The following is a 72,089-nucleotide window of genomic DNA, read 5'->3' on the forward strand; positions in this document are numbered from 1 at the left end:
ACTAGGAATTGATCATATGTGGTGTTCCTCAAGGTTCCATCTTGGGTCCATTGCTTTTCCATATGTACATTAATGACCGCCCATCTGTTACATTTCCAGATGCTAAGTTTGTTTTATTTGCAGATGTTACAAACATTGCAATAGGTAGCAAGTACAGATTTAGAAATAGCTGCTAAACAAATTTTCACTAACATTAAGAAGTTGTTTAAAGTTAACTCACTCCATTAATCCTTAGGAAGACCCACTAAATGCAGTTCAGAACCTGTAAGAAACTTCCTTCTAGCATGTGTATAACATATGAAGATATGCAGATCGAAAAGGCTGACAGTGTTAAATTCCAGGGATTACAGTTCGATGATAAATTCAGTTGGGAAGGGCATACCACAGAACTGCTTAAGCACCTAATCAAGTATGTATTCGCAATGAGAATGATGTCAAATGTAGGGGATATAAATATAAAAAAATTGCATACTTTGCTAGCCTCCCTTCTACTATGTCACATGGGATAATATTCTGGGGCAACTCATCAAAGTGAGGAAAATTTTTAGGGTACTAAAGTGTGTGATAAGAATCATTTGTTGTGTTAATTCAAGAACATCATGTAGAAACCTGTTCAAGATACTTTGTATTCTGACCACTGCTTCTTAGTATATTTATTCCTTAATGAAATTTGTTGCATGTAATACATCTCTATTTCCAACCAATAGCTCAATACATAATATCAATACTAGGAATAAGAACCATTTCCATAAACACCTAAAATCACTTACTTTGGTCCAAAACGGGGTCCAATATTCAGGAACTCACATTTTTAATAAATTTCCAGCAACAGTCAAAAACTTGGTTTCAGATATAGCACGGTTTAAACAGAGTTTAGAAAACTTTTTCATAGGCAACTCCTTCTACTCTACAGATGAATATCTCAACAGAGACTATTGAGCCAGCTTAAGTAAAAATGTCTGTTAGATTTCAGTTTTTACAGCACTTGGTCACAACAGTCAAGATTAGGTATTTTGTGTATGACAATTTTATTAAAAGGGCTCAACGATGTTACATTCGGACAGCGTGTTGATTCTGTAAATATTAGCTGTTCCAGTTTACCGCATTGTATAAACCTATTTAAACAGTCTATTGACAAATGATCAGAATAGTAAGTATTATATTCAAATGCTTTATGTTTTTATGTTATACTTTCTGACATGTTCCACACCCACGAGAATCATCTCATTTTTTGGATCTATAGAACGAACACTGAGTCTAATCTAATCTAACTCCATGTCTAATGCTGAATAATGGAAGGAATGTAAATACAGTGCAGTTAGATTTTTAATTACTGCTGGAGCCCTGAATTTTCCAGGCTGTTTTCAAATGAAGCAACAAAAAGGTAATGTTACTTTAAGGAAGAAGTGGGTAGACCTTAATAGAGTAAAATTGCAGTGCTTTCTTACAGGCGTGTACAGAGGTCCTTTTGACGGCGTGGCGAATATGGATCATAGAGTACGACCGGCCGACTTGTGGCACAATTTTGTACCTGGTTTATTGATATCCTTACCCACAATTGTGGGCCCTTTTTTCTGTATACGTTGCTGTTTACTTAGGTGTTTTATACTTAATGTGTACAACTTCACAGTTAAATTTAATAAAAACCGCGACAACTATATTTTTGGTTCATTTATTACATCACAAAATGTTTAATTCTAAACGAAGATCTTCAGCTGAAACCAAAAGCTGACCAACAATCTTCGTAACTAATTTCACAAAATGACGCGTGAATCACAGCCGTGGTGGCTTTTATTCACGTTGTACTGGTGTGGAGCATCTGCTGTCGACATAAATGAAGTTAGTCTCTAGGCACAGAGAGTGAGGTCATCAGAACGTCGTCGTTTGACTAGAGTCTTCTGTTTGGCGGAAATCTACGATTAGCAGCGGTGTGGAAGACCATCCACGGCTGTCACACCTCACATGTTGCAGCGAGCTGATATCATCCGCGAGGACAGACGCATTACGACTTGGCAGTTGGCGCTGTGTCTGTCAGTCAGCAAAGGAAGTATGGACGCAATTATCCGCACTCCTGGATGTTCTGAAGTGTGTGCAAGACAGGTCCCGAAGTGTCTAACGCTAGATCACAAATCGTACCCAGAAAATATTTGTCTTGATTTGTTGCAGCGTTTTGATGCTGAGGGGGAGGCCTTCTTGTCCCGGATTGTGAAAGATGATGAAAGCTGGGTTCACCATTTTCAGCCAGAAGCAATACGACAATCGATGGAATAGTGCTATCCCCTTTCCCCTCAGAAGAAAAAATTCAAAGCTAGTGCTTCCGCGGGTAAGGTCACGATCTCCGTGTTCTGGGACTGCGAAGGTGTGATCCTCAATGATGTATACCAAGAGGTTGTACCATTAATTCAGAAGCAAATGTCAACACATTAACAAAACTCAAGACGCGCTTCCGACAACTTCGGCGGCACAGCAACCTAGGAGATATTTTGCTGCAACGTGATAACGCCCGGTCCCACAAAAGTATGAGGACTGCTGAACACATCTCCAATCAGAATTGGTCAGTATTACCCCATCCACCCTATAGCCCTGAACTAGCTGCCTCGGACTTCCACTTGTTTGGACTATTAAAGGACTCGCGGAAGACAATTTGAGGACCATGAGGTGATTCATACAGTGAACAACTGGCTCCGGCACCATGGCAAGGATTGGTACCAACAGGACATAGATGCCCTTGCTTCACGCTGGAGGAAGACTGTAGAACGGGATGGAAATTCCTTGGAAAAATAGGGGGTGTAGATAAAACACCATTCTTTCGTGTGTGTAAATCTAATTATATTTCATAAGGAACTGTCAAAGAAAAAAATGGGGTGTTTCTGCCCAACCATCGTGCCTCAGAAGTACCATGTAAGAGTATACACTGCTACGCAATACTTACGGACAACAGCAACTTTCGCAAGATGCGCCGCTGCCAGTTAGCATAAGTCGATGAAACTAGGATCAGACATGCATCAATTTTCTCTGTTACAGTACAAAAGGGAACTGAAAGAAACACGCCATGAAACGAATGGATAGGATTCTTTCATTCAGAGACAATAATTACATCGAAGTCACTTTAATTTATTATGGTCCCCTGGGCATAACAAAGGCGTAGAATGGTTGTGATCTGGAGGCGTGATTAGAACGAAAGGAAATGCATCCTCTGCAGCGTGTTACCTTGCTGCTCTGAACCAAAATGAACCAGTAAAGGGAAATGTAAAGTGTTGGAAAAATCATAAACCTTAAATAAAACCAACAACAAAGGCAATCTAGCAACCAAAGTATAAAAAATTAAATGTCCTCCACCAGCTCGATTGGCAATGCTGTATGGTCGTTGGTGCATGAGGAGGCGCTACGTTTGATCCTCTGTATGCATCTCATACATGGTGGATGGTGTTTAAGTCGGAAAAGGGCAATTAGTCTATTAGCTAAATATCCTGTCATTCCAAGACCTTCTCAACATGCAGTATTCGATGCGGTTCCACATTGCCATCCGTAAGTCCGGGTATGATGCATCGAAATTAATCTATCGGTGTTCTTGTCGTTGTGATTTAATTTTATCACTTCAATCTATTGTTATAACAATCAATAAATAATTTACGCAAAAAGATGTAATACTTATCATTTCATTGTAACTGAAGTCCATGCTGATGAACATGTTCGAAAAAAATCCTTACTGTACCCAACCATGCTAGTATTCGTACAGATACGGCAAAGATCATCAAATATCATCCAATACTCGTTGCTCGACAACAGAGCTTCGACGCGCCAGATGTCATTTGGGGTTGAACTGGCTGCTAGAAGATTAATTGTTGAGAAATAGTGGTAGCTCTCGAAATTTTTCTGAGTTAATGGGTCATCTATAGTACTGAAGGGAGTTCGAGCTAGTCACCATTGCGGAGCTAGGGAGATAGGCAGCTTGGGTCGCTAAGACGACGTATGTATTAATGGATATGAGTTAGGTCACGGTTACAAGTATCATGATCGATACCTACCACACGGCAACTGCATCGATTATTTCGCCAGTGTGGAATTTTCCACGATATTGTTGAAATAGTATAGAACACTGTTCTCTAATTGTGTTTGAAATGCAATGTTTGAAGAATGAAGCAACTAATCTGGGTAGGACATGATGTGTATAATCTTTTCTGAATCTTGCCATATGCGTATTTTGCATGACATTTTACGAAAGGTCAAGCGATTTTAAATTGGTATGGAATTAGTCAAGAGTGGTTTGCAAGCTGTGTCAGGATTTGATAGTATACTTCGTGAGTCGTGAAGACACGACGACACTTAGGTTTTTCCTCGAGTAATTTTGTCTGAAGTAGTCCGTTCAGATGGTTCAAATGGCTCTGAGCACTATGGGATATAACATCTGAGGTCATCAGTCCCCTAGAACTTAGACCTACTTAAACCTAACTAACCTAAGGACATCACACACATCCAAGCCCGAAGCAGGATACGAACCCGCGACCGTAGAGGTGAGGCGGTTCTAGACTGCAGGCACTGCGGCCGGCTAAGCAGTCCGTGATGTGTTGCCCGTAACACTAGTTAGCGCAGACGACAGTGGATTTGGATGTTGCAAATGGTGAGGGGAGATTTATGAAGCTAAAGTAGCTGAATGTTAGCCGTTGTTTTGATATTGAGCTGTCCTACGAGGTAGTAGCTTTATAGTGTATGAGGAGGAATTGCTTACCGAGTATAATTTCCGTAGCTTTTCTTGATCGGCGAATCAAGCACAGAAACACAGTTTATTTTGCCCGTACATGTTGTTAGTGACGTAACCATTGAAACCACATACCCATAGGTGAACAATTTCAATGCGAAAATTCCAACTACTACCACTGTTTTAGTAGTAAGAATAATGAGTGACAATATTCTTTATGATTTACTGGTGTGTACGAAAGAGGCCAACACTTGAAGAGGCCCATATTTTGAAAATCTGAACTTTAAGTTGAGATATAAAGTCGTGCTGGCACCTAGGAGTTTTTAAAATTATATTTTAGTTATTTATCATCTCGCTTATACGGGGGTGTTAGCTTTTTATAGTCACTCATTCACAATCGACGTTTGGTCAATGTACATTTAAAGAACAGAACTTTGATTAGTTAAAAATAAATTTCATTCCCAGGATTATCATTTACCCACGACTATCTTTCCACAACTGATTGAGCAGGTAATTTAAGAAGATAAACCGAAATATTAGTTCTGACATTTAGCAAGTATCGGATGTACCGTATACTATTCAGTGTCCCATCGACGATCACCAGAGGTGTACGGCCAGTGTAGGAGATCGCTCCCCACACCATGATGCCGGGTGTTGGCCCTGTGTGCCTCGGTCGTATGCAGTCCTGATTGTGGCGCTCACCTGCACGGCGCCAAACACGCATACGACCATCATTGGCACCAAGGCAGAAGCGACTCTCATCGCTGAAGATGACACGTCTCCATCCGTCCCTCCATTCACGCCTGTCGCGACACCATTGGAGGCGGGCTGCACGATGTTGGGGCGTGAGCGGAAGACGGCCTAACGGTGTGCGGGACCGTAGCCCAGCTTCATAGAGACGGTTGCGAATGGTCCTCGCCGATACCCCAGGAGCAACAGTGTCCCTAATTTGCTGGGAAGTGGCGGTGCGGTCCCCTACGGCACTGCGTAGGATCCTACGGTCTTGGCGTGCATCCGTGCGTCGCTGCGGTCCGGTCTCAGGTCAACGGGCACGTGCATCTTCCGCCGACCACTGGCGACAACATCGATGTACTGAGGAGACTTCACGCCCCACGTGTTGAGCAATTCGGCGATACGTCCACCCGGCCTCCCGCATGCCCACTATACGTCCTCGCTCAAAGTCCGTCAACTGCACATACGGTTCACGTCCACGCTGTCGCGGCATGCTACCAGTGTTAAAGACTGCGATGGAGCTCCGTATGCCACGGCAAACTGGCTGACACTGACGGCGGCGGTGCACAAATGCTGCGCAGCTAGCGCCATTCGACGGCCAACACCGCGGTTCCTGGTGTGTCCGCTGTGCCGTGCGTGTGATCATTGCTTGTACAGCCCTCTCGCAGTGTCCGGAGCAAGTATGGTGGGTCTGACACACCGGTGTCAATGTGTTCTTTTTTCCATTTCCAAGGAGTGTATTTACCAAAGAGGTGAACCAATGTATACATTGAGACTATAGTGAACATTTATTAATAGGAGAGCAAATAACAGAGGTGGAGTCTAATGAAGTTTACTTCCGTTGTCTTAGTCACAATTTGTATCTCTGTATATGGATGTAAGATTCTATTACGAACATATTTTAATTCTGACACTTTTCAGCACGACAGGGAATTGTAAGTATTTGATGATGGATGAATGTTAAAGTCGTAACCATTATAATATTGAAGGTCGTGTATTAATGTGAGAAGAGGTCTTTTAGCAGTATTTAGTGGAATGTTTCTTCGTGCTGACTTATGCGTGCATGCTGTACACAGTGTAAGTCCCCTATTGTTGCCGCTCTACATATTTCGTAAACCACATCAAATACTGACGAACCGATTCCACAGGCCGAACGTGAGGAGCGTGGCTAGTGTAACTGTTTAATACAAACCATACAAAAATGCACGGAAGTATGTCTTTTAACACAAACCTACGTTTTTTTAAAATGTAACCACGGTGGAACTTACATTACTGGTCCGTGGACAATCCCCGCTGGCTCAGACAGGTAGAGCGACAGCGACCGTGGACTGTAAATGTATGGTGCGGAATCATTTGGCGACCACCTCATTGGTCTTCACTTCATTGAAGGGGCCAAGCAGCTGCAACATACATCGCATTTCTACAGAATGATCTGCCAACGTTGCTCGAAAATGTCCCACTGGAAACGCGCCGACGTATGTGGTATCAGCATGATGGTGCACCTGCACATTCCGCAATTAACACTAGGCTGACCCTTGATAGGATGTTAGACGGGAGTTTCATAGGATGTGGAGGACGCATAAATTGGCCAGCCCGTTCTCCTGATCTTACACCGCTGGACTTCTTTCTGTGGGGTACGTTAAAGGAGAATGTATACCGTAATGTGCCTACAACCACCCCAGAGAATATGAAACAACGTATTGTGGCAGCCTGTTGCGACATTACACCAGATGTACTTCGGCGTGTACGACATTCATTACGCCAGAGATTGCAATTGTGTGCAGCAAATGATGGCCACCACATTGAACATATATTGGCCTGAGATGTCGGGATACACTCTATTCAACTCCGTAATTGAAAACGGAAACCACGTGTGTACGTGTACTTCACCCCTCATGGTAATATACACGTGAGTCAGTGAGAAAGACCAATAAAAAGGTGTTAGCATGTGGACTTAATGTGCTGTTCCAGTCTCTTCTGTACCTAAGGTCCATCACCGTTCCCTTTGGATCCCTACGTAATTCGATGCTCTCCGATACACACGATCGAGCAGCGGAGGAGTGGTACTCAAGCGTCAATTTTAGGTTATAATATCTCCTGATATAATTAACATTTTACAATGCAACAAACGGCACTGATTACGTATTTGTTTATATGTTCAGATGTGCTATCAAAACTAACGGGTTCCATTTTAAAAAAACGTAGGTTTGTGTTAAAAAACATACTTCCGTGCATTTTTAATGGTTTATATTAAACAATTACACTAGCCCCTCTTCTCACGTTCGGTCTGTGGAATCGATTCGTCAGTATTTGATGTGGTTTACAAAATATATCCAGAGGTAATGTTAGGTGACTCACCCTGAATACATTGAGAGAATCCTTACAGAAAAAAGCTTCTTTAGTAGTGAATTGGTTAGTGCATTTGTTCTGTTGTATGTGGATAATTATTTCTCTGCTACTAAGAACAAGGTAAATAAGATACTTTTAATCGAGGATGAGCTGTTTGGAGGTTGAATTAATAATTTGATCAAGAATCCTACATACGATTACATATTGGCCACATAGCAGCCGGTACAGTATTTCTAGGAACATGTATTCTTCTGAGAAGTTGGGTTGGATTGTATTGCTCGGATCCACGAGTAATTACCAATTTTGTTTTATTTATATTTTTCTTCTCGTGTACTGTGCTGGAGTGATGCCTGAATGTTTTAACAGGGCTACTTACCTGGACACTTGCAATTCCGCCTCTGCGTTGTAAGATTTTGAGTCAGTATGCACATGCAACATTACACCTTTCCACACCATAGCACTTTGACCACTAAACAAATACACTCAGTAATGCTGGACGTTCGCTCGTATGCTGAGAGGTGGGAGCACCTAATGTACCCTGGAAAATTGCCTAACGTACTCGTTTTGATTAATACTGACTACAGTCTTGGAACGGAATCGGGGCTCTAGATCTTCAAGACCGGATACACACTTACCGGAACCCACAGTAGGTGAATAGTAATAGAACGCAGGTGACTAGCAGTGAGTTGTAGATCGGACGTATATTCAACGGCTGGAACTTGCGACACATGCATGAGCTTACCTTTATCTCTTGAGAAGCCATCGTTCAACTGTTTCGTAAAACAATACCCAGGATGGTAAGCACCAGTTGTCAAATGTGTGATATATTTAGGAAACTCGTTCACAGGCGCAGTAATTGATAAGAACTTATAAATATAAACTACCATTCGTCGAAAATGCTGTGCATTGGGCTAATTCCGTCATACTAAGCCCTAAGGTCAAGGAAGAAGAAATAAAAATAATTAGACAAATTATTGTGTGTGTATTGTGTATTGAACCAGGGTTAAAGTGCGGCTCGGCCCCCAGTGGACGAAACCCTCCTCCCCCCCCCCTCCCCCTCCCCCTTCCCCTCCCCCTCGGGGACGTCAGACGAGTGTAACCCCAAATGTTTGCGTTGTAAAGTAATTGTGGTGCACACGTACGTGGAGACAGTGTTTGCGCACCAATCGCCAACATACTGTATTTGGGGCAGAATAAGGAGAAGCAGCCCGCACCCGCCGAGGCAGAAGGAAAACCTCCTTAAAAACCATCCACAGGCTGGTCGGCACGCCGAACATCAACATTAATCCGCCAGGCAGATTCGTGCCGGAAACAGGCACGCCTTCCCGCTCGGAAAGTAGCGTGTTAGACCGCGCGGCGAGCCGGGAGGGCTTAGACAAATAATGGTAGAAAAAGGTATTGATGCGAGTTCAATAGATGTGATCGATGCAGAGGTAAGGCACAGGAAAAACTACAAACGAGAAAATCCGCGGAAGTGTTGTGTCATGCAGTATTAGTGAACTAATTTGCATAAAATGAAGAGATTAAAGTAGCATTACGTGCGGGCAGCAAACTGGAGCAGAGACTGGAGCATAAGATTGTTAACTGTATAGAGGAAGTGTGAGTTTATGAAATAAAGTCTCAGGATTCTGAAATGTGGTACATAACGCGTAGAAATTTGAAAATAAGGTACAAAGAGCACCGTAATAAGGAGAATTGTTTACCGGCTCTGGTGAGGCACCTCAGAAATGAATAACACCCTATGGGTGCCATTGCAGACAGCATGAAGTTACTGCATTTTGAGGATAAAAGAGTGGGTGGTGTCGGTTTTAGACAAAGCTGGAATTTTTGGCACTTTAAAAGAGGAATGCAGCAGCTTGCTAAATGACGATACAGAAGTTCCTATGTGGAATTTCTGGGCCCACTTTTGCGATGTCCTCCTTCAGTAGTAGCCACCACCTTAGTCTATTTAGTGTCGCTACGTTTAATACTTCCCGTTGGTCGTTCTGTATGGATGTTCACAGTGCAATGCAAGTGCAGTGTCAGTTTTTAGAATCTTCTAGGACCAGAATATAATGTTTGAAGATTTTACGATAGACATTGTTCGGGGATGTGATACATGTATTACAGGACAGTGGTGTCTTTGGTAGGCAGAGGCAGCTACTTCTAGTTACAGCTAAGCCTTGTGAGAGTATGCTGCGCCAACATGAGATGTTCAACGATGATATTTATCTTGGACAATGCATGTTTTCTGCTGGATTTTTACTTTTGACGTGGTTTAATGCCTTAGAACCTTTAAGGAATGTTATATAACAGGACGATACAAATATTTACTTATTTGTCAGTATGTGTGGAGCTGCAATGAATAGGTTTCTATCGTCATTTTATATCACTAGATAACGTAATCACAAAAAATGTTGTGGTACACACCAGGGTCATTCCATAAGTCAGGGGACTATGATATAGCTTGCGGTAATGAGACAATATGAGAATCGCATGATATGGATTGAATCGGTACTTCATCATGTATCTGAATGCCAGTTTAAAAATGGTTCAAATGGCTCTAAGCACTATGGGACTTAACATCTGAGGTGACCAGTCTCCTAGACTTAGAACTACTTAAACCTAACTAAGCTGATGACATCACACACGTCCGTGCCCGAGGCAGGATTCGAACCTGCGACCGTAGCTGCAGCGCGGTTCCTGACTGAAGCTCCTAGAACCGCTCAGCTACAGCGGCCGGCAATGCCAGTTTAAAATGGGGTTCCAGTAGAGGAGATCAAGGTAAAGGTTGAAATGAAACTCATACGTTGTAACTCTGTGTAAATTTATTGTGCACAACTACATACGAAACAAGAATGAATCCAAATCAAATACTGTGCTTCAAAATATTCCCCCACTGCATACACAAAGGATTCCCAGCGATAGGGAAGGGACTGTATGCCATTGGCATTGCCGTCAATGTGTGTCATCCCCCCCCCCCCCTTCCGAAATGCCGTGAGGACATTCGCTCTGTTCGGAAAGTGCCTCCAACGCTATGGTTCCCTCAGTTTCGGAATGAGCTCTGAGTCGTGTTGACTGAGGCCTGGTGAGTTGGGTGCGTGTGGGAGGATTGATCTCGTTGCACGGCCAACCTGGTACTGAATGTTTCAGGTACTGTATCGAGCCACCCTTGGATGTCGTCTGCAATCTGTCGCTTCAATTCAATAGTGTTTTCCGCGGTTTTCCGAATGCAGTTATTGCGATTGCGGTAATACCACAAGTGTTAAAAAATGCAGTAGTCGACATGACCCATGGAATGACTCACGTATATCACAAGTTTGACAACTGGAGCCTAATATTCTCAGTATTGATGAGCTATATCTCTTCATACTTTCTATTATTACTTTTCTCTTGCTATCTTTTTGTTATAAACTCCTGGAAATTGAAATAAGAACACCGTGAATTCATTGTCCCAGGAAGGGTAAACTTTATTGACACATTCCTGGGGTCAGATACATCACATGATCACACTGACAGAACCACAGGCACATAGACACAGGCAACAGAGCATGCACAATGTCGGCACTAGTACAGTGTATATCCACCTTTCGGAGCAATGCAGGCTGCTATTCTCCCATGGAGACGATCGTAGAGATGCTGGATGTAGTCCTGTGGAACGGCTTGCCATGCCATTTCCACCTGGCGCCTCAGTTGGACCAGCGTTCGTGCTGGACGTGCAGACCGCGTGAGACGACGCTTCATCCAGTCCCAAACATGCTCAATGGGGGACAGATCCGGAGATCTTGCTGGCCAGGGTAGTTGACTTACACCTTCTAGAGCACGTTGGGTGGCACGGGATACATGCGGACGTGCATTGTCCTGTTGGAACAGCAAGTTCCCTTGCCGGTCTAGGAATGATAGAACGATGGGTTCGATGACGGTTTGGATGTACCGTGCACTATTCAGTGTCCCCTCGACGATCACCAGAGGTGTACGGCCAGTGTAGGAGATCGTTCCCCACACCATGATGCCGGGTGTTGGCCCTGTGTGCCTCGGTCGTATGCAGTCCTGATTGTGGCGCTCACCTGCACGGCGCCAAACACGCATACGACCATCATTGGCACCAAGGCAGAAGCGACTCTCATCGCTGAAGACGACACGTCTCCATTCGTCCCTCCATTCACGCCTGTCGCGACACTACTGGAGGCGGGCTGCACGATGTTGGGGCGTGAGCGGAAGACGGCCTAACGGTGTGCGGGACCGTAGCCCAGCTTCCTGGAGACGGTTGCGAATGGTCATCGCTGATAACCCAGGAGCAACAGTGTACTTAATTTGCTGGGAAGTGGCGGTGCGGTCCCCTACGGCACTGCGTAGGATCCTACGGTCTTGGCGTGCATCCGTGCGTCGCTGCTGTCCGGTCCCAGGTCGATGGGTACGTGCACCTTCCGCCGACTACTGGCGACAACATCGATGTACTGTGGAGACCTCACGCCCCACGTGTTGAGCAATTCGGCGGTACGTCCACCCGGCCTCCCGCATGCCCACTATACGCCCTCGCTCAAAGTCCGTCAACTGCACATACGGTTCACGTCCACGCTGTCCCGGCATGCTACCAGTGTTAAAGACTGCGATGGAGCTCCGTATGGCACGGCAAACTGGCTGACACTGACGGCGGCGGTGCACAAACGCTGCGCAGCTCGCGCCATTCGACGGCCAACACCGCGGTTCCTGGTGTGTCCGCTGTGCCGTGCGTGTGATCATTGCTTGTACAGCCCTCTCGCAGTGTCCGGAGCAAGTATGGTGGGTCTGACACACCGGTGTCAATGTGTTCTTTTTTCCATTTCCAGGAGTGTATTTCTTGACTTTTTGGCAAAGTTTGAGTCTTTTGTATTACGTGGTCTGCAAAAATAGAAGTAGAAATGCTACTTTTTTTCATTATTACATCTTAAAACCAACTAGTAGTTACCAAGTGTGACTGAGTCCACGACTGTATGTGATTTCAGCATCGTAACGCACATTGTCGGTTCTTATAATAACACGGTGTTCGGCCTGTCATAGTGTGCAGACGACAGACCAGAAGATTACTGCAGCAAATACATAACAAATAACTAAACGTGCACATTAATAATCATTTCACTTCTTTATTATCCCCATTGTACACGACAAATGAAGTAACAGCAAATGGAAAGCATAAAATTTTCTCGAGATGAGGATTTCAGTTCTTGCACGAACCTGTGTCGCAGACGTAGTCCACGGAGACCTGGCAAAGAAACATCTGCAACGACGATACATTTCCCTCTGCGACGAACGTAGCAAGTAGACCACAGTCTTTGTAGATCTGGGGCTAACTTATCTTTTCCTGCTACTTTTACCGTGAAAGGTGACATTATCCGCAACATTCACTGCTGTCAGGCGGCCGCGAGAGCCGCGTGGACGAGGTAGAGGCGTGAGCCGCTGTTTACTCCCGGGAGACTAACCAAGCTGTTGTGACGTCTCATGCTTTCTCACCGTTTTAATTCTTTATGAGGCTCCAGGGGCTTGATGTCAGATGGAATTTCGAAAGTGCAAAACATATTTCATAAGAAAAGAAACTTGAGTAATTGAATACATGATTCAACGTGTTTCCATAGTCGACGGCTATTTGCTACACATTGACACCGAGAAAATTAAGGCTTCAAGTGAAGTCTTCATTTTCCTGCTTCCTATGAAGATAGCGTATTAAGGAGCTTGAGCTTGTAAGCGTTGGCCGCTGTTAGGAGATAAGGAATTTTCTGGGGTCCTTTCCTTTGCGGTGTCGTATATCGCGAGAGAAGGACTCAACGGCGTGATGGGCAAGTATTCTGGTACAGACTGCAGAGCCTAATAGTGATTTTACACCTGCATTCGAGACAAAAGACAGCACGACCTGATAAAATTAAGTCTATAAGTTAATACGGTTGTTAAAGCGACAGCAACAGGATAACGAGATATCCAGAGTAGCCATAGACACACCCATTTCCACACACACACACACACACACACACACACACACACACACACACACACACACAACATATACAATTTTTATTTTCATTGCACAAAAGGTAACGATAACTGGCTTTAAGGTGGCCCACCACGACTTCGTCTTGTCTGCCATTCTCTTCAAGTCAGAGCAGACATTCTCAATAGCTTTTTATGTACAATGTATGTAAGGGGTCCATGATTAAAGAATTTGTTGCTAGCGCACTCGAGCAGATGTAATATCGATGTATTGCTCACGCGCTGCCTGCGACATGTAAGCTATAAGAGAATCTGAGACCAAAGAGCAGTGTTGACTGCAGTAGGAACTGTGTAGCAGTAGGAGTAAGTTGTTACTAGCGAGCAGTCGTGTGTGTGGAGTTGGCTGGGCCGGTCGTGGGAGCGATGGCGGTGCCTGAGCGGTATAATAAAATGTAAAAGCAGCCTCGCGCATATGTAGGATTGTTATATCAAGTACCATGTAAATGTTTTAAAAAATCTCTTAATAATAATCTTTCTCATAGAAAGTAACTTTTGACAATCATTCATTTCAATTTAAAGAATTTACTAATTTCTCCAATCCATGGTCATCCCAATTATTGCAAAGAAAAATCAGTTGTCCTTTTTATTTTTCTGGCGCAGCTCAGTGCAATGCTGGCAGATACATTTGCCATGTATAAAAAGAACAACTGATTTTTCTTTGCAATAATCGGGATGACCATGGATTGGAGAAATTAGTAAATTATTTAAATTGGAATGAATGATTGTCAAAAGTTACTTTTTATGAGAAAGATTATTATTAAGAGATTTTTTAAAACATTTACATTGCACTTGATATAACAATACTACATACCTTAACTTATACCGCTCAGGCACCGCCATCGCTCCCACGACCGGCCAAGCCAACTCCAAACACACGACTGCTCACTAGTAACAACTTACTCCTACTGCTACACAGTTCCTAGTGCCGTCAACACTGCTCTTTGGTCTCAGATTCTCTTATAGCTTACATGTCGCAGGCAGCGCGTGAGCAATACATCGAAATTACATCTGCTCGAGTGCGCTAGCAACAAATTCTTTAATCATGGACCTCTTACACGTATTACACCTATATGTACAGATATTTGATAATTGGTACCTTGATATTTACCCTCTTCAATGTGTTCTACATCTACATCTACATCTACATGACTACTCTGCAATTCACATTTAAGTGCTTGGCAGAGGGTTCATCGAACCACAATCATACTATCTCTCTACTATTCCACTCCCGAACAGCGAGCGGGAAAACGAACACCTAAACCTTTCTGTTTGAGCTCTGATTTCTCTTATTTTATTTTGATGATCATTCGTACCTATGTAGGCTGAGCTCAACAAAATATTTTCGCATTCGGAAGAGAAAGTTGGTGACTGAAATTTCGTAAAAAGGTCTCACCGCGACGAAAAACGTCTATGCTGTAATGACTTCCATCCCAACTCGTGTATCATATCTGCCACACTCTCTCCCCTATAACGTGATAATACAAAACGAGCTGCCCTTTTTTGCACCCTTTCGATGTCCTCCGTCAATCCCACCTGGTAAGGATCCCACACCGCGCAGCAATATTCTAACAGAGGACGAACGAGTGTAGTGTAAGCTGTCTCTTTAGTGGACTTGTTGCATCTTCTTAGTGTCCTGCCAATGAAACGCAACCTTTGGCTCGCCTTCCCGACAATATTATCTATGTGGTCCTTCCAACGGAAGTTGTTCGCGTAATTTTAACACCCAGGTACTTAGTTGAATTGACAGCCTTGAGAATTGTACTATTTATCGAGTAATCGAATTCCAACGGATTTCTTTTGGAACTCATGTGGATCATCTCACACTTTTCGTTATTTAGCGTCAACTGCCACCTGACACACCATACAGCAATCTTTTCTAAATCGCTTTGCAACTGATACTGGTCTTCGGATGACCTTACTAGACGGTAAATTACAGCATCATCTGCGAATAGTCTAAGAGAACTGCTCAGATTGTCACCCAGGTCATTTATATAGATCAGGAACAGTAGAGGTCCCAGGACGCTTCCCTGGGAAACACCAGATATCACTTCAGTTTTACTCGATGATTTGCCGTCTATTACTACGAACTGCGACCTTCCTGACAGGAAATCACGAATCCAGTCGCACAACTGAGACGATACTCCATAGCTCAGCAGCTTGATTAGAAGTCTCTTGTGAGGAACGGTGTCAAAAGCTTTCCGGAAATCTAGAAATACGGAATCAACTTGAGATCCGCTGTCGATAGCGGCCATTACTTCGTGCGAATAAAGAGCTAGCTGCGTTGCACAAGAGCGATATTTTCTGAAGCCATGCTGATTACGTGTCAATAGATCGTTCCCGTCGAGGTGATTCATAATGTTTGAATACAGTATATGCTCCAAAACCCTACTGCAAACCGACGTCAATGATATAGGTCTGTAGTTAAATGGATTACTCCTACTACCCTTCTTGAACACTGGTGCGACCTGCGCAATTTTCCAATCTGTAGGTACAGATCTATCGGTGAGCGAGCGGTTGTATATGAGTGCTGAGTAGGGAGCTATAGTATCAGCGTAATCTGAAAGGAACCTAATCGGTATACAATCTGGACCTGAAGACTTGCCCGTATCAAGCGATTTGAGTTGCTTCGCAACCCCTAAGGTATCTACTTCTAAGAAACTCATGCTAGCAGATGTTCGTGTTTCAAATTCTGGAATATTCGTCTTCCCTGGTGAAGGAATTTCGGAAAACTGCGTTCAGTAACTCCGCTTTAGCGGCACAGTCGTCGATAACAGTACCATCGACACTGCGCAGCGAAGGTATTGACTACGTCTTGCCGCTGGTGTACTTTACATACGACCAGAATTTCTTCGGATTTTCTACCAAATTTCGAGACAATGTTTCGTTGTGGAACCTATTAATGGCATCTCGCATCGAAGTACGTGCCAAATTTCGCGCGTCTGTAAATTTTAGCCCATCTTCGGGATTTCGCGTTCTTCTGAACTTCGCATGCTTTTTCCGTTGCCTCTGCAACAGCGTTCGGACCTTTTTTGTGTACCACGGGGGATCCGTTCCATCTCTTACCAATTTATGAGATATGAATATCTCAATTGCTGTTGCTGCAATATCTTTGAATTTGAGCCACATCTCGTCTACATTCGCATAGTCAGTTCGGAAGGAATGGAAATTGTCTTTTAGGAAGGCTTCTAGTGGCACTTTATCCGCTTTTTTAAATAAAATTATTTTGCGTTTGTTTCTGATGGATTTGGAAGAAATGGTATTGAGCCTAGCTACAACGACCTTGTGATCACTAATCCCTGTATCAGTCATGATGCTCTCTATTAGCTCCGGATTGTTTGTGGCTAAGAGGTCAAGTTTGTTTTCGCAACCATTTACAATTCGCTTGGGTTCGTGGACTAACTGCTCGAAATAATTTTCGGAGAAAGCATTTAGGACAATCTCGGAAGACGTTTTCTGCCTACCACCGGTTTTGAACAAGTATTTTTGCCAACATACCGAGGATAGGTTGAAGTCCCCACCAACTATAACCGTATGAGTGGGGTATTTATTTGTTACGAGACTCAAACTTTCTCTGAACTGTTCCGCATCTGTATCATCGGAGTCTGGGGGTCGGTAGAAGGAGCCAATTATTAACTTAATTCGGCTGTTAAGTATAACCTCCACCCACACCAATTCGCACGGAGTATCTACTTCGACTTCACTACAAGATAAACTACTACTGACAGACACAAACACTCCACCACCATTTCTGCCTAATCTATCTTTCCTGAACACCGTCTGAGACTTCGTAAAAATTTCTGCAGAACTTATTTCAGGCTTTAGCCAGCTTTCTGTACCTATAACGATATCACCTTGTGTGCTTTCTATTAGCGCTTGAAGCTCAGGGACTTTTCCAGCGCAACTACAACAATTTACAACTATAATTCCGACTGTTCCTTGATCCAAGCACGTCCTGTAATTGCCAAGCACCCTTTGACATTGCAGCCCATCCCGCACTTTCCCGAGGCCTTCTAACCTAAAAAACCGCCCAGTCCACGCCACACAGCCTTCGCTACCCGTGTAGCCGCCAGCTGAGTGTAGTGAACTCCTGACCTATTCAGCGGAACCCGAAACCCCACCACCCCATGGCGCAAGTCAAGGAATCTGCAGCCAATACGGTCGCAAAACCGTCTGAGCCTCTGATTCAGACCCTCCACCCGGCTCTGCACCAAAGGTCCGCAGTCGGTTCTGTCAACGATGCTGCAGATGGTGAGCTCTGCCTTCATCTCGTAAGCAAGACCGGCAGCCTTCACCAAATCAGATAGCCGCTGGAATCCAGAGAGAATTTCCTCAGATCCAAAGCGACACACGTCATTAGTGCCGACATGTGCCACCACCTGCAGCTGGCTGCACCCTGTGCTCTTCATGGCAACCGGAAGGACCCTTTCCACATCAGGAATGACTCCTCCCGGAATGCACACGGAGTGCACACTGGATTTCTTCCCCTCCTTAGCTGCCGTATCCTTAAGGGGCCCCATTACGCGCCTAACATTGGAGCTCCCTACTACCAGTAAGCGCACCCTCTGCGATTGCCCGGACCTTGAAGGCTGAGAATGATCCTCTGAAACAGGGCAGGCAGCTGCATCTGGCTCAGCCAGAGACAGTGCCTGAAACCGGTTTGTCAGACGCACCGGGGAGGCTTTCTGATCAGCCTCCGGGGACGCCTTTCGCTGCCTGCCACGCCTTGGAACGACCTCCCAATCAACCACAGGCGAGGGCTCAGCCCCACTGCGGGCAGCAACCGGGGCAACCACAGCGGCAGACCGATCTGGGGACAGACGGGACGAGGTTGACATCTCCGTGATACCCAAGTCCGGCTCCCCACAGTGGTGCCCATTGGCAACAGCCTCAAGCTGCGCGACCGAAGTCAGCGCCGATTGCAGCTGTGAGCGAAGGGATGTCAAGTCAGCTCTCATCCGAACACAGCAATCGCAGTCCCTGTCCATTCTAATCGATGTTGAACAACAGTTACTGAAACACGAGTCCGTGTCTAGATAACGCAAGCAAAACACGCAAAGAATGTATCAACTAACCTGTACAAATGCCTAACGACTGCGCTACAATCTGCTGAATTTACGATTTCAGTAACTAAAACTCGAAATTGCACCTCCTATACGAAACTCACACGCAATTTAAATAAGAATCTACGAAGAAAACACTAAAGCGCGATGCTACAACTGTCAAATACTATAATACGCCCGAAATATATGAATTAAACAATGCAAGTACCCAAAAACACGCAAAGAAATTAATTAAACTATCTAACAAGTAAGTAAGCTAGGGTTATGCAACTTGCTGCTGCAGTTGCTTATCCAACGGCGGCAGGGAGCACACTGACTGACCAACCGACACTGGCTGTTTCTTTCTCCGCATCTTTCTCGCACAGGTATCATATAATTTCCACCTGATGTTTTCTGTTATATGAAGCTGGTATCTGTAAAGATATCATTGGTGATCTTGCAGCTGTAGAAGAACGAAATTGTAATGAAACCTAGACCTTTAGCTGCTTACAGGCACTGATAAATATCAACGGGGTCAGCTAAAAAATGTGTGCCCTGACCGGGACTCGGACACGGGACTACCTGCTTACAGGGCAGACGCTCTACCCACCGGAGCCACCGAGGACACAGACAATAGTGCGACTGTAGGGACTTATCTCTGGTACGCTCCCCGCGAGACCCACACTTTACAACTTTCTGTCCACGCACCACATTTGCAGTGCCCTACCCACTATACTCATTGCTCACGACTGTCAATCTACCGATTCCCTAGGAGTTTCGCCAATGTGAGTGCATCCGAAATGAAGAATATCATTGGCCATTATACCGTATCTATATGAAGATGGTATCTGTATAATTGGTGATCTTGCAGCTCTCGAGGCACACATTTTCAACTGTTCCCGTTGATATTTATCAACGCCTGTAAGCAGTTAAAAGGTCTAGGCTTTATTATAGCTCTATATTCGGACGAAGTAATGGCCGCTATCGACAGGGGATCTCAAGTTGATTCCGTATTTCTAGATTTCCGGAGAGCTTTTGACACCGTTCCTCACAAGAGACTTCTAATCAAGCTGCGGAGCTATGGGGTATCGTCTCAGTTGTGCGACTGGATTCGTGATTTCCTGTCAGGAAGGGCGCAGTTCGTAGTAATAGACGGCAAATCATCGAGTAAAACTGAAGTGATATCAGGTGTTCCCCAGGGAAGCGTCCTGGGACCTCTACTGTTCCTGATCTATATAAATGACCTGGGTGACAATCTGAGCAGTTCTCTTAGACTGTTCGCAGATGATGCTGTAATTTACCGTCTAGTAAGGTCATCCGAAGACCAGTATCAGCTGCAAAGCGATTTAGAAAAGATTGCTGTATGGTGTGTCAGGTGGCAGTTGACGCTAAATAACGAAAAGTGTGAGATGATCCACATGAGTTCCAAAAGAAATCCGTTGGAATTCGATTACTCGATAAATAGCACAATTCTCAAGGCTGTCAATTCAACTAAGTACCTGGGTGTTAAAATTACTAACAACTTCAGTTGGAAGGACCACATAGATAATATTGTCGGGAAGGCGAGCCAAAGGTTGCGTTTCATTGGCAGGACACTTAGAAGATGCAATAAGTCCACTAAAGAGACAGCTTACACTACACTCGTTCGTCCTCTGTTAGAATATTGCTGCGCGGTGTGGGATCCTTACCAGGTGGGATTGACGGAGGACATCGAGAGGGTGCAAAGAAGGGCAGCTCGTTTTGTATTATCGCGTTATAGGGGAGAGAGTGTGGCAGATATGATACACGAGTTGGGATGGAAGTCATTACAGCATAGACGTTTTTCGTCGCGGCGAGACCTTTTTACGAAATTTCAGTCACCAACTTTCTCTTCCGAATGCGAAAACATTTTGTTGAGCCCAACCTACATAGGTAGGAATGATCATCAAAATAAAATAAGAGAAATCAGAGCTCGAACAGAAAGGTTTAGGTGTTCGTTTTTCCCCCTCGCTGTTCGGGAGTGGAATAGTAGAGAGATAGTATGATTGTGGTTCGATGAACCCTCTGCCAAGCACTTAAATGTGAATTGCAGAGTAGTCATGTAGATGTAGATAATTTCATTCTTCTAGAGCTGCAAGATCACCAATGATATCTGCACAGATACCAGCTTCATATAGATAAGGCTTACTGGCCAATGATCGTCTTCCGTGCGGAGGCAGTAGAATTGCCCGAACTCTTAAGGGAATCGGTAGACCGACTGCCGCGTGTACGCCGGCCACTGAGGTCGAGCGGTTCGTGGCGCTTCAGTCCGGAACAGCGCTGCTGCTACGGTCGCCTGTTCGAATCCTGCCTCGGGCATGGATGAGTGTGATGCCCTTAGGTTAGTTAGGTTTAAGCAGTTCTATGTCTAGGGGACTGATGACCTCAGATGTTGTCCCATAGTGCTCAGAGCCATTTGAACCATTTGAACTGCCGCGAGTGATGAGTATGTTGGGCAGGGGCACTACAAATGTAGTGTGTGGACACGAAGTTGGAAAGTGTGTGTCTATAGGGGAGTGTGCCAGAGATAAATCCCTGCAGGAGGTCCCAGTCGGGGGACACATTTTTCAACTTCCCCATTGATATTTATTGATGCCTCTAAGAAGCTAAAGGTCTAGGTTTCATTATAATTTCATTCAATACGTTACATTCTACCGGGGGGAAAATGAAAATCAAAGGCTTGCTTGTGCCAACTAACTAAAAATGTACTTCTCGTAATTGTTATTATTATTAGTATGCAAATAAACTAAATGCTGATGTGATGTTGTTCAATGAACTGTCCTCAGTCGTCAATACAAATATCTTCTCTTACACCGCTAACACTGTATATATTTCAATCTCTGTCTTTCTCAACAGTTTTCGCCCTCCATGGGTCCTGTAGTAGCAACGAAGTAGTCTCGGATTTCTCTACACATGTCTTATTACCCTCTTCTGTCATTCTAGCCTTTCCTCGCCTTATCTCTGCATAACCTCCTCCCTTCTCGTGTATCTGTCTACGGAATTTACAAAATTTATTGTAACACCATATGTCGAACTTTCCGTTTGTCTCCACTTCTTATTTTCTCACAGTCCGTTATTCACTTCCATGGAATACTGTGCCACAGATGTACATTCTCAAATATATCTTACTGCAGTGAAAATCATGTCGATATAAATTGATTTCATTTAGAAAGGTATTCCATAAATTAAAAAAAATGACATTGTAGTTGTACTGGAGACGTCAGTGACAGCCCAAATTCTTGTTTCGGAAACAATTTACAATCTGGCTCAGTCACACACTATTGCATTACGAAACTATAAATTTCAGCAGCCGTTGGGTATCTTGTAATTTTAATACAAATACCATAGTTCAAACGAAGCACTGATGAAATCTCATTATATCAACCTAAAAATGACTGTTTTCGGCCGTAACCGGTAATTGTGTATAACTGTTCCAAAAACTAAATTCTGTTTTTGCCTCTTACACGCTCCTTTCTTCGTCCTGCATGTGTTACATTGCTTCCGAGGTATCAGTATTCTTCCACTTAGTCTAGTCTACGATCCACAATTCTGATGTTGAGTTGCCTGTCAATCTCATCGCCACTCTCCATAACATACGTCTTTCTTGGACGCCATTCCTACTTCCGCACTTCTGAGACTGTTCATTCTGTTCAACTAGCCCTGCAGTTATTCCTCACATGTAGTGATGATATCAGTGTCATTAACGAAACTCCTCATTGATATCCTCATGTAGTGAATTTTAATCGCTCTCCTGGAACTTTCTTTTGTTTCCATTGCTGTTTCTTCGATGTACGAATTAAACTATAGGGGAAACACAACTTCTGTGGCTCACTCCCTTTTTAATCCGAAAACTTCTCGCTCGGTCTTTTAGTCGTAGTGTTCTTGGTTCTTGTAGAAGCTGCACATTGCCTGTCGTTATCTATAGCTTATTCATATTCGTCTGAGTATGTCAAACATCTCGTACTATTTTACGTTGTTCATCAAATCTAAGTTGACAAATTATATAACAGTGCATTGATTTTCCTTAAATCTTGCTTCCATTATCGACTTCCACAATTGCTGTCTAAAGCCTTTACGTTTTCCTAAAGGCAAACTGATCGTCATAAAACAGATACACAATTTTTCTATTTGTTTTCTATTATTTTTGCCAGCACCGTGGTTGCATAAGCAATTAAGCTCGCTGTATCAAAAATTCTCGTTATTGTATGCCCGTGTCCTATTCGACGAAGTGTGGATGTTAGTGTGGATGTTATTTTTCAGAAAGTTTCATGATACGAGTTCAAATAGATTTTCGTTTGATTGCATTTTCCCCCAACGATATGAGAAATTTAGAATCTTCAGTCTTGTTTACCCAATCTTCCAATGTTCTGTCGAATTCTGACTGTAATACTCGTATTAGATTCCCTATATCTTTAAAATCGTCAATTGTCACCCATGTCTTTGCATCACCCTACCAGACAATTCCACCAACTGACACAGGCCTTTTATATACTGTTTCCTCCTATCTGTTCTGTCACTCAACATGGATTTACCTCACAGTTCGCAGTTTTGACATTTACATTTGTTGAAACTGTGCAAATGACCATTTCGTTATCGATTTTTCACAGTTTTCTGCAGTGCTTTCGCTTTGGCTTCCATATGCTTCCTATTGATTTCATTCCTAAGTGACATATATGGCCGTATTTTTTTGTAATCTCAAACCGTTTTGCATTGTATTCTTTCGTCAATCGACTGAAACATTTCTTATGTTACATAAGATTTCTTCTTCTATATTCGTCTAACTTTAGTGATTGTCAAGGACATTCCTTCCTCTATCACGTCTCTTCCGAAATAGTGATAAATTCGTAAGCTTTATAGCTGTTATGTAGCGCACTGTCCACCACAATTAAAGAAAACTGTCAAAATAATTTCATGCACTTTTAAACAGTCTCTTTGTATTCTGTAACATCAAGACCGCATTGAAACTTTCTTCAAACGTTCGGTCATGGAAATTTCAAAATGTAGTAAAAAAGGTGTAGAATTTTAATTTGCTTGATGCATTAAAGCATATCATTAAAAATATGTTACTAAGTAGATATGTAGCCCGCTTAAAATTTTCACATTTAAGTAAATAAAATAAACCCAAGTTACTTCTAGCAATTTTCCGGTTTGCAGCTGGATCCCATCAACATTCTGCCATTATATTTCGGCCCAGAGACGTTAGGCCATCCTCAGGTGAGTAGAAGTACTGAAGAGACCTGATGCAATGATGGTATTTATAGCGAATTCCGCGCCTGTGAATAATACTGGAGGTTTACGGCGCGAGGCAGCCAAGTTGTGTGTGTTGCCCTCAGTGGTGAAGTAGAGCAAACTAATCGCTGAATATCGACTGAGCATGTCGATTCCATTGTGACCGCATCATTTTAATAATAGGATTCCAATTTTTATCAAGCTGAAAGCCGTTTTCATTATTCATTAAATTATCAGCAACACGTATTTCCACGGATCCTTTAATTACAGAGCCCCACAAGCTGGAAATCGGTGCTAAACATTTGGTATTATTGCATTCCATTGAATGTCTCATGGAAACGCAACGTTCTGCCACTGCTGATTTTAAAGGTTGCCGCAAACGGATGTGTGTGTTTTGTTTTCTACACAGCGTTCCAGGACCGTCCATGTCATCTGACGTATTTATGCAACCTTTAAAATCAGCAGTGGCAGAACATTGTATTTCCATGGGACATTCAATAGAATACAATAATACCAAAATTGTAGCACAGGATTCCAGCTTGCGGGACTCTGTTATTAAAGAATCCTTCGAAATAAGTTTCGCAGATAATTTGATGAATCGTAACAACGGCTTTCAGCTTGATAAAAATTGGCATCCGTTTATTAAAATGATGCGGTCACAACGGAATCGACATGCACAGTCGATACTCAGCGATTAGTTTGTTTTTACTTCGCCACTAAGGGGATCACACACATCTTCACCGCCTCGCGCGTGTCACAACCTAACTCATGCGCCGTAAACCGCCAGTATGATCATCATGAGCGGAATTCGCTATAAATACCGTGACTGCATCAGGTCTCTCCAGTAATTCGTCTACTCACCTGAGGATGGCCTAACGTCTCTGGGCCGAAATATCCTCGCAGAATTTTGATGAGATCCTGTTAAAATGGTTCAAATGGCTCTTCGGACTATGAGACATAATATCTGAGGTCATCAGTACTCTAGACTAACCTAACCTAACCTAACCCAAGGACATCACACACATCCATACCGAGACATGGATTCCAACCTACGACTGTAGCGGCAGCGCGGTTCCGGACTGAAGCGCCTAGAGCCGCTTGGCCACAGCCGCCGGCGATGGGATCCGGCTGAAAACCCGAAATTACTGGAAGAAGAAAGACGCCGGGAAAATTTCAGAAGTCACAACCCAAGTTACAAATTTCACTTATAACCACATGTTCCACGTTAAATTTCTGTACCCATACCTCTTTTCAGATTTTTTTACAATATTTATATCTGCGTAACTCCCATTTCCTTTATAATAATTTCTTAAACCCAGCGTTGTTATGCATAAAATCGAAAATTGCTCTTACAAAATTATCTCTAGTTCTACTGTCTCTCTCTGGAGGCAGTTATTATTAACATCTCGCTTGCATTTTTTCAGCTCACTGACCACACAGTGCGACTCCATCGCGTGATCGAGGTGTACTTCGGTGATCCATGCCCACACAGCTGCGTATGAAAACAAGAAATACTAATTTTAGAATCTTGTTTATAATAATTTAGAATATCATTGTAACTCATTCCCCTTACGTTACAAAATCTGATGGAGATAGGAAAGAAATTATATTAAGACCGGTTACGTCAGGATGAAATGTACCCTGAGACATTTTAAACTAACTTACCTACTTCGATGTTTATAGTCTTAGTGTCTATGGCTTCAATATACTCAGCGCATGTCTGCGTTTTCATCTCAGAACTTCACTGCCTCATTTCTTTACACTCTGGTTCTTCTGTACGATTCTCTTAAGTTGTATCATCACTGAATTGTCTGTGTCTGCTAATTGATACGCTCTGAAGTCAAGTATCTTTCTGACCATGATGTAATGTAGTTATTGCTTTCTCGTGTCTGCAGGTCTTTCAGAAGTACAGATTATTTGCTATTCCTTGCTGAAATTTACTGCCGACCTGAAGGTTTCTTTCTTTCCTTTGTACCAGTCAGACAGTATTCTCCAGAAATTATATCTTCTTCTCCTCCCCATAAAATAAAGTTCCGGTGGCCTATGTTTATTGGATTACAATCTACCATGCATACTGAGTAAGGGAGTCAGTTCCCTCATATATTTAATCTCTTGATTTAAGCTTGTGAGAGCGTTATGTCTACCGGAACTGTTGTAGTTGGCATTGGTTTGCTCTCTGTTATGAACAGAATAATCTCTTCAAGTAATTGTTCACAGTAACACCCTTTCTGCCCAGCATTAAAAATCATGCATAACTTACTGCTGGGTTTTGAATTAGCCTCTATACAACCGACACTGATTATTACATTCATTTTCATTTATTGACTTCTGCTGTATTTAGTATGAGGTTTCGCAAATACCATGGTCATCAAGCGAACTTCGGAACAGGATATCAGCTACAGCAGCTCTACAACGACTGGTCCTACAATCATAAGCAGAGTATGAAAAAAAAAAAAAAAAGAAAAATCAATACGTGGTATTTTAGTTGGCAGAATAATATTTCACTTAGGCTATAAAAGTTTTAACAAAAAATCAAAGTTAATTGGTTCGTCACGACACATACAGCGTCTAAAAGGAACTAAGTGACGAACCAAATTGTTCACAGTTGCATTCAACTATCTCTACAGAGCACTGTCAACTGTGTTCCAACTACTGTGCAATATTATCAACGTACGAAATTTTAATATAAATTCTCCTGATATAAACTGCTAGCAGCTTTAGAACAAATAACGTCTGAGGAGTGTAAAGCTGAATATCATGCAAAGCAGAATAATAGGTCAAACCCAAAGTTCCTCTAATGAGTGCGAATACACATGGCGACCGTGAAAATTGTAATATTTTTGGATCAAATACTATCATCGAATCATAAACAAAACTGACAAGACTCCCGTAGAAGAGAGTTAATTCGTTATGGAAGTTCACTTGCAATGTAAAAGTCACGACGAAGACATCCTTTTATGTTTTCATGAACGAAGTTCGTCTGCTAATTCGGGTGCACCGTAAAAGTTGTAGAACATACAGTTCAGTCTTTGAAGCATTCATCAACTGGTATTATATAGCAACTGCTTTTTATACGGCTGTGTGAACAGCGTGTGATAAAGACAGGCTGTTTTCCTCGTCTTCTCGACGGTGGCGCGTGGGCTCGCGAGCTCCTAATGAAGGCTGCGCTCCATCCCAACCACCTGCGTCGCCATGGCAACGCAGGGAGCGCCGGACGAAGACCAATACACGTGCGCCGACTTCCGGCGGCCTCTTTTTTGTCCGCCGCTACAAAACTGTATACCGAGCGGCGCACCTAATAAATGTGAGGACGCCCTGTTTGCGAGGAGTCCTTTACTCTAGGGAGAGAATAGGCAGGCACGTGACGATGCCAGAGCGAAATGACGACACTCTCTGACTTCCCATTGACCTGAAACAGTGTCAGGGGAAAGCACTTGTGCGCTACAGCTGAAGAGCACATATACTCTACTGTTCTCACTGGTGAAAAATACATTCGTCCCTCTTATGTTTTCTATCGTTCCGTAGTTGCTTCTACAGTGTTACTGTTATTATTATCTTCTTGGAGATGAGGTGTGCGTGTGGCCTTTTTGTGTCATAAGCGTTTTCCTTTGTTTTCATTACGAATCTTCAGCAGTAGCCGATAATACATGTTTGTGATATGCATGTAATAAATGTATTACACATTTGTTGATGAAGTTTTTCGTTATCCTATTTTTAAGTAAGAAAGAACTTTTTGGAACACAAGATTTGTCAGCCATATTACTGTTACGTTCTAATTATGATTTTTCTGGTGTCTCGGAATCTCACTTGTGTCTCACGGGGATTATATGTCGTCCCCCTGCGTACACTAGGATGTCTGATTTTCGGCCTTTGGGAGCACACTTCCTCTAAAAAGTTAGGTTTCACAGTACGTTTCATTAAAAATGTGTGTTCATTGAGTGTTTGCTGTTTATAGTGATTCCGCTGCACAAACAAAAAACGTCCCAAAAAACACAACGACAGTTGGTAACACCATAAGGAATAAGCACACACACACACACACACAAACAATACACGTTTAAAAAACAGAGAATGTAAATTAACCGTTTTAGTAAAACTTATTCGTTAATGCCGAAAATCGGACACCTCAGTGCACGCAGGGCAGCGACATACGATTCCAGGGCAACACGAATGAAGTAACGAGAGACCGTAAGTAGAATCAAATAATAATTTAAGCTTACCAAACTTGCGCTTCAGGGAGAGAAAAAGAGAATAACGAAAAAATTCTTTACTGTAGCAATATATCTGTTAACCTTATGTAAATTGTTTGTTAGAGGCATATAAAGAACATTTATTTTGCACCATGGATGATGCTCCATAAGCGAAAGGATACGAGACGCGTAGGGCATAAACAACAACCTTTTATCTAGTTGCATACATTGAACAAACCCCCAACCTAGGTCGTTATCTTCCACTGTCAATAAAATGTTGGACGTTAGGGTGAACTCTTAGATCTTAATTATAGTGCTATGTCATCAGTTTCTGTGAACTCTAGATCTTAATTCTAGTGCTAAGTCATCAGGTTCCGTGAAATCGCGCAACACAGGTTTACTTCGTCGTGAAATGGATCACTATATAATCCACAGAAAGCTGACATTAAAGTTGAAACCAAAAATAACACTATATAGATAAATAAAAGGAAAGGTTTACAATAGTACATTCTATAAACAATACACATGTTGCAAAATTCTAACCTACAGCTAGCAACTTCTGTAAAGAATGAAATGAATGTTTCATAAGGATGGCGTTCAACAAAAATACAAATATCTGCTTTCTGTCAATCAGATTTCGTAATTCTGTCTGAAGCATATTGACATCAGTGTAATAGTCCATAACCTGCTGCACAATGGTTAAATAAGTATTATTGGAGGTCTAACGACCCCTTTTGTTAACCAATCCTCTATAAGACTTGTATTTCACTTAAAGTCGAGAATTAATTTTCTATTTCAGAAGTTTTTAAAAGCATCCTCACGTAACACAACTGTGACATTTGCTATATATTCTCGACATGGACAGTCAGGGGTGCGACCTGTAATGTATGCTAACTGAAGAAAGCTTCACAAGCCAAGATCGCTTAGAAAAGCCTTTTATTGGATCACCGGTTTCAAGAGCATTACATCCAACGATGACAGCGTATCTATGTCGAAACACATCATCAATTAAATGATTTTTCAGCGATCTTTGCTTGTAACGTTTTATTCAGTTACCAAGTAACATTTGCATTTCCCTGCCTAAGATAACAAGGAGTCCCCAGCATCAAGCAGATGAAGCAAGATTTTAAAAAGTCCTAATGTACTTATCTCCTGCATATCATTGTGCTCTGATGCTACCTAGAAGTACGTTTCCTATGAAAAGCTTGGGTATTTGTGTTCGAACAACTTACAATAATAAACGTCCGCTTCTATTGCTGTGGCTTTACGTGCCAAAGGTGAACATACCGGTTATTAGTTAGGTGGTCGTAATGTTCTGGCTAAGCAGTGTTTGTTATACGAAAGCATCGTGCGCAGAAAACTTCATATTAGGATATGTAGTGTTGTACCGCAATAATTTCGCTGGCAGATAAGCAATTTGTATCCAAATAAACAAATGGAAACTAAAGGAATACTTAAGTAAAATGTCCTGCAGCAGTCAGAAATTGCAGATGTACTTCATCTATGTAAATGATATTTTTGTATTACAACTTACTAATTACATTCCACACGTCAAAATGAATATACTACAATTCCTATTTGGATTAAAAAGTGTAAATCGTTTTTGCCCATCTCTTGTTCCGTGTGAATCTGTCAGATCCTTTTGAATTCTTTTCTATAATTAACGACGAATATGATAAGAGACTAAATGTTCGGGAATGCCAGAAAATTTCGAGGCTCTTCAAAAAGTGGGCTACTCCATAAACTTTGTCAAATGACGAGCATGTTCTGACTGCACTGTTCAGGGCTAAGTACATTCATTGCGAATGCAAAAAGATAGTCGTAAAAGCAAAAAGAGGATGTAATAGAGTAAACATATGCAAATAACTAACCTTCCGCTTTTTATTGTCAGAGGCTGTACAGTAAAGACAGCGGCATTAAATTTCTGCACATGATTCTGAGTGTGATATTACCGCATAGGTGCCGAATTACAGTTCTAAGTTTTGTTTTATTATCAGTTCACGCTCGCTGGGAGTACATATTTTCCTTTTCTTCTCAAATATGAATTTTTTCCAATTTTATATTTTCAATAACATTAAGTTTCAGAAGCGTCTTATTGTCGAGAAGACTTACAATACCGAGAAGTCCTTTTCCTCTCATAAGACCCAATGACTATTTTAAATTTCTCAAGATTCGGATGAGGAAGATTCTTCGTTATCTCTATATTCGGTCCTGTTGTTGTGGTCTTCAGTCCTGAGACTGGTTTGATGGAGCTCTCCACGCTACTCTATCATGTGCAAGCTTCTTCATCTCTCAGTACTTACTGCTACCTACATCCTTTTGAATCTGCTTAGTGTATTCATCTCTTGGTCTCCCTCCACACTGCCCTCCAGTACTAAATTGGTGATCCCTTGATGCATCAGAATATGTCCTACCAACCGATCCCTTCTTCTAGTCAAGTTGTGCCACAAATTCCTCTTCTCCCCAATTCTGTTCAACACCTCCTCATTAGTTACGTCATTTATCCGTCTGATCTTCAGCATTCTTCTGTAGCACCACATTTCGAAAGCTTCTATTATCCTCTTGCCTAAACTATTGATTGTCCCGGTCCTATGAAATTAAAATGTACAGATCCACTTATTACTCACTATTAAAAATTTGTGTATGACACAGAATTGCAAAACATCCAATTGCTTCCTAACCGAGCAACGTAAATAAGCTCGTCAACCGATTGTAGTATTATGGCGATCCGACTACAGCTAGGTCATTTGAATCTTGCTTTGGACAAAATTTGCTAAACAATACTTGTCCGGAATGTGTAGTAGGTACGGGGTGACGGTAACTTATCACTAGAATATAAACGTCCTGGATTAAATGGGAAAGGGTACGGGGTGACGGTAATTTATCACTAGAATATAAACGTCCTGGATTAAATGGGAAACACCTCCACAATGCCTCATGGAAAAATGACCGCCAACATTGTTGGTAATGATCCAAACGCCTTATGGTGACGCCATATTAGTCAGGCACTTGAGTGTTATTCGCAAGAAATAGGCTGTATACCGTCACTTCTCCTTGACTTTGTTTCCAAACGAATCCATTGTTACAATGGCCGTAACGGAATGGAACGGTCAAACTTCTCAGGATTCGTATGTGGGAGTGAGCGTGTCTCCACATCTCTGTCGCTACCTTATAGAACCTCACTGGTCCTCCTGCTGCACGGCTCGCAGTGGTCTGGGCTACAAAATGTGGTTAGTCAGGTAACTGGCAGGTAGTCATATTAATCTGACTGGACAGCGTATGTTACCACGGTGGTATTTTGGATGTATCACGTATGTTCATTGAAGGGAATATGGATGGTTTGAATCGAGGGCATCAAGATGGAAGCTAGATTTACCAATCTCGAAAGACTAGCAACAGAAATTTAGTCGTTAAGGATATTAACGTTTGTCTTTATTGGTATTTGGTCATCGCCATACCGCTATTCATTAAATTGTCATACAGTCGTTCTTAGTGGTTGTTTTATTAAGTCCGCAGCTCGTGGTCGTGCGGTAGCGTTCTCGCTTCCCACTCCCGGGTTCCTGGGTCCGATTCCTGGCGGGGTCTGGGATTTTCTCTGCCTCGTGATGACTGGTTATTGTGTGATGTCCTTAGGTTAGTTAGGTTTAAGTAGTTCTAAGTTCTAGGGGACTGATGACTATAGATGTTAAGTCCTATAGTGCTCTGAGCCATTTGAACCATTTCTTGTTCTATTAAGCACTACGTAAGAAGCTATTTACAAAAAAAAATCAAGGTATGAATAAATGACTGAAACATGACAGCGCCAGAAAAAACTCACAAAGAAATTATACTATAGTGAAAAAGTCGGAACATTATACGAAATATCTACACATCATATGCACATTGTGGATAGTTAAATGATTGAACATCACGTACAATACTTGGTTATTCTTTTCGGTCTATTGCAGCACCTTAGCCCATGATGGAAGGGGAAAGATTGTTAACCAGTACGTAGATAAAATAATGTTTGTGAGCCTGGTGTCCATTAAACGAAAATAGAAGATATTCCATGTTTCCTTCTTCATTGCAAAAATCTCGTAATTCAAGTATCTGAAATCCTAGTCTGAACAGGTGAGTTGGAAGTTTTCTGTGGTTTGAGCGCATACACGAACTCGTGTTGAATCACCTTCTATTGTAATCGTTAACCAAGGAGGTAGTACAAACCTAGAGTGCAGCCTCCCCTAAAGCAGTCTTTCTGAAATGTTCGTCGAATTTCACTACGTTTCCAGTGATTCCTCTCCTTTTCATCGATTAAGCTCAACATTTCTTCGTAAGCAGTTTTGATGTTTAGGACTTCTTCTAAATTCATTGGTCGCTTTGCTAAAATCTCTACTGTTCCACAATGAACGATACCACTGTATCTCGCAACCTCCAAAAACTTGTTACTTTTCCCGCTGTTTTACTTTTAGCGGCTTACGTAATAATATCCATAAATAGAGATGGTTAACTTTAGTCCCAATTTAGGTTACTGAGGCTCTTAAGAACACTTAAGGAACCGTTAACGTCGCTGTACTACTTCACGTGAAAGATCTTCTGTATTACATTGCTTCTCCGCTGGAGATGGCTTCCACATAGTAGAATGTTGCCTTCTTAGATAGGGAGTATACGCGATCCTGTCACATTAATGCTGCTACCTGTCCAACGCGTACATGGTCACCATTTTCAGTGCAGACGTGCAAGATGAGAGTCAGTGAGGTTTTGGAAGGTACCGTCAGGGATCTTGAGCCATGCCGACTCCAGGGCGGTGACCAGCTGACATAAGTTTCTTCGTTGAGGATCCATAGTGTGAACAGCCTGGTCGGAGCGGTCGCACAGATTCTGATGGCAGCGGATGTATTGTTAATTCATCCTGGTGCTCTTAGCACCACCCACGTACACTACGAGCTGTGCGACAAGTCGTGTTTTTTCATTGCTAGATGCCATCGTGCCAACAACAGACTGCTTGTACGGGTGTCCATGGTCTCCAACTTGTGTTGATCAAGTGAGCCTTCCAGATTGACGAGAACATCGAGGGAATGCCATGCAAACATTTCCCAGACCTCTCCTTTGGCCTGGATCATTCCGAAGATTTTTGCACGGACGTACATATCAACGACCATCTGTACGACCGAGCATAAAACGTTACTCAGCTGAAAAGGTCACCGTCGGAACTCACTAGACGTCGTTGCGGTACTGCCGTAGAAATTCTAGCCTTCGTCGCCGATGAACGGCAGTCAGTATGGGTGCATGTATCGAATTTGCACGAATACCATTTGCGCTCTGTAATGTAGAGAAGACTTTTCAACGGTCCATCGACAAGATGCCGCGTGATCTAGAATTTTGTTATATGTTTACAGGGTGTTACAAAAAGGTATCGGCCAAACTTTCAGCAAACATTCATCACACACAAAGAAATAAAATATGTTATGTGGACATGTGTCCGGAAACGCTTACTTTCCATGTTACAGCTCATTTTATTACTTCTCTTCAAACCACATTAATCATGGAATGCAAACACGCAGCAACAGAATGTACCAGCGTGACTTCAAACACTTCGTTACAGGAAATATTCAAAACGTCCTCCGTTAGCGAGGATACATGCATCCACCCTCCGTCGCATGGAATCCCTGATGCGCTGATGCAGCCCTGGAGAATGGCGTATTGTATCACAGCCGTCCACAATACGAGCACGAAGAGTCTCTACATTTGGTACCGGGGTTCTGTAGACAAGAGCTTTAAAATGCCTCCATAAATGAAAGTCCAGAGGGTTGAGGTCAGGAGAGCGTGGAGGCCATGCAATTGGTCCGCCTCAACCAATCCGTCGGTCACCAAATCTGTTTTTGAGAAGCGTACGAACACTTCGACTGCAATGTGCAGGAGCCCCTTCGTGCATGAACCAAATTTTGTGTCGTAGTTGTAATGGCACATGTTCTAGCAACACAGGTAGAGTATCCCGTATGAAATCATGACAACGTGCTTCATTGAGCGTAGGTGGAAGAACATGGGGCCCAATCAAGGCATCAACAATGCCTGCCCGAACGTTCACAGAGAATCTGTCTTGATGACGTGTTTGCACAACTGCGTGCGGATTCTCGTCAGCCCACACATGTTGATTTTGAAAATTTACAATTTGATCACGTTGGAATGAATCCTCATCCGTAAAGAGAACATTTACACTGAAATGAGGACTTGACACATTGTTGGATGAACCATTCGCAGAACTGTACCCGTGGAGGCCAATCAGCTGCTGATAGTGCCTACATACGCTGTACATGGTACGGAAACAACTGGTTCTCCCGTAGCACTCTCCAAACAGTGACATGGTCAACGTTACCTTATACAGCAGCAACTTCTCTGATGCTGACATTAGGGTTATCATCAACTGCACGAAGAATTTCCTCGTCCGTTGCAGCTGTCCTCGTCGTTCTAGGTCTTCCCCAGTCGCGGGTCATAGGCTGGAATGTTCCGTGCTCCCTAAGACGCCGATCAATTGCTTCGAACGTCTTTCTGTTGGGACACCTTCGTTCTGGAAATCTGTCTCGATACAAACGTACCGCGCCACGGCTATTGTCCCGCGCTAATCCATACATCAAATGGGCATGTGCCAACTCCGCATTTGTAAACATTGCACCGACTGCAAAACCACGTTCGTGATGAACACTAACCTGTTGATGCTACGTACTGATGTGCTTGATGCTAGTACTGTAGAGCAATGAGTCGCATGTCAACACAAGCACCGAAGTCAACATTACCTTCCATCAATTGGGCCAACTGGCGGTGAATCGAGGAAGTACAATACATACTGACGAAACTAAAATGAGCTCTAACATGGAAATTAAGCATTTCCGGACACATGTCCACATAACATTTTTTCTTTATTTGTGTGTGTGGAACGTATCCTGAATGTTTGGCCGTACCTTTTTGTAACACACTGTACAGACGATGCGCTCGTTACGTCTGCATCTCAAGGGTAACATATGCAGCATTTCAGGAAATTGTTTGAACGTTTGAGTGCACAAATACTAATAATGAAACCATAAAAATGTAATTTTTGGCGTTAAGGAATTCCAGTTTCTTGACTACGTGGTGGATGGATGTGGCGTTCGACCACGGCAAGACAATGTGGAAGCCACACATGCGTGCCCACTCTGAGTTACAGTTCCGCTGTTGCGACTTTATCTTGGTCTAATACATTCCTACCAGCTGTTTGTGTTGCGTCGTGAGCCGATAATAGCACCATTGCATGAACTCCTGAAGGATGCACATACTCCGAAAGATAGACTGCAATGGTCATACAAAAGAAGCTCCGCTTTCAAAACAGCAGCAGAGATGCAGCACTCTCTGCAGCCAACGTGCCGTTAGCGTGAATTGTCGATATTTCTGCTCACGCAGTTGGAGTTGTGTTGCAGCAGAGGATAAAACAGTGCTGGTAATCACTTGCTTACTTTAATCAAAAGTCATCAGCCTTACAACAGAAGTGGGCGACGTACGATCGCAAGCTGTACGCAGCATACGCTGCGTTAAAAAAAAAAATCCCAGCATTTTGTGGAAGGCCTCCGCTCAGTTTCTTTACGCGCCACAAGCCGTTACTTTATGGGGACTGGTCAGAGAAACGACTGTGCGTTTTGGCGTACTATTCAGAATAACGACAGATCAAGGGTGTCAATTTGAGGCGTGCCTCTTTAATGTCCGTGCCACATCGTTAGGTGTCAAGCGAGGAAGGACCACCGCTTATCATCCGGCAGTGAACGGCGTGGTGGAACGCCTGCATCGACATTTTAAAGCAGCCCTTCGATGTCGCACAACAGACCAATAGACAGAGAGTCTACTGATTGTTTTACTAGGATTGCGAACAGCCTTCAAGCCTGACCTCCAAGCCACAGTGGCAGAGTTGGTGTACGGCCAATCTTTACGTCTGCCCGGGGAGTTTACCCATGACACGGCAGATGAAACCGTGGCAACGTTAGACTTCGCTACCAAGTTGCGATCCCACATACGTCAGTTTCGTCCAGTACGCTCTCAGGAACAAACCAGGCACCACACGTTTGTCTTTGCAGATTCATCCACCTGTTCACATCTGCTATTACGTAATGACGCGGTTCACAGACCACTGCATTCCCCGTAGGAGTGTCCATGCACAGTACCGTAATTAGTCGAGACGGCAACAATTTCAAGATCGACATACATGGCGTATCTACCACGATTGCATTAGACTGTATCAAACCGACATTCCAAGATTCAAAGCGAACATAACAATAACTGGCATCGAGAAACACAAAGAAGGGAGAGGCAGTACCTAGAGATCTCCTGCACGGTAAGTTACGAGTTCAATAGTTCTAAGTTCTAGGGGACTGATGATCTCCGATGTTATGTCCCATAGTGCTCAGAGCCATTTGAACCATTTGTGTGCGTTACAATCAGTGGTGTAGACTGTACGTGGATTTTATGGTTCCGTACCGCACTGTGTTTATTTTTGTTTTTGATTATACTTGTATAGAAATTCCTTGTTTTGTCTCGTGGACACAGTATGTCATGCAAACCGCATGCTTCTGTGTAATTAATTTATATGTGGAAGTGAATTTTTTCAGAAATTAACCATATCTTTTGAACTAGTCCACTTAGCAACGAAAAGTGTAAAAATACAACAATGTGTAAAAATACAACAATAATTTCTGTTTGGAGTTCGTTTTCCTCCGCTATCAAGACGAATTTGAATTATCATGCTTCCACGACTCTCGGCGATTTGTTTCACGAGAATTAATTTGTACTTAATGCTTAGCAGCCATATTACTAAAAGTGATGTTTTATTCACTCTCCTTATACTAATGTGTAATGTATTTATTAGAGTATGTCATTGATATGTATTAGGGTATGTCGTTGACGACTATCAGGTGCAAAGTATTTTTATTAACAATTACCTGTCGCACTCATATACATTACCAGTGAATTATGATGTTATTTATATGTATCTGTGCAAAGAATTGATTTTCTTGCTTTCTTAGATATGGAATGATCCGTGTAATTTGGAAAATCCGTTACAGGAGAGTTTAGGTCTATGATCCTGCTAAATTATTTCGTAGGCTATCTGTATGCTCTTGATTGTTATATACGAGTATGTTGTAGGTACGAACGTAATAGCTACCTTTAGGTTATGTTGCTGTTGGAGTTATGTCGGATGCTTCATTCCATATCAATGCTAACGACTGATTTACGCTGCAGATCTACAGTAAGATGCCAGTCCATGCGATGAAGACCTCGTTAAAAAATGGATTAAAATTATTCATTTCTAGGTGTTTTGGTTAGCATGATATCGGTCTAAGGTATTCCCGCTATCAGTATATTTCAGCTACAAATTTTTGTAGCAATCTCTTTGTACTAAAGTGAGCAGTTTCACTATCCGTTTAACACGAAGCCATTAATGAGATTTTTACTTGGGCAAGCTTTCATTGTTTTTTCGTTGATTATGAGGGTTAATTTTGCCACACTCATCGCACTGGTCCACAATGGGCGCACGTGCACGCTGTGGTACACACTGGCACGGATTTTATATCAAGTTAATAAATTTAAATTAAACAGTTGGCTGCAATGAGATAATTGCAACTCAGCTGCAGCCTGCACCCGGCGCAGCAGTGCGGAAATCACACACTATGGTTTAACACATGTTTGAGTTATATTAATTTGACCTCCTGTGTGAGAACCGTTACCCTCTGCTCTCAGCAGTCGAAGTATCCTGCGTTCGTTATCAAACAAGTGACAATGAGGCTCTAATTCTACATTTTTCTCACAATTTTATTTCCCCGTCCCCTATTCTGTGGCTAATATATCGCGCAAACTCTCTCAAATTATGAACGAAGCGTGGATAAAAACAGGGAGTGAATGTTGTCTCCAACTCATACAGAAACCAGACTGCAGCACTAACAGTCGAAAGGCATCATAAGATAGCAATAGTAAAATGCTTTTGACAATGTTGACTGGAATATCCTCTCGGAAATTCTACATCTACATCTACATACATACTCCGCAAGCTACCATACGGTGCGTGGCGGAGGATACCTCGTACCACAACCAGCATTTTCTCTCAATGTTCCACTCCCAAAGAGAACGGGGGAAAAGTAACAGCCTATATGCCTCTGTACGAGCCCTAATCTCTCTTATCTTATCTTTGTGATCTTTCCGCGAAATAAAGTTGGCGGCAGTAAAATTGTACTGCAGTTAGCCTCAAATTCTGGTTCTCTAAATTTCCTCAGTAGCGATTCATGAAATGAACGCCTCCTTTCCTCTAGAGACTCCCACCCGAGTTCCTGAAGCATTTCCGTAACACTCACGTGATGATCAAAGCTACCAGTAACAAACCTAGCAGCCCGCCTCTGAATTGCTTCTATGTCTTCCCTCAATCCGACCTGATAGCGATCCCAAACGCTCGAGCAGTACTCAAGAATAGGTCGTATTAGTGCTTTATAAGCGGTCTCCTTTACAGATGAACCACATCTTCCCAAAATTCTACCAATGAACCGAAGACTACTATCCGCCTTCCCCACAACTGCAATTACATGCTTGTCCCACTTCATATTGCTTTGCAATGTTACGCCCAAATATTTAATCGACGTGACTGTGTCAAGCGCTACACTACTAATGGATTATTCAAACATTACGGGATTCTTTTTTCTATTCATCTGCATTAATTTACATTTATCTATATTTAAAGTTACCTGCCATTCTTTACACCAATTAAAAATCCTGTCCAAGTCATCTTGTATCTTCCTACAGTCAATCAACGACGACACCTTCCCGTACACCACAGCATCGTCAGCAAACAGCCGCACATTGCTATCCACCCTATCCGAAAGATCATTTATGTAGATAGAAAACAACAGCGGACCTACCACACTTCCCTGGGGCACTCCAGATGATACCCTTACCTCCGATGAACACTCACCATCGAGGACAACGTACTGGGTTCTATTACTTGAGAAGTCTTTGAGCCACTCACATGTTTGGGAACCAATACCATGTGCTCGTACCTTAGGAGTCTGCAATGGGGCACCAAGTCAAACGCTTTCCGGAAATCAAGGAATATGGCATCCGTCCGATACCCTTCATCCATGATTCGCAAGATATCATTTGAAAAAAGGGCGAGTTGCGTTTCGAAATGCACTGCTGCTGCACTACTGCTGCACTGATACTTCACCAGCTGCTGCTCAAGGCTCACTGCGATGTGTCAAAGGCGCACTGACTGTCCAAAACAAACAACTGGCTAACGACTCCATGAATTTATACTTTACAGCTATCAATAAGCAATACTACTCCTCTCAAACACGAGAATACGCAAGGATTTTATGTAATTAAATATGCAAGCACACAAATAATCGGAAAGAAATGAAGAATCAAATTACAAAGCAAATATGAAAGCTAAATATACGACTCCCTGCTGCACTGCTGCTCCACTACTGCTGCACTGATACTTCACCAGCGGCTGCTCAAAGCTCACTGAGCTGTGTCATAAGCGCATTCTGATGGTAGAAGGGATAAAAGACCAACATTCTTTCACGACAAAAAGTTAAAATAGGCGCTTTCCGACTAAAAAGTGAACCACAAGAAGTGGGAGAAGAAACAAAATGAAACTGTAAGAGTTGAGATTGTATTTCATGTTATCGCAGTGGCTACGAGATTGTGTCAAACTGACAAATCACTTGGCAATATCAGCGAATTTGTCATCATGAACCACCACTGGCCTAAATGCATACACTGATTCTGTTGGGAAGAGTGTGATAAAGCCGTTCTATCTTCTTGTGACGCAAGCCCACAACTGTTGTAACGGGCCCTTATATCCTGTATAATTGCACTGGGAAGGAGGCAATGCCCGAGCTGGTCACACACCTGTTTTATCAGGTACAGATTTGAGGACCTTGGTTGCCACAGGAGTTCCACAGCATCTCGCAGAGAGTTCATACATACACGTGCAATTTGGGAACCAGCATTGTTCTATTGAAAATGACACAAGGATACTGTAGCTTGGCAGGTGACACATGAAGATGTACTATGTCCGTAACATGCTGCTGTGCAGTGATATGAAGCCATACCCTATGGCGTCGCACACATTGACTCAAGGAGCAAAACCGTTCTGCCTCGCCGAGATTTGGAAGCATGGAATCTCTACCCAGGTCGCCACCATACTCGGTGACGATGATCATTCAGGGTAGTACGAAACCGCGGCTCAGCGATGAATACAATACCACGACATGTATCAGCACTCCACGTTTCCCAGCTGATGTTCCATTCTAGACCCATCCATTTGTGTTGCGATGTTCTACTTCTTCATCTGTATCTGCAAATAAACCGCGCAGTCCAATAAGTTCGTGAATGGTTACTGTAGCTGAATAGAAATCGTGCTGGCTTCATATGTAAGGTGTCGAATCCATGAGAACCTCTTCTTTTCTTTCGCCGTGACTGACACATTTTCCTGGTCCAATTTTTGTCTATGAAGCGCTCCGTTGTATTACATGAAACACACTTCGACCGTTCATCCAGAGATAGTTTTATCCTACTTAAGATAACGCTTAAGATACAGGGTGTTCCAAAAATGACCGGTATGTTTGAAACGGAAATAAAAACTAAACGAGCAGCGATAGAAATACACCGTTTGTTGCAATATGCTTAGGACAACAGTACATTTTCAGGCGGACAAACTTTCGAAATTACAGTAGTTACAATTTTCAACAACAGATGGCGCTGCAAGTGATGTGAAAGATATAGAAGACAACGCAGTCTGTGGGTGCGCCATTCTGTACGTCGTCTTTCTGCTGTAAGCATGTGCTGTTCACAACGTGCAAGTGTCTTGTGGACCACATGGTTTATTCCTTAGAACAGAGGATTTTTCTGGTGTTGGAATTCCACCGCCTAGAACACAGTGTTGTTGCAACAAGACGAAGTTTTCAACGGAGGTTTAATGTAACCAAAGGACCGAAAAGCGATACAATAAAGTATCTGTTTGAAAAATTTCATCGGACTGGGAACGTGACGGATGAACATGCTGGAAAGTTAGGGCGACCGCGTACGGCAACCACGGAGGGCAACGCGCATCTAGTGCAGCAGGTGATCCAACAGCGGCCTCGGGTTTCCGTTCGCCGTGTTGCAGCTGCGGTCCAAATGACGCCAACGTCCACGTATCGTCTCATGCGCCAGAGTTTACACCTCTATCCATACAAAATTCAAACGCAGCAACCCCTCAGCGCCGCTACCATTGCTGCACGAGAGACGATATAGTGCACAGGATTGATGACGGCGATATGCATGTGGGCAGCATTTGGTTTACTGACGAAGCTTATTTTTACCTGGACGGCTTCGTCAATAAACAGAACTGGCGCATATGGGGAACGGAAAAGCCCCATGTTGCAGTCCCATCGTCCCTGCATCCTCAAAAAGTACTGGTCTGGGCCGCCATTTCTTCTAAAGGAATCATTGGCCCAATTTTCAGATCCGAAACGATTGCTGCAACACGCTATCTGGACATTCTTCGTGAATTTGTGGCGGTACAATCTGCCTTAGACGACACTGCGAACACCTCGTGGTTTATGCAAGATGGTTCCCGGCCACATCGCACGGCCGACGTCATTAATTTCCTGAATGAATATTTCGATGATCGTGTGATTGCTTTGGGCTATCCGAAACATACAGGAGGCGGCGTGGATTGGCCTACCTATTCGCCAGAAATGAACCCCTGTGACTTCTTTCTGTGGGGACACTTGAAAGACCAGGTGTACCGCCAGAATTCAGAAACAATGGAACAGCTGAAGCAGTATATCTCATCTGCATGTGAAGCCATTCCGCCAGACACGTTGTCAAAGGTTTCGGGTAATTTCATTCAGAGACTACGCCATATTATTGCTACGCATGGTGGATATGTGGAAAATATCGTACTATAGAGTTTCGAAGACCGCAGCGCCATCTGTTGATGACAATTGTAACTACTGTAATTTCGAAAGTTTGTCTGCCTGAAAATGTACTGTTGTCCCAAGCATATTGCAACAAACGGTGTATTTCTATCGCTGCTCGTTTAGTTTGTATTGCCGTTTCAAATATACCGGTCATTTTTGGAAGACCCTGTAAATGCCAGGATGATTCGTTTCAACAAGGTATAACCAGTTTCCTGCACTGTCCTTGAAACATAGCGAGCTTTGTTCCGTCTCTAATGACTGCGTTGTAAACAGGATTTTAACTTGTTAACGGCAGCCTGTGCACGGGATTATAGTGCGGCTGCTGCCAGTGTGCAACCAATGATACAACATGACACAGAATGCTGTAGGAGGTTCAGTGCTTGTTCTCTGATGGTAGGTGAAGATGTGAAGGGGTTACAATGTGCTCGGTGCACAACATGGCGATTCTCTCTCGTGATGATCGACCAGAACCACGACGACCAGCCTATTTGTACCCATGTTCCCTTGCAGCCCAGAACTGATCTACTGTCACACCAGAATGCCCAACAATTTAGATCTTTACTCGATTCGACCGGTCGTCCAACCCACAACGAGCCCATTTTCAATATGTGTCAGCTGTCGATAATGCTGCCTCACAGGAGTACGTGGCATAGCCGTACCATTCACAGTGACCACACAACATCTGAAGCGTTTCACGCGCCTTGTAGTCCTACCAGCCCTGGAGACAACATTAAACAGAAACAACATTAATGCTCTGTTGTTGCCGTTCTAATCACTAGCTCTACCACTTACCTGTCCACCAAAGGTGTACATGTGTAAGAAAGTACACAGACGTCTGACATCTGAAAGTATTGTGAAAATAGGGACCGCTACATTCGTAGTTACAAAATTCAGGCATTATATATGACGCAATTTTTTCCAGAGACAATACAACAAATTTGAAGGAATGAGTGAGACGTAATTTTATGTCACTGCGATATCCCACTATGATAGACTTTTCTGTACCAGACAATTTCACAGAAACGTGACGTGGATCTATTTCAGTCGTTTCTTCCATTCGTTCACATTTGTTCGTAATTATGAAATGTGCTTCATAACACATCTGAAATAAACATAATAGGCACCGTTAAGTTAGATGTTTAATTTAAACTGCAGCTATCATATGTCGCTCCACGAAATTTACCTAGAAAATGGCGATGGTAGTTGTGTTTCATATCCTTTTGTTTTAAGCTTTTATTGCTTATTTGGAAAACTTCTGCAGTTCGAAACGATACTTATTTTTCTGATCTGGTCATCATCTGATTGTTTTGCAACAAATTTTTAATGCTCAGAAAACTAGTAGTAGCTGTTTGCTAAACTGTTCCATGCAATCAGTACCTCTGGATAGCTAAAATTCTGCATTTTTGGCACTGTAACTGAGATACACAAATACGTCTACACTATGCGGCTTGTTAGCATGTATTTCGTTGCTAAGACCTTACTGTAGGAAGCACTCTATGTCTGCATTAATGCTAAATGGTAACTTCAATAGTTTGTTGTACATGTCGAGCAACTCTTTCTGCAAATGGTGGTAATGCCACTGACTGGCTTAAACTGTGCACTGTCAATCAAGTGTGCATAAATTATTTCTTTGGAATAAAAGAAAAGCAGACAACGCTCACATGCAACAACTGAATAACTATTGGCCTACTGCTACTACGTTCTAACCTAGAAGGGTCTTTAACGCAATAAAAATGGTATGAATCCGTAATAGCAAATTCTTCATCTACGACCATCCCTGCCGGCCGCGGTGGCCGTGCGGTTCTAGGCGCTGCACTCCGGAACCGCGGGACTGCTACGGTCGCAGTTTCGAATCCTGCCTCGGGCATGGATGTGTGTGATGTGCTTAGGTTAGTTAAGTTTAAGTAGTTCTAGGTTCTAGGGAACTGATGACCTAAGATGTTAAGTCCCATAGTGCTCAGAGCGATTCGAACCGACGACCATCCATTTATAATCAGTATGTTGGATCGCTATTAACGATTACAGAGATATCTTTGTTCTGTTTTTCGTTAAGGAGAACATATTATAGCTCTGTATGAAACAGTATATTGGTCAAGATTAATCTCTTTGCGTATGGAATACATTTAGACACATGTTCTGTCTGCTGATTCACAGTGTATAAACATGTCATAAATGACGGCTGAACCCGCATTGTCCTTTGACTGCATGCTTATTTGCTAACACTTTTGTCAGTTCTGAGTATAGAGTTGCATTCTTTATTTTCATTTACATTTACATGCAACAAACTTCTTCTTTCAACACCCCTCTCTCTTGAAAAGTCTCAAAATTCTTTAACAGCTTTGTTTTGAGTCATTACTCTTCTGACTGTTTTGCAGCGACCAGCCAAGAATTGCATCTCAGAGTAGCACTAGCAACCTACTTCCTCAATTATTTTCTGCACCTATTCCAATCACTGTCTTCCTCTACAGATTTTACTCTCTGCAGCTTTCCCCTGGCACCGTGGAAGTTATTGCATCATGTGTTAACAGATGTCCTGTTATCTTAAGCCTTCTCTTTGTCAGCCTACTCTGCATTATTACTAAACTCTGATATGCGGCTAAATCTATTTCTGGGTACGACGTACATTAAGTATCCGAATTCGGAATCTCCACCTGACCATGATGTAACTTGAATATTACCGCATCTCATGGCGTTTCCCAAGTATACCTCATCCTCTTGTGATTCTTGCTTGGAGTATTCGCTGTCAATTGCTGAAATTTGTTGCAGAACTCTTTCTCCTCTCTCATTCCTACGACAAAGTATGTTTCCTCCCATAACCCTTTCTTCTACTCCGCCCCTTACGACAAAATTCAAGTTTTTCATGACTCTTAGATTTTCATCCCTCTTAACGTGCTGAATTACCAGTTCACTATCCTGATATACTTTCTCTACGTCTTCATCTTCTGCTTGCGAGGTTGGCCTGTATACCTGAACTATTGTTGTTGGTGTTGGATTGCTGTCAGTTATGATTGGAAAACTATTCACAGTAACTCACTCTGTACCCTACCTTCACATTCATAACGAATCCTACTCCCAATATACCACTGTCTGCTGCCGTGGATATTATCCTGAAACTACCTGGCAGATTAAAACTGTGCGCCAGACCGAAATTCGAACTCATGACCTTTGCTTCTCGCAGGCAAGTGCTGTACCATCTGAACTACCCAAGCACTGCTCACGACCCGACTTTATTTTAGCCAGTACCTTTCAAACTTCACAGAAGTTCATCTGCGAATCTTTCAAGACTAGCACTTCTGGAAGGAAGGATATTGCGGAGACATGGCTTAGACACAGCCTGGAAGGTAGGAGACGAGATGCTGGCGGAAGGAGAGTTGTGAGTACGGCTCCTGAGTCATGCATGCGTAGCTCATATGGCGAATTCTCGCTTCGCGCGTCGGGCGACTAGGTTGTGCTCTTAGTTCCGCCTCTACCGTAGCGCAGCGTGTTTTCCTCCTGTCAGTTTAGTGCCGTGTTGGTCTCCGTGCGCGTCGCATCGCTGGTTGTCGGCTGGTGTTTGGTGTTCGTGCGGCCCTTCCTGTCGCGGTGTCGTCTCTCGCCGTGATGTCCACCATGGTTCCCACGAAAGTTCCACGTACAGGTACAGTCAGTTTTACCTTTGACAAATCCACGCGTCACGTCCAGCCCGGTTCTTTGGAGATACATGACTGGTTAGTCGATACAGTTAAGGTCACTACTGATCAGGTGCATACCGCATATTTCGACAGCGAATTATATGTGTTTTTTGTTAAGTTTCTTGACCCGCTCCAGGTTGATAGGCTACTTTCTCGTCATGGTTCTCAGGTACCCTTTACGCACCGTGATGGTTCCACTAGTATGGTTCTCTTGGCAAATGCAGAAGTGATATATACGAATGTTCGGGTATTTAACCTTCCGCCCGAGGTTGACGACTGTTTTCTGAAGTCCGTTTTGCTTCCTTATGGGGACGTACGCCATATTCGAAAGGAACCCTGGTCTGCTCAGCACCGCTTACAGGTATATAGTGGTATTCGGTCAGTGGAAATGGTGGTCAAAAAACCTATTGCTTCTCACCTACAGGTATGTGGTTATAGGGTCCATATCACGTACAGTGGCCAGGAAGGAACATGTTATTATTGTAATGAAACTGGTCATTTCCGTACTAATTGTCCGCGGCGTGTGGTGGTATTAAAACCTACATACGAACAGCGTAAAAAATTGACTTTAGCTGATCTTCTCCCGCAAGGATCTCGGACTGAATCGCTCACTGTTATTGAGGGACGCAGTGATCCGTTGCCCGACAACGGCCGTGATTTTCCCCCGTTGTCCTTGCGTAGGGATGTTGCTGCCCTTAAATCCGATGTGCCCGAGCTGATTTCTCACAACAAGCGTCGGCGAACACAGGATGATGCGGCTGATGAATCTTCCTTATTGGCTCGCCCTTCCGATGGGCCTCCGGTAAAGGACTCTCTTTCTCAGTCGGAAATCGTGGATGAGGACGCCACAGGTGCTATCACGCCTTTGCAGAAGCTCCCTGACACCTTATCTGAAGTTGTTCCTGCTGCCGCGGCAGCCTCTTCGGAGACGCCCGTGACGGAACCTGCTTCTGGTTGCCACGTGTCTTCTCCGGTTCTCTCTGACACTTCTCCTATTGACTCTGTTTCGCATCCCCCTTCTGGAATTTCTGTCGCCCCCTCTGGGTCACAGCCTCCTCCCATCAAACAACTGATTGATTCTCCAGAGCCAGTGGATCCCGTTGTTATTCACCAACTGTCCCACCGTGAACCCATGTCTGCGGACGAGTGTGATGTAGAGGCCTCTCTCCCGCAATCTGACACGGAATGTCTACATGATGCTCCCACGCAGCCGAACGCTGCAGCGTCGGCACCGCGGAGCCGCAGTCGAATCCGTAAACAGCCACAGAGAGCCGCGTCACGGCCGAAGAAAAAGCAGTGGGAAGATGAGGGTTCTGTTTCGTAGTTTTTCTCTCTGTGGTTCAGCGCTTGTTTCTGGTATGATTAGTTGTATGTTGCTCCGTCAGCTGACGGCTCTCTACCGATCTTTGTTCTTCTTTCTGGGTTGAAGTTCCATGCAAGCATATACATTTCTTACTCTGAATATTAACAGAATATGTTCTGAGCTTCGGCTCGCCGCTTAGCGACAGTTTATCTATCAGTCTGGAGCAGATGTTGTTTTTTTACAGGAAGTCCTATTCGACCAGTTTTCCATTCCTGGGTTCTCGACGTTTTTTAATGTCGCTTCCGAACTTTCTACGGGCACTGCCTTGTTTTATAGAGAAGGCATTCTGTTGATGAATTTCGAAGTACTCGACAGTGGAAGGGGGATCGGGTGCACGTTTTATGATCTCAGTTTACTCCTTCTTTATGCCCCTTCTGGTTCGGGTTGTACTACCGCACGTTCGAGTTTCTATAAAGAAGAAGTCATTTACCTGCTTCGTAAATCCCCGACAAAGATAATTTTAGGTGGGGACTTCAATTGTGTTCTACGGCCGGTAGATCAGTCTCCTAATTTTAATTTCAGTAAAGAACTCGACGACCTTGTGCGCTCCTTGCACCTGCGTGACGTGTGGGATTCTCGCTATCCTACATTTGTGAGACATACTTACTTTACTCCCACGTCTAGCAGTCGCCTCGATCGCTTTTACCTTTCCGATTCCTTGTGTGGGCAACTTCTGGCTGTTGATGTGATACCAGCCAGTTTTACTGATCATTGCGCTGTAGCCGTTACGTTTAATTACGACCGACAACCGGTAAAATTGTTTCGTCCTCCTTGGATGCTCAATATCGCGTATTTGCAAGATACCTCCCTTGGTATCGTCCTGGAGGACATTTGGACTCGTTGTTCTCGTACTATGGACCGGTACCCGTCTATCGTGGCATGGTGGACACTGTATGCAAAACCACACATCCGTAGGGCTCTCGTGCGTTTTGGGGCTGCGAAGGTGGCAGAAGATCGACGAACGCAAGAATTTTACGTCAACTGTACGATAGTGCTACGCATGCTCCCCTACGGGTTACTGATATACAGCGCATCAAAGCCAAATTGCTGCAGCTCAAACGCATTCAAATGGAGGGCCTGCGGACGAGGTCTCAACCACGTTCCCTTCTACAAGAGGAACTGACGTCACTCTACCATCAAGTCCGTTTACGGTCGCGCCGGAAACGTGGGTGCCTTGCCTCCCTCACAACCGCTGACGGCCGCGTGTTCACCTCTCACCGTGACATTTCTGACTTTGTTTACACCTATTTTACTGATCTGTACGATACTCATGTCCCGGCGGAAACCTCTCTTGACGAGTTTACCTCCTTGCTGCCTCGCGTCGTCACTCCTCAATTAAACGACGCCTTTCTGCGTCCCTTTCAGAAGGATGACATATATGATGTTGTTGCAGGATCGCAGTCCCGCAAGTCGCCTGGATTAGATGGTATCCTAAGGAGTTCTATGTTAAATTTTGGCCGCTCATTGGTGACACCTTAACGTCAATGGTAAATGAAGTGATGCGGGGAGTCTCACTTCCTGCTCCTTTTCAGGAAGGCAGAATGGTCCTCCTCCCGAAATCCACAGGTCGACATGCAATTGATTCCCTCCGTCCTATTACTCTCCTTAACTTTGATTATAAACTTGTCGCTCGAGCAATTAATATCCGTCTCTCTAAGCTGCTCGATACCATTATTGCCGCCCACCAAAGCTGTGTGCCTGGACGCACGATACTGACTTCCGTTCTCGAATGTCTCGATGTAATCTCGGTGGCGGCTGCCGCTAATATCCCAGGGGCTTTGCTTTTTCTTGATTTCCAAAAAGCGTTCGATCGCGTCAGCCATGATTTTTTATCGAGAGTGCTCACCGCTGTCGGCTTTAATAATGATGCTCGACAAGTCTTAACTAATCTTTTTACCGGTATCAGTGTCTCGGTGATTGTGAACGGTCACCCTACCCGCCGGATATCGATCAGACGGGGGTTACCCCAGGGAAGCCCCTTATCCATGTCACTTTTTGTTCTATCCTTAGAGACCTTACTTCGCCATCTCACCATGCAATTACGTGGCTGGAATATATTGGGGGAAATTTTTGCAGTCCGTGCATACGCCGATGACGTCATGGTTTTAGTACGACATGCCGAGGACATACCGCGGCTTAAGGATACCTTGGATTCATTTTGTGGTCTTGCTGGTGCTCGCATTAATGATCGCAAATGCACGTTCCTGCCGTTGAGAGGCTTTGATCATGTCGTCATTCCTTGGGCGACGGTTGTCGATCGCCATAAGACCTTGGGGATCATAGTGGATCGTAATCCGATCAAAATGGCGGCACTAAATTGGCGTGAGGTTACGAGTCGTGTTCACGGGGCGATCCTTGAACATGACCGCCGTTCCCTTAGCCTCCTTCACAAGGCACGGGTTTTAGAGACCTATGTCTTCAGTAAAATATACTACGTTGCGCAGGTCTTCCCGCTTCCCGCGATGATGGCCCGCAGGCTGAAACAGCTGTCTAGTCGATTTCTGTGGCGCCGCCATGTCTTCCGTGTCCGGTATGAAGTTGTGGCCAGGCCTCGGAAGCTTGGAGGATTGGGTCTTTCAGATATCAAAGTGAAGACGTCCATCTTATTTGCCCGCCGCAATGTTTTAACCTGTACGCGGGCTCCGCATTCAGTCACCTCTCGTTTACTTTCCCGCCTCCGGCCGGCCAGTCTGACCCCTCCTGTTGATGTTGGACGGATTAATCCTAAATTGCGGCACATTCGTGAATACTTTGTACTTGTTGGTATTCTGGGTGCTGATATACTTTCTATGACGCATATTACTACCAACATGCTACAAATCCGTTGGGGTACAGCTTCCCCGTCAACGTCATGGAAAACGGTCTGGCCTCATCTTAGTCTTCCCATTTTGCCGATGGAGATTGTTTCAACGTGGTATAAGGTCATTTACCGTCTGATACCTACTGGTGATCGTCTTTTTCGTATTGGCCTTCGTCCGACTGATCAGTGTGAGGAATGTCATCAAACTGACACCTTACTTCACAGGCTAGTTGCTTGCGGACGGGATCATTGGCTCTGGGTCCGCCGTCAATTAGCTTTTCTTACTAGAGGGCCTGAAACCGCATTCCCAGACGACATCTTCTTACATCCGGACATCTCTTATTTTACTCAGACGAAAACGAACACGATTGTCTGGCTCTTGGGTTACTATGTCCACTACGTCATTGAAGGCGGTAATGACCCAGATCCCCGCGTTTTTCACCATTACTTGTCAACTGCGCATTGGAAATGGCAGCGGTTACCACAATACCGAACGCTTTTTGCGAATATGCTTTTTCTTGTGTTTAACCGTCAATGTGTTGGTTAAGTTCCCCTGTGATTCCTGTTTCTTCCCTGAGCTTGAGTCCCCTCCCTTGTTGTATTTTTTCGTAATTTTTTTTTCTCTTTTGCATGTATATATATACACCCAAAATTCATACGGGTGGGATAACGGGTTGGTCTTCTCCTTCAGAAGTAATGTTTTATTTGTGTTTCAACTAATTTGTTGATTTTCTTTTTGCAGCTAATATTAAATGATGATTTGACTATGGTTGTCTGAATTCTCGTGAAATATACCAAGTCAATCTGATAATAATAAAAAAAAATGTGGTTGAGTACTTGCTCACGAAGGGCGAAGGTCCCCAGTTCGAGTCTCGGTCCGCCACACAGTTTTAATCTGCCAGGAGGTTTCATATCAAGGCACACTTCGCTGCAGAGTCAAGTTTCATTGTGGATATTATCTATATTCCGACCAGAAATCCGTGTCATTTTCTATTTCACTTCACTGACCCCACTATATCTCGATTAAGTCTTGGCGTTTTCCTTCCCAGATTTTGTAGCTTCCCTACCACGTTCACACTAATTAACTTACTTCATGCTCCGGTTTTTTATACCTAATATTACTTTCTACTTTCGACCTTTAAATTAATTTTATCGCGCTAGCAGAGACACGTTTTTCAGCGAGGATATACTCTATACAGTGTCTGTCACTAGACATCTTTACTACATCTTTGAAACTACTGCTTTGTTACTTAAGTGAAGATTGGTCACATTATGTAAATCTTTTGTGTGTTTGCTGCAAAAAAAAAAAAAAAAAAAAAAAAATGTGGGATGGTGTTTCTTCAACTTGTTCCCGAAGAATTTAACGGTACTTACATTGTTAACATTACGAAATGTGGAAAAGTTCAGAATACAGAAAACAAATACACGAAGAATTTTTTTGTCACTTTTTACTGCATTAATTTCAAGATCACGTGAAGGTCACCCTATTGCAAGTTTACCAGATTTTGGAAGAAAAACTCTTATTTTATCTTAGTACACAAAACCGATAATAACTTTAAACCGAAGCCAAAGGAGCAAAGTAAGAAAATATGTAAAATTTGCCTGAAGATGTATTTCTTTGAAACAGTTAATAGTTTGATTTTAGTAAACTTTTATTAAACTGTACTTGTGCCTGGTTTCTGTTGCAAAGCTTAAACTATACAATGTGTTAACACCTTTTCAACAAAATTCGTACGATCAGTCATTAAGAAAGAAGCCACTGAAGTATTCTGAGTTGATGTACTGAACAATTTATTCCTTAATACTGCTGCCCTAGCCCCCAACTGGTCGTTAACCGTGCTCTTCCTTTCTCCCTCCATTAGACTTCATCAGGCATACCAGAAATTCTCAACTGAATTAGACGTCAGGTCAGGAGATTACACATCACCATTACTAATCTGAGCTATGCTTTCGAAGTTTTAAGATCCTTAAACTTGAAAACCAAAAATGAATATGTTTTTATGAAAGATATCTCAATCACATTTTGCTGATGACACTCTACAGTTTATCTCTAGTGTAAATAATTTCTGATTTTAGACATCGTTAGAAAGTATACCCCGAAAATCTATTATAATACTAAAACAATAAACGTACTGGGAAGAAAATATGGCATCTTAGCAATGAAGTAAATCATCCAGTCAATGATGTACCTATTTAAATATTTGGGAGCTAACTGCTGGAGGGGCGGTAAGGAAGGGAACAGAAAAATAAAACTGCTCATGACTGCTTTTTGTGAACGTAACAGGATGTATTACGGTATACTGATAATTTTTACTTATGGACCGTCTGACAGCAACTGAATAAAAAAAAAATGTAACAGGATGTTCGTAATAACTTTCCGATGTGTCCGAGAGAGTCAACGCGTATGACTAGTTTTGACCCAAGTATCAGTATAATGGAAACGAAATGGAGGTGAGCTGGACATGTAGCGAAGCGATGATGGCTAAGGCCGGAAAGCTCGTTGTGACATAAGTAAGGACTAAGGACCATCCGATGGAAGATGAGTAGATTAAATTAGGAAACAAGGATCAGAAAGTTTGAAGATTACAGCTGAAAATTGCTGTGCACAGGATAACCTAGAGGTCTCATTTATATAGCATTTATTAAGAACTGGCTGCTGATAAGAGTACTTATTCCTCTGCAATTTAAATTATTCTGTAGTCGTAGCATAGCCCGCACCTCGTGGTCGTGCGGTAGCGTTCTCGCTTCCCACACCCGGGCTCCCGGGTTCGATTCCCGGCGGGATCAGGGATTTTCTCTGCCTCGTGATGGCTGGGTGTTGTATGATGTCCTTAGGTTAGTTAGGTTTAAGTAGTTCTACGTTCTAGGGGACTGATGACCATAGATGTTAAGTCCCATAGTGCTCAGAGCCATTTGAACCATTTTTGAGTCGTAGCATTATCAAAGATCAACCTGTTTAGAACACAATTCTTTATAGTTTATAAGCAGTCACATAATATCACATTTGTTCAACAAATGACGACTATGGCATGTAAAATCTCAAGACAGTCGACGTATAACCGAGGTCGGTTATGATATGATTGTGTCTAATAAAATGAACTGGGGAATGCCTAAATCACTCACCTCCATAGACAGAATGTCGTTTTCTACAGAAAGTAATTGCCTCCTGAATCAGTGACCGCAGATTGATACTTAAAGCTGCGAAAGTTAGCAACACCTAAAGATGGGCCAATAAGTTCCCTCAGCCGGGTGTTGCTTCGTAGGAAACACTCTAAATTAAGAGTTTCCTACCGAGTTGGTACTTGGGAGTCGCATAAAACGTATCTCATAAGGGCACCAGCCATCACTTAACTTTACATTTGCTTTTTCTGGAGTTTGTGTTTGTGCCAAAACATCGTATTAAGTAAGCGATAGTAACTTAAGAAACCGAATAGATAAGTTTAGAACACTTAGTAGCTACTAACCAAATATAATGCAACGTTGTGATTACGAGCAGAACATATTTTTTCTTTCCGTTACTGCGGACAAAGTAAAGAGCAGTACCGAATACTGGAGACAAAAAAAAATAAAATGATCGTATGGCAGTGTTTGCCAGGGGGGGCCCCATGCGGGGATGTTCGGCCGCCGTATTGCAAGTCCTTTTTAGTTGACGCCACTTCGGCGACCTGCGAGTCAATGATGATGAAAAACAACCAACACCCAGTCATCACGAGGCAGAGAAAATCCCTGACCCCGCCGGGAATCGATCCCTGAGTCCCGTGGGCGGGAAGCGAGAACGCTACCACAAGACCACGAGCTGCGGAGACTGGAGTGAAATTGGGACATTATCGTATGGTCATACGATGGATTCACAAACGTAATGATTGCACTGCGCATTGTCAAGTTTCTCAATAAGCGTTCACACACATTTAAGCAATCGCCAGTTATGTGCTGATTAAGCACCACCAGAATGGCAACAAGAAGTTGATCTTTACCTGAAACCAGAGTACATACATGTAAATAATGAGCAAAGATACATGTGTTAGTGGTCACGACATACATATTGTGATTGGAAAGAAAGAATAGTGAGTTGGGTTTGTGGGTTTTCTATAACTAACTAATGAAACATTTCCAGTGAATTAATTTCTAGTGCAGCTCCTCATAAAGATAACTGTATGCTGTACGTGATAGGGTACTTTGCTTTGCTCTAGGGGCGATAAGACCGAAGTTCACTTTATTGGGGTCAGAGGAGAGAATTGACCGTTCCGCTGCTGTTGCGTGCACTTAGCACCTCCTTGGCGCCCTGTGGCATGCTTGGGTCTCTTTCAGCACCCCAGATACACACCGTCCTGTCGATTGCTCATCGTCCCAAGCCTGACAGGAGAATGTAAGCCTTTCACTTCCACATCCGAAATAGAAAACCCCCAAATCTTCTGTTCGCACAGAGTCGCTTCATCCCACTCTCTCGTCACTTGATTTCAAGATATCGCTGTCATTCCGATTTCTTCTTGCGACTGGCTGAGTTTCGATTCGAGTCGCTGCGGTTTGAGTTTATGTTTCCTGATACTCCATAACATTGCTAGCAGTTAATTGCTGTTTCCTTCCTTTGTCATCGGTGGAATTCATCGTCGGGTTCTATTTCTTGCCGTTTCTCGCCACTTCTGGTCTCTCGGAAACGCAGCTGAAACTAACGCCAACTTTGTGGGATGTTTGGGAAACGCCTATGTAGTGGGCCTGCCTCCCCGACAAAAACGAACTCACCCCGTTTGTGTAACTCCTCCTTTGGTTGGTTCGTTCAGCCCGAGCCGAAAACTTGTGGCTGATCCCACCCACACTGACTAATGCGAATCCAACTCGCCTTCTCGCTCTTGATTTTTCAGCGGTATTACAGAGTGATTAAGCTATATGCAGATATCGACTGAGAGCTTGTGGCGCGCAGTGCGCCAAAATTTGTGTTTCGTTAAATCGGCATTACTAGTAGATGTCATCTCCTCTTGTTATCAAAATCTGCTGGTATGAAACGAACCGGTGGATTAATTAGTTGTTTGGAAAGTGTCCTTATATGTATTTTTGTAGAATGTTGTAGAGACTGTGACCTGAAAATATCTGAGCAGAGGAATCCGGTCAAAGTTAGCGAGTTTTCTACTCACGAACAACTCTGAGCTACGGCTTGCTATAAAGATAACACTACGGCACAGCTGCCGCCGCAAAAGTCCAACGACAGCCGCAAAGAAAAAGCAACTGTTTCTAAAATGGAGAATTAGTTCTTGGTTTGAATACATTATGGGAGTGACAGTGATCAATGTGTTAAAACTATTTACTATTAAAAACAGTCTTGATCACGATTTATTTATTAAGGTGACCGGCTTCGGCCGCTACTATGGCCATCTTCAGACCATTGATTAGGAACTTCTTTCTGCTGGAGAATCACTACTCACTGCTCTCCAGCAGAAAGAGGTTCCTACTCAATGGTCTGAAGATGACCACAGTAGTGGTCGAAACCGGTCACCTTAATAAATAAATCGTGATCAAGACTGTTTTTAATAGTGAATAGTTCTTGGTTTGTCCCATCAGAAATTCAGTTGGACGTTATTATTTGGTAGCCGGACTAAGATCAGTTCGAATCGTGGTTAGACTCGGAAAGTCAAAACGCTACAGTCATTTAGAAGAGTTCCGTGAGATTATTATCTGCTTATTTGAAAGACATTTACGCCACTCTAAGCGCCAAGTGATTATTTGTATGAGAACCTAGAATGTTGTGTGGGGTAACAGTAGTTGCTGTTATATATTGCTTTCTCGTGGTTAGCGATTCTATTCCGAACGAAGCGTAGCTAAAAACCACTCATTTGTAAGTGGTCTATATCTCGGTTACATAGCAGAGTTTACATTTTGTTCTAGGGGTTAAGTGACGTTATCACGCGAAGACTTTGTTTCAGTTTAAGGTAGAGAAAGCACGCACTAAGGTAATAGTGCGTCTACGTTGGTGTATTAGCGTATTTGAAAGTGAAAGCAAGCAATGCGTGAACATCACTGCATTGTAGTTCAGGTTTGGAAATCTACATATGGATACACACACACACACACACACACACACACACACACACACACACACACACACACACACACACAGTGTTATCTTTGTAATGAGGAGATCAGACGTCCTATTGTTGTATGTGATGTAGTGAGAATCAAGCTAAGTTAGTAGGACATCTGCATGAGCGGTCTCGAATTTAGTAGCTTTTCCTATAAAACCCTAAACGACAAAGCAAATGCCACTGTTATTGAGAGCACGCTAATTGTGCCTCCATGATGCGAGAGTTGTGTTTTAAAAAAAATGCCATAGTAGTGGGTCAGCGGAGAGTCAACGCCTGAAGTGAGATGGATGTTTTAAAGTCCATGTAGTTTGACAGTTGCGGTGACACCACCTTTTGTTTAATACTTTTTTTCACTTTCAGCTAGAAGGATTTGTATTGTAGGCCAGTACTCGTAAAATCAAAGCTGACTTAAATCTGGGCATGAAGGAAAGCAGGAAATAAAGACAGTCAAAACAGCTGCTGTTTTAAAGATAAAATTAGCGCACCGAGTTACATTTGCCCCATATTTAAACTAAAGTTCAGTTTTATAGAAAACTAATAGTTTGCAAATATTGTAAAATGATAAAAGGAAGTCAAAGATTAGATAAAGAAAAGTCTTCAACGTTATAAAATCATGGATATTAATTTCTAAAAATGGCTTGAAGAATTTCTTGTCTTATCTGAAATACAGTCTCAGTTACTTCTGCAAAACTATTAACAGGAGGCTAGTATGAAGGTGTATGTCTTCTTACCAAATTCCAGCCATGCGCTGTGATTGACAAATCAAATTTGTCAGGTTTGTGAAGTGTGAGGTACTGAATAGCCCTTCTGGAATATACCAATCACTACCTTGGTACTGAAAGATATGACAACAGGTTTCACCAAACTTTCCACATGCCATCAGCCTCCCTTATCACTAACAATATTCTTTTTATGTGAAATAATTGCCACCATTTGTAATTCTTCTATTTATTTATTTCAGAATCACGACTGAGGCAGTAGGAGTATTTCTAAGTCAAGGTGATAAAAGGCAGTACCATACATGTCTAAATAACACATCGTGGTGGAAATAATATAAACTATTAAAAACCATATGTAGACATTCATACCAGTAGCCTCAATATGTTATGTAATATTTTGTAACATTTTGACGACGACGTGTGATTCAGACGTGTCTGATACGTACCGCAGTTTTTCACTTTGGAGCTGAAAATGACCCTACAGCCGAAATCGCGATAGCGAAATAAAGAATTAATAAAAGCCCGCAGTCAAATGGCGGGCATCGTTTCATTTAAAACGCTCATTACATCTGTAGTATCCAACAAGGTAAAGTCATCAGCTCATCGATTCCCGTTATCACGCCTAATAGGTCCCTTCACGGTGATCGTAGGAACTGCAGAGGTATGATTCTCAGAATCACGCGAAAAGGCCTCAGACGGTCGCATAAAGGGCGTCGATGAAACCACCCCTCCTTGGGACTTTGATTCCCACACTTCTTCGAGTAAAAAACGACAGTTCGTAATTCCATGGCCACATGAAGACATTTTTGACAATCTTTGAAAGTTGTGACATCTCCTGATGCTTCTCTGAGGACATTATGGGCTAGCAACCCAGCTTCATGTCATCTCACCCCTTGGGAGAGTAGCGTGACCGCTATTTTCGCTCTGTTGTCTAGAGTGGAACCAGCAGGGATCGTTTGAAATCATTCGACGAACTGTGAACGTAATCCGAAGCAGCATATACGTGAAAATGCTTTCTCAGTTTCACTATTTTACGCCCTCGTGTGGCGTGAATAAGACGGCAAAGGGTCCTTCTGTAGCCCTCTCAGTTCGGAAAAACCATCAGTGGTACCCGCACACATTTATTGTGAATTATACAAATGTGCCATTACGGAAAATAGTGCAAAGTATTCCTAGGTACCTGCATGAAGACAAACTATATCCGATGTGTGTCAAATGTTTGTCTACTTGCAGGTCCTTAGGGCAACTTCGCAGTTCTCTCTGTAAAGGCATATTTTTAACGCATAAGTCCCTTGGCTACTTGAATAGTACTTGTGGAATGCATATGGGGTTTTTCTAGGCTAGGCAGTAGTTGAGCTACTCTCATGAACACATACCAGTCGATACACATATATCGAAATCAGGCCGCATTCAGAGCAAAGAAAATTTCACTGTCAACATTTTGTCACTAAATTGTCCAAGTATTCATAAAGAATTTCCCGAATTAGTGCCCTCCATGGGAATGTTCAACCTCAAATTATTCATGTGACTGAGAGCTGGCTAAGATCCGAAGTAAAAAGCTCTGAGATATTTAGCTAGTCTTGGAACGTCTATCAGAAAGAAAGATTAGATCCCGTATGGCGGGGGAGGGGTGGGAGGTGGGGAGGGAGTGTCCTTTGCAGTCGACAAAAATATTGTCTCTACTGAGGCTGAAATTGGGTGTACTGGTGAAGTTATTTGGACATGCATAACAGATTTAATTGAAACCAGATTAGCTACTGTATATTCTTACCAATCACTCGACTCCGCTGTGATAGTTCTGGAGTTATTCAAAGAAAGTCTTTGGTTGTGCAAAAATTCCCAGATTATCCAATATTAGTTGATGGTGACTTTACCCTACCGAGTATAGACTGGCATATGTATGGCTTCATTGCAGGGGTACAGACAGAAAGTCTTGTGAAGTGCTTTTGAACATGTTATCCGAAAATATTCTTGAGCAGCTAGTTCGGTAGCCCAGATGCAATTGAAGTGTCTTGGACCCGGTAGCTATAAACAGGCTAGACCTTATCAACGACGAGAGTTAATAGCCATGACGTAATCATAGCGACTATGGTTACAAAAATTAGTAAATCAGTCAAGAGGGCTAGGAGAGTGTTTCTGCCAGAAAGACGAGTTAAACAGTAATTAGAATCTTACCTCGACAACGAACTGCAATCATTTAATCCAGAACGATGGACATAGAGGAATTATATGCAAAGTTTAAACAGATTGCAAATTGTGCTCTGGACAAGTACTAGCATGCGCCTAGTAAGTCGATTAAGAACAGAAAAGACCAACAGTGGTTTAATAACAAAATTCTGAAAATGCTGAGGAAGCAAAGTCTGTTGCAGCCTCGGCGCAGATGGCGATAGGCCAAGATTAATAGAGATTCGTGCATTTGTGAAAAAATCTATGCGCGAAGCATAGGATACCTACCACCGTCATACCTCGACTAAAGACCTAGCGAAAAACCCGAGAAAATTCTGGTCCTATGTAAAATGTCTAAGCGGGTCTAAGGCTTCCATCAAGTCACTCGTATCCAATCTGATATGGCAGCAGAAGACAGCACCCGGAAGGCCGAAAAGTTCCACGCTGTAGCATTATGTGATTGCCTTATCATTTTAAATCATTCACTAATCGAGCAGTCGCTCGGCAACAGCTACAGTTAGCAAATAATCTTGCGAGAATGTAAAAGGTGAACGACCTGTGACGTAACTTATTTATTGTCGAAGCGCCGTCAGAGATGCGGTGAGTTACTGACTTTGAAAACCGCGGCGCGAAAAACGGACAGAAGAAGAACACTTTTACACATTTTTTTTTCATATGTACGAGATATTCTCGATGAATAGTTACTCATTCTTCTCTTGTCTCTTGTAACTTGTGTCGGACGCGCATGTCTTGCCGCCGTATTATTATCGTTAAAAATAATATTATTTTCGTGTAAAGTAAAGTGCAATGCTAAAAGTGCAACACTGCATAGCAGTAAATTTATTGTGCGACGTGTATGTGAAAACGTCAAAGGAATTATTGTCATTACCAGAAGAGAAGTGCCAGTCAAAACGGCATCCATGTAAAATTTTTCATTGCAGTGTAAGTTCTTCTATTAATTGCCAGAAATTCAGATTTAATGGAATTGGTGTATGGACTATTTATTTAGTGTAGAATCTATGTCTCACTCCTTCATGAAGTTATTTAATTTTCTTTATGTTTCTGCCAAATAGAGAGTTCACAGTCACGAATTCTTTCGTCGAAATCAGACGGAAGTTGTATGCGGCGAAATATTTTCTCCGTGCCACATTCTACTGGTAAATAGATGATAAACTACGCTCCCTTAGGAAATTCATGTTGAGCTATCCAAAAGTAATTATATTTTGAATAGGCATTTACTCTCCTCTGCAACGCAACTTCCGACTGATCAGATGATCCAACAAGAAGCAGCCGCACAGGGTCGGCGTTCGCAAATATATTTCTACCGCTGATTATAGCTATATGTTGCAGCACAAAAGAAACATATTGTTATAATTAGCGACTACGAACGGGGACGTTTATAACGTATGTTTGTGTATACACATTACGTAAACATATCGTTATAAAGCTTACGAAATCGTTCACGCAGGATAATCGCACAAACGTACCGAAGTTACGTACCGTCGTTTGACCATCCCACAGAGTCTCGTATGGATGACATAGTAATAAGCATCCCTAGCTTAGAGAAGCAACTGGAAGAGTTGAAAACAATTAAGTCACCAGGTCAGGATGGAATCCCAGTTTTGATGTTACAAAGAGTACTGTACGCCATTGAGTCCTTACTTAGCTTGCACTTACAGCGAATTTGTCGACTCGTGCAAAGTGCCAAGCGACTGGAAAGAAGAGCAGATGACTCCTGTATATAAGAAGGGTAAAGAGCGGACCCGCAAAACTGGAGACGAATATCCTTAATATCGTTTGGCTGCAGAATTCTAGAGCATTATCTGATTTTGAATGTAATAAATTTTCTAGAGTCCGAAAAGCTCATGTCCACCCGTCATGGCCGCTTTAGAAAGCATCGACCGTGTGAAACTCAGCTTTCTCTTTTCTCACTCGATGTACTGCAAACTAGGATTGATGGGCAACAGGCAAATATCATACTTGTAGATTACGTGCGGCACGGTAGCCCAATTGCAGACCGTTAATGAAGATACATGAATACGCAATAGGCTCCCAGATGTATGAGTAGTTGGAGTACTTATTAAGTAATAGAATCATGTATGTTGTTCTCGAGTGTTTGGAGACAGGGGTAACACCAGAAGTGCCCCAAGAAAGTGTGATAGGACAGTTGCTAATTTCTATACACTAAAATGATATAGCAAACAGAGTGAGCGACAATTTTAGACTGTTCGTTGATTATGTTGTGGTGTACAGGACGGCCTTGAACATAAGTGACTGAAGATGGTATCTGTTCTTTCTGATACCATCTTCATACAGTTGAGGCTAACCGGCCATTGACCTTCTTCTTCTGTGCTGGATGCACTCGCCTTACCAGAACTCTTACGGGATTCAGTAAGGTTGTCTGCCGCGAGCACTTCGGATTGAAAGAAAACATAGAAGCAATTCGGGGGCGATTTGTTACCGGTAGGGTCAATCAGAACACTTGTGTTACATATGTGCTTTGGAAGCTCAACTGGGAATCCCTGGAGGAAAGTCGGCCGTAGTGGTCGAGCGATTCTAGGCGTTTCAGTCTCGAACAGCGCGACCGCTACGGTCGCAGGATCGAATCCTGCATGGATGTTTGTGATGTCCTTAGGTTAGTTAGGTTTAAGTAGTTCTAAGATCTAGGGGACTGATGATCTCAGCAGTTAAGTCCCATAGTGCTCAGAGCCATTTGAACCTGGAGGGAAGAAGACATTTAGAAGGACATTACTGAGAAACTTTAGAGAAAAGGAATCTGAAGCTCACTGCAGAACGATCCTACATTCGCTAGCATAATTTCGAGCAAGATACGAGAAATTAGGGATCATACGAAGGCATACAGATAACCGTTTTTCCCTCGCTCTGTCGGTGAATGGAACAGGAAAGTAAACGACTGTTTGTGGTAAACGTACTCTCCGCCACGCACCATACGGTGTCTCGCGGAGTATGTACACTACTGGCCATTAAAACTCCAATAAGACATGCAGATATATTATACTAGAACTGACACGTGATTACATTTTCACGCAATTTGGGTGCATTGATCCTGAGAAATCAGTACCCAGAACAACCATCTCTGGCCGTAATAACGGCCTTGATACGCCTGAGCATTGAGTCAAACAGAGCTTGGATTGCGTGTTCATGTACAGCTACCCATGCAGCTTCAACACGATACCACAGTTCATCAAGAGTAGTGACTGGCGTATTGTGACAGGCCACCATGGACCAGACGTTTTCAATTGGTGAGAGATCAGGACAATGTGCTGGACAGGGCAGCAGTCGAACATTTTCTGTATCCAGAAAGGCCTGTACAGGACCTGTTACATGCGTTCGTGCACTATCCTGCTGAAATGTAGGGTTTCGCAGGGATCGAATGAAGGGTAGACCCACGGGTCGTAACACATCTGAAATGTAGCGTCCACTGTTTAAAGTGCCGTCAATGCGAACAAGAGGTGATCGAAACGTGTAACCAATGGCACCCTATACCATCACGCCTGGTAATACGCCAGTATGGCGATGACGAATACCCGCTTCTAATGTGCGTTCACCGCGATGTAAACCATCATAATGCTGTAAACAGAACCTAGATTCATCCGAAAAAATGACGTTTTGCCATTCGTGCACGCAGGTTCCTCGTTGAGTACACCATCGCTGGCGCTCCTGTCTGTGATGCAGCGTCAAGGGTAACCACAGCCATGGTCTCCTAGCTGATACTCCATGCTGCTGCAAACGTCGTCGAACTGTTCGTGCAGGTTGTTAATGTCTTGCAAACGTCCCCATCTGTTGACTCAGGGATCGAGACGTGGCTGCACGATCCGTTACAGCCATGCTCATAAGATGCCTGTCATCTCGACTGCTAGTGGTAAGAGGCAGTTGGGATCCAACACGGCGTTCCGTATTACCCTGCTGAACCCACTGATTCCATGTTCTGCTAACAGTCATTGGATCTCGACCAACGCGAGCAGCAATGTCGCGATACGATAAACCGCAATCGCGATAGGCTACAATCCGACCTTTGGCAAAGTCGGAAACGTGATGGTACGCATTTCTCTTTCTTACACGAGGCATCACAACAACGTTTCACCAGGAAACGCCGGTCAGCTGCTGTTTGTGTATGAGGAATCGGTTGGAAACTTTCCTCATGTCAGCACGTTGTAGGTGTCGCCACCGGCGCCAACCCTGTATGAACGCTCTGAAAAGCTAATTATTTGCATATCACAGCATCTTCTTCCAGTCGGTTAAAATTCGCGTCTGTACAACGTCATCTTCGTGGTGTGGCAATGTTAATGGTCAGTAGTACATGTATATGTAGATGTAGATGTACTGGAATTGTATTGGAGGATTCCAAGGCTGCCCAGCACTACAGAAGGAGGCCAGTGACTCGATTAACAGTAGCATCACAGATGCACCACTCCAAAAGTCAAATGTGGAACACTGTCACAAATGTTTCAACTGTAGGTTAGGATGATATTGCACGATCGGAGGGAGAATGATGAACGTTGGAGCAAGAACGAAATGTCTTCCACGATTCTTCTAATGGCCCAAACAAGTGGAAGTCTGAGGGGGCTAGTTCAGGGCAGTAGCGTGGATGGGGTAACACTGTCCAATCCTGTTTCGCGATGTGTTCAGAGGACATCAGTCTTTTGCTGTGCCGAGCGTTATCGTGTTGCAGCAAAACATCTCCAGGGGTTGCTGTGACGCCGAAGTCACCGGAAGCGCGTCTTGAGTTGATATATGCTTCTGAATTAATGCCACCGCCTCTTGGAATCACGTCAATGGGAATCACGCCTTCACAGTCCCATATCATGGTGTTCATGACGTTACCGGTGGAAGCAGTTGCTTCCATCGACTGTCTTTGTGTTTCGGACTCAAAATGGTGAACCCAGATTTCATTTCTTGTCACAATTCAGGACAAGAAGGCCTCCCCACAACTTTAAAACTTTCCAACAAATCAAGACAAATGTTTTTCCTGTGCGATTTGCGATCGACCGTTAGACACTACTATACGCATCTTGGACACACTTTTGAATATCCAAGAGCGCTTGTAATTGCATCCACACTTCCCTTGCTGATTGACAGATGCAGTGCGAACTGCCGAGTCGTAATGCGACTGTCCTAGCGAATGACATCAGCTCTCTGCATCATGTCAGGTGTGACCCCCGTAGATGGTCTCCCCGACCGCTGCAAATCGTGGAGTCCTGCCGAACCGCCTTCTGTGCCAAGCGACTACCTCTACTTCTGTCGCCGGCTGGAGTGGCGTTACAGTCTGGTACCGCGCGACTGCTCCGGTCGCAGGTTCGAATCCTGCCTCGGGCATGGATGTGTGTGATGTCCTTATGTTAGTTAGGTTTAAGTAGTTCTAAGTTCTAGGGGACTGATGACTTCAGAAGTTAAGTCCCATAGAGCTCAGAGCCATTTTTCTACTTCTGTTGGCTGTAGATGCTCCATAGACTTTCCACAAGCTTTTGTCAGTATTCCCCACAGTTTCTTCCGCTGCAGTGAAAAAGTCAGTAATTGCACATTGCTTATAATGTACACACCTACAGAATTCATTTTGAAACATTCCTGCAGCCATGCTGTCGGAAGTGATGTAAATGTGGCGCGCTCATTCAGGAGACTTCAAATAATACATACGTAACATTTCCCATTCGTAGCATTGTTTTCGGCTGAGAAAAAAAGGCGATCCATGACTTTCTGGGCAACCCTCGTAGCATAAAACGACACTCTTAATTTAGAGGTAGGACGTACATCTGGAGCACAGTACTGTGCGTTAATGAATCATGGACTGTAGTGAAAGATGTAAAAAAGGAATAGAAGTGTTTGAGTCATGGAACTTCAGGAGGATGTAGGAAACTGGCTGGACCTGTAAATAAAATGGTTCTCCACTGAATCGATGAGGAGAGGATCATATGAAACACATTGACAAGAAGAAGGTATAAGAAATAGGACATGTGTTAAGACACCAAGGAATATATTCCATGGTGGTAAAGACACCTGTGGGCAAAATCTGTGGAGAAATATATCCAACAAGTAATTGATGACGTCGGGTGCAAGGGCTACTCTGAGATAAAGAGGCTGGCACAGAATTCATCCTGGACCACATCAAACCAGTCTGAAGACCACTAGCCCAAAAATCACATTAAGTATCTTACAATCAACTGTAGAGCTAATTTTGCGAACGTCCAGGGAGAGAGGGAAAAATTTTAGGTCCTACTGAAAATACCTTCCTGGTAAGAGTGAACTGATGTTTTTCAAACATGTGCTTACAGTTCCATGAGTCATTACTTCCCCAACGGAGGTTATTATTTCTAGTTGGAGTGATTTATTAGTAGATGTCTGGCATTGCAAACATTCTCTCAACCACTATCAAAGAGGCTATAATCCTCTCGTGCACGGTTTGGACACCACGCTACAGCTGAAACTGCTTCCATAACAACCCACATCTGGTAATGAGAGGCACAAAAGCACACTGGCAAAGTTAATCTGTATTAATTAACACCTGAGAAAGAGACCCCTACAATAATTATTATACAGTGTGCACACTAATACTTTCTATATAATGTAATTGTTGGTTGAAGAATGTACGATGTTTTAACACAAGTTTAGTACTTGGTAACAGCATTACATTTAAAAATACTAGCAGAATTTCATAGAAATTGGCCAATTATATTCTTCACCTACTACAGTCAATTCTTTTATTTCCTATTGGTTTCAAGTGCTGCACTTTAGTGCACCTTTTATAACTGATAAAACCAATTAATACTGATTATCTCTTGAAGCACAATAATATAGCAAATCCATGATGTCAGAAATTAGCTTCCCAATACGAAACTAACTGATCGCTCTTGAACGTCATTCCAAAGTCTTATCCATTCTGTCACTACGCTACTCTGCTGTTCGACTTGGATCTCTTCGAAAAAATGTAGGAAGTCTGGTTTCATTGCATCGTGCAAGGATAAAGGGATAAGATTTCAACTTACCACCAGCAGATAGGAGTTACGGTGCAAGGTGATGCAAAACATTATGGAAATAAAATAATATTCTTTAATTACATGCTTCAGCTGCCTTTCTGAGTTCAAATGCCCAACGAAACTGCAATTTCTTGATTTATTGATTAATATAAATTACTTTCTCCAAACTGAGTAGCAAAACAAATACTATACCACAAAATGCAACTTCCCACCGTGGGCCTAGCGCATTGAAAACTAACAGTTCTGGTATCCCACCACTCTGTCCAAGACTTTGTCCTCTATATGAATGTCTTGAAAAGGGGATAAGTCAGCCATTACTCCTTGACATACTACTCACTCACAAAGATATGGGAATAAGATTTCGATATAGAACTAATTTGCAATGGTTGAGCGAATTGTTAACAAAGAATAAACATCAGTTCGGCATCCCGTTACATCGTTACATGCAAGTGGCCGTGTAACCGCTTAGCGCGGCACACGTGTCGGGCTGGAATGCTCGCTTCTGCCCGGTAGCAGCAGCAGCAGCAGCAGCAGCAGCGGCAGTGTGTGGTCTGACCTCATTTGCGCTGAGTGCTGGGGGCGGGCCCGTTATTAGCTCCTGTTGCAGCAAATACGTGCCCCGGTCGCAGCACTGCAGCCTCCACTGCTACCAGATACGCTGCCTTGTGTGACGACGGCGATTCGTGGGTAGCAGCGCTGTCAGGCGCAGGCGGCCGCGCGCCTGCTGTGCATACAACCCGCAGCGCGTGGCCAGCACGTGCTGCGACGGCCGATTATACGCAAACAGTAGACGCCCTTCTGTGTAAACAATTGGGAAATATTCTTTCCTAGGACTTCATTAACACCAAGTGCTGATGTTTAAGCTGTTATTTACCCTGTTATAAAAAACAAAACCTTATGTTCATTCAAAATGGTTCAAATGGTTCTGAGTACTATGGGACATAACATCTATGGTCATCATCTTAGAACTACTTAAACCTAACTAACCTAAGGACATTACACAACAGCCAGTCATCACAGGGCCGAGAAAATCCCTGACCCCACAGGGAATCGAACCCGGGTACCCGGGCGCGGGAAGCGAGAACGCTACCGCACGACCACGAGCTGCGCACTATGTTCCTTCAAATTACAGGAAAAACTATTTTTCAGAAATCCTGCCAGTTGTGGTACCGAAATTGTTAACATGTTCTTCAGCTCACATATTTGTTCAATGAAGCTGTCCGTGTTATATCCTGGCCTCTATGTTTGTGTAAGCATATAGTAAATTAGTATTCTGTAACTTTGCATTACATCCAGGAGGCAGCTAGATGCTGCATTGAGCTTTGCGTTCATGAACATATTGTTTAAATGAAAATTCCGCTACCTGAACATCCGTCTCAAAGTGGCTAAATGCACTATGTGATCAAAAGTATCCGGACGCCTGGCTGAAAATGACTACAAGCTGGTGTCGCCCGCCATCGGTAATGCTAGAATTCAACATGGTGATGGCACACCCTTAGCCGTGCTGGCAGCTTCCACTCTCACAGGTATACACTCAACCAGGTGCTGGAAGGTATCTTCGGGAATGGCAGCCCGTTCTTCACGGAGTGATGCACTGTGGAGAGGTATCGATGTCGGTCGCTGAGACCTGGCACAAAGTCGGCGCTTCAAAACATCCCAGAGATGCTCTATAGGATTCAGGTAGGGGCTCTGTGCAGGCTAGTCCATTACAAGGACGTCATTGTCGTGTAACCACTTCGCCACAGGCCATGCATTATGAACAGCTGGTCGATAGTGTTGAAAGACGCAATGACCTTCCCCGAATTGCTCTTCAACAGTGTGAAGCACGAAGGTGCTTAAAACATCTATGAAAGTCTGTGCTGTGATAGTGCCACGCAAAACATCAAGTGGTGCAAGCCCCTCAATGAAATTCACGACCACACGATAACACCAGCGCCTTCGAATTTTACTGTTGGCGTTACACACGCTAGCAGATGACGTACAGCGGGATTCACCATACCCACACCCTGCCACATGGCGTACCATGATTCGTCACTCCTGACAACGAGTTTCTACTGTCCAATCGTCCAATGTTTCCGCTCCTTACACCAAGCGATTCGTCGTTTGGAATTTACCGGCGTGATGTGTGGCTTATTAGCAGCCTCTCGACCATGAAATCCAACTTTTCTCACCCCCGGCGTACTCTGGACTATGAAATTCAAGTTTTCTCACCGCTCCGCCTACTGTCATAGTACTTGCAGTGGTTCCTGATGCAGTCTGGATTTCCTGTGCGATGGTCGGGACAGATGTCTGTGTATTACACATATGACCCTCTTCAACTGTCAGTGGTCTCTGTCAGCCAACAGACGAGGTCGCCCTGTCCGCGTCCCTTCACGTTTCCACTTCAATGTCACATCCTGAACAGTGGACTTAGGGATGTTTAGGATTGTGGAAATATCGTGCACAGACGTATGACACAAGTAACGCCCAATCACCCGACCACTTTCGAGATCCGAGAGCGACGTGGAACACCCCATTCTGCTTTCTCACGATGTCTAGTGACTATTGAGGTCACTGATATGGAGTACGTGGCCGTAGGTGGAAGCACAATGCAACTAATATGAAAAACGTGCTGAATGGCTGATGGGCTGGCCAGCCAACTACAGCCTGGTGTTGAGTCCGAAGCGATGGAGCCGTTGATAGTGAGCCAACAGCTTATTCAGCCTCCTCTCTCCCCTGGATGTGCCATCATGGCTGCAGCGCAGAGCTTTTCCTCTTCTGCTCCTTTTTACGTAAATATGTTTACTTCCTGTCGTGGCATCAGAATAAGAGCATTTAGCAAAAATACACATCCGGCCAAGTGTTGCAAAGGCTCACACTGAGAGAGGTGGATGGTTGCTTCGGGAAATCTGGCACAAAGGATGGCGCGCCACATAAGACAACGAGATGGTGGAGGAACTACCTTCAAAGAGACACTACCAATAGAGCTCTTGGCTCAGGCATGAAGAGAATCAGCCCACTGCAGAAAAGGGAGCTAGTGTCTAAGAGCAGGGAAAATTCCTTTCTGAATGCGAAGCAGTTGCGGCTGGAGACCATCTTCCCAGGTTCCAGGGACACGATTCACCGAAGGCTGATGGACGCTGGACTTCACGCAAGACCATAGCCAGTGAAACAGGAGTGAAGACAATATTTTGTACTGGCTGGCATTTGGTGAGCTCGAACTGAGTGCATCGCGGAAAAAAGTCATTTTCACTAACGAGGAAGTGTTTTCTGCAGTAACAATCAACCAAGAGTCGTATACAGGCCATAAGGGACTCGCTATCGATGTGAATATGTAACCACGGCAAGAAGAAGGGGCGGCTATCTGTTTCCTCCTGGGGATAGATTTCTGCGAGAGGAGCAGGAATTCTTCACAGGATAGAAGGCACTCTCCACAGTGAGCGGTACGCACGCGTATTGGGCAATGGAATGCTTCTTTCAGTGCGAATGCTGTACGGACAAGCGGACTTCACATTGCAAAGTGAGCATTCGTTCAGCAGAAGCTCATCACGACACGCGTCAACGTTATGGAGTGGCCGCAACGGCCTCTTATACGAACCTCATGGGAAACATGCGGACTGAAGTCGGCAGAACATTAAGAGATAACTGGCCACAAAACCAACCAACTACAATTGATCTACGTATATCCATATTTCAACTGGATGAAGTTGGGACACAGCTGGTACAATTTTTATTAAAAATGAATTTCCTCCAGCTGTACTTAAGATTTTTTATTTACTTCGCTACTAGTTTCGGCGTTGCGTCAACGCCATCTTCAGGCCCGTACACTTTGCTGAAATCAGTTGTGTGTGGCTCAGTCTAGAGGTCTACGGTGAGATCTCACTGCGGACTTCTAGACTGAGCCACACAGAACCTATTTCAGCAAAGTGTACTGGCCTGAAGATGGCATTGACGCAACGCCGAAACTAGTAGCGAAATAAATAAAAAATCTTAAGTACAGCTGGAGAAATTTCATTTTTAATAAAAACTACAATGGACGCTCTTTCGAACTGTGTCCTTGAAGCCTGCGAGGAAATAGTTTCTTCAGTTTGTTAGTCCGAGTGCTTATACATACAGTGTCAAGACGCGTGATAGAAGTACAAAACAATGTGCGATTTTGGTTATAATGTTATAGTCCATTAAACGTTTTGTTATGTCGTATTCCTATTCTTCATTTGTCTTTATTTAGAGCCAGTGAAAGATCTCTTGGCAACATAAAAAAATAATTAGGAGTGTCGTTCAATAAGGAATGCCTCGCATTTTTTTTCGGAAAATATTTATTGTTAAGGGTCAGAATTTGGTGACAATATATATCAACATGTGTTGTCCATGTCCTATTTTTGTAAGTGGTCTCAATCACGTTCTATGGCCGTACGTCAATGTTGTGGAAGAGCATGTATTCCATGGTGGTAAAAGGTCTTGTCCTGTGGCGTAGCCGTATTTTCCCTCCATGAATGACACTCTCGTCATCTTAAAAGTGTGTTCCCCGTAGAGAATCTTTAACCTCCAACAGCTAAAAAGAAATTGCCTTTCGTTGAATCGTTTGGTCCACTGTGAGCATCCGAGAGACTCGATCATTGCAGACGCTCTTCCAACGCTGGCCGACAGATATATAGCCAATTGTTGAGTTGTGATGCAGCGGTCGGCACGAATAATGGCATCCGCAGGATTTACCATACCTGGAGCAGTTTCTGTCAAAGGACGCCCCGAGCGTGGCTGATCTTGAAGCTCTGTTTCTGCACTCCCTGAGGCTGTAACTTTCTTTACCCATCACCCAGCTGTAATCCTGTAAACTGTAGCATCGCCATATCTGCACAAAAACGTTTATGGATGTTCACCAAGGTTTCTGTTTCGGCACACAAGAATTCGACAACAGAACGCTGCCTGTAACGTGAGTCCTATGTAGACACCAATTTGACGCTGTACTACGGCTCCATTATCTGCCAAAACGGTTCGAAAATTCACCAGCACACAGAAAAACATCAAATATGAAGCACCAACAAGGACGTTTGTCTATGTATAGCAAAGGCTTTTTTAAGAAATGTTGAGCATTTCTTATTGAACAACCCTAGTACGTTTCCTTTCAGATGTGTTTTCAACTGACGTGAGCTTCTTTTGAATATACAGTTTGTTAAATATTTAATTTTTATTCCATTTAAATCCTATTCAGATATTTACAAAGTAATCAGTTTAGATCGACGGCTTAAAACTCTTTTGTGTTGTTTCGAATACATATCTCTCTCCCCCTCCATCTATTAGTAGACCATCTGTCCTCCAAAAATTATATAAACGATTTCGTCTTATTCGTTGTTAATTTCTTCTAATTCTCGCTTTCACTCTCTCTTCTCTCTTACGTTATCACTTCAACTGCCCTTATACTCCCTTCTCCAAAAAAGTTAGAAAAAAACGGTTTCCATTGAAACTATACTTTCTCTTTTAAATTCTGCTATGTTTACTGACCTAAATCATTCTTCTCAAAACCTAAGAAACCATGTTCTCTTATATCCCTATACCTTTACTCCTTCCGTCATTCTGAAAATATTCCTTCCTTTTCTTTCTGTCCTCACATAAAACGAATTGTGGCGTACGTCTAAGTAAGGAACACTTTGGAGGCTTTTCACTTCTTTATTCTACACTTCTGCACTCGTATCAATTCCTGGACCCCTACCTCCTTCATGCTACCCCTCCCTTGACATCTGCGTCCAAATCTACGTGAGTACTCTTCAATTCACAATTAAGTTGGCTTCAAATGGCTCTGAGCATTATGCGACTTAACTTCTGAGGTCACCAGTCGCCTAGAACTTACAACTAATTAAACCTAACCAACCTAAGGACATCACACACATGCAAGCCCGAGGCAGGATTCGAACCTGCGACCGTAGCGGTCACACGGTTCCGGACTGATGTGCCTAGAACCGCACGGCCACTCTGCCTGGCCACAATTAAGTGCTTGGCAGGGTGTTCTCTGAACAACTGTCACATTAGTTCTCTACTGTTCCACAAACAAGAAGCACGTGGAAATGATGAACAACGAAACCTTAGCGTGCAAGCACTGAGTTTCTTATCTCAATTATCATG

This window comes from Schistocerca gregaria, chromosome 3 (assembly GCF_023897955.1).
Source record: "Schistocerca gregaria isolate iqSchGreg1 chromosome 3, iqSchGreg1.2, whole genome shotgun sequence".
Classification (NCBI taxonomy): Eukaryota; Metazoa; Arthropoda; class Insecta; order Orthoptera; family Acrididae; genus Schistocerca; species Schistocerca gregaria.